The 64,683-nt window shown below is 37.8% G+C and overlaps 1 protein-coding gene and 1 long non-coding RNA gene across 4 annotated transcripts; both read right to left on the bottom strand.

The window, feature by feature from the left end:
• Positions 1 to 8,602: 8,602 nt before the first annotated feature.
• On the bottom strand, positions 8,603 to 34,664 carry BRDT (bromodomain testis associated). Of its 3 annotated transcripts, none has more exons than XM_085303554.1 (19): positions 34,425 to 34,664; positions 31,721 to 31,858; positions 30,873 to 31,002; positions 28,555 to 28,727; positions 27,173 to 27,544; positions 26,007 to 26,135; positions 25,617 to 25,805; positions 23,991 to 24,175; positions 23,626 to 23,915; positions 23,435 to 23,545; positions 21,467 to 21,598; positions 20,358 to 20,419; positions 19,169 to 19,364; positions 18,276 to 18,385; positions 16,827 to 16,971; positions 13,018 to 13,085; positions 11,681 to 11,880; positions 9,390 to 9,552; positions 8,603 to 8,671 (listed from the first exon to the last, which is right to left on the bottom strand). In XM_085303554.1, the coding sequence occupies exons 1-19, from the start codon at positions 34,662 to 34,664 to the stop codon at positions 8,603 to 8,605; spliced, it is 3,102 nt and encodes a 1,033-aa protein (XP_085159680.1). The 3 variants fall into 3 exon arrangements, with proteins under 3 accessions (XP_085159680.1, XP_085159682.1, XP_085159681.1); XM_085303556.1 differs by having other exon boundaries at positions 20,358 to 20,425; positions 34,425 to 34,616; XM_085303555.1 differs by having other exon boundaries at positions 11,651 to 11,880; positions 19,169 to 19,343; positions 20,358 to 20,425; positions 34,425 to 34,616.
• A 28,706-nt stretch (positions 34,665 to 63,370) lies between these two features.
• Positions 63,371 to 64,677, bottom strand: LOC146596780 (uncharacterized). The gene is made up of 2 exons (XR_014895683.1): positions 64,315 to 64,677; positions 63,371 to 64,201 (listed from the first exon to the last, which is right to left on the bottom strand). It is a non-coding gene; the product is annotated as an uncharacterized LOC146596780 (long non-coding RNA).
• Between the last annotated feature and the right edge of the window lie 6 nt (positions 64,678 to 64,683).

Here is a 64,683-nt window from a genome sequence, read left to right as displayed (position 1 = left end):
GGCGCAGCCCCCCGGGCCGTCACCCGGCAGCGCCTGGTCCGCCCGCCCGGCGGGACGGGGAGCCGCGTCGCTCGGGAAACACAGCTCAAACTAGAATTTTTTTCACTGCTCCTTCGCTCTTGGAAGTGACACTATAAAATACCATTGCGTATGTGTTACAGTTTTAATTATTAATTTCTGCTGCTTTGGAGAAAACATTTCTCAGAATGATCCCGATCTAATTTTGAACTGCAGCAGCAAAATTTGTAACTTTTTGATTTTTCCACTTACTCTGAAAGAGAGGTTTGCTAACAGAGGAGGCTGGATCGCTGTTAGTGACTCTGCTCTGACGGTGCGATTTGGTAGTGAGAGCTCAGCCCCGCGCGGCCGGCGTTGCAAGCTAAGCAATCTTACGCCTTTCCAATATTTTAAATTGCTACAGGCGCAAGGCGAGGACTCACGGTCACATGTGAGGCCAGAGATCAGCTGAGCTAAGAAGAGGAGCTCCAGTCAGCACCTATCATTTATTAAGTGACAGATATGCAGGTAAAGGATATTTTAGAATGATAGTGATTCATGTAATTGAAAAGTATAAGAAGAAGCATAAATATATTAAATCAGTGATTTTTCACGTTAAAAGTGCAGGAATGTATTGCAGTTGATTAGTTTGGGAGTTAAAGAAATGTGGAGTTAATRGTTTTTGGTTACAAGAAAGGTGGAGGTGAGAATGCATGTCACATCCTGATCCAACTCGTTGCAGAGCCTGTTCACCTTCACTCCGTGCTCTAAAACCCTTGTTTCTGGGAGCAGAGGTTACCAGCATGTCCAGGACTTGCAGAGGCCCCAGGAGAGAGTCACAGCTAACATTGTACACCCGTGTGCCTTTACAATTTTTGGTGAGGAGGGTTGGCCAAATTTTATTTCAAGGCCAAAATTTGTTCTTGGTTCAGTTGTGTGTGGAAGAATTCAGTTTTCAAAAAAAACTTTTTCAAAAAAAATTTTTTTCTGTCTACTGATATAAGTAGAAGCTGGTGTGAAGACACTATGCCATCTGTTAACTGTAAGACATGTAACTGAGTTATTTTAAAATACAAATTGGATAAGCATGTATACAGAAGGAATATATATCATACTTTACATTATGCTTGAAACACAGCTTGTAGACAATTTTTGTCTGTAACATACCAAATGCTTTCTCCTACTTGTTCTAAATTCAGACTTGCAAATATAGATCCCAATGTTGAATCCTTGTCCCATTGAATGCAGTGGCAGAATTAATGCTGGTTTCAATAGGTTCAGAATTTTTCTTACATTTAAACCAATTTAAAGCTTAAGCAGCAGAAGGAAATGTTCTAAAGAATTGCCCATTATTGCCTTTTCACATATTTTAAAGTTTAAATAAGATACAAAACCATATTTCTTTTTTTTAACTAATAAAGATAACATCTTCAAGTAACTGTAAAAGAAACCATCTAGCTTCCTTTTATCAAWAGCACAAATCAAATGTCAGTAAACTATATCAGATGACAACAATGGTGGTTTCAGTTTATGTATTTAGAAAACTGTGTGAATCGTGCTGATGACTGGCCATGCTTGTCAGAATGCGAGCCTACAAACTCAAGTTCAGAGGCTTTATCAGGCTATCGGGGGAAGAAGGTGCTTGGCTGTTCAAGGATGCTTCCTTCTCTTGGGCAAGAGGAGGAGGAATAAAAACAGAGGCTGATATGATTCAGTTAAGACAYCCTAATAAGATTATATGAATCATGCCTGCCAACCCTGAGCCTTCCGTTCATACTCAGATTACTCATACCGCCAACTTTAGGATTAGCATATAACTAATTTTTTTATGTGTCAGCCTTTGTGTTAATTGCCTTTTTGTAGCACAGAAGCCTTCACAGCTTCTCAGAACTAGTTGCAGGATTTTCCCCTCACTGCCCTTGAGCCATCCAGTGACTCAGTTACGTAAATTAGAAAGCATGGCAGGAGGAAAGTAATTGATATTTGTATCATAGTGGGCATTGAGTTTCTTAGTAAATGAGATGTCAGAGTGAATTAATAGAAAGCATCCTCTAAGAAAAACTGGGGAAAGAAGACTGGAAATCCTGGAGTTACTGTGAGCTTCTCCCAACCTCTAAAGAAAGGTTGATGCAAGCCTAGCCATAGATTAGGCACAGCATTCAGTTCAGTCATGAGCTGATAATAGCCATCTAGAATATGAAAAGRATTAAGTATGGAACCATAATGTGCCTTATTATAAGCAAATATTTGGCCTAGCTAAACCACGTTTCTTGTACGAGCATGAGATCTACTCAAAGAAAAATAGTATTTTCACTTAGCTGTTTTTTTTCACTAGCATAGAACTAAATTAGTCTGAAACTTGAAGCACTACTATAGTTGAACAGTACAATACATTRTACATCACTTCTGCTCCCAAGAATTGCGTATATTCCATCTATGAGGTTTTATTGCTTTTTTTTTCTTTCGAGTTTTATATTTTGTTAATCCAGCGTTTTTCTATTACCAAGAGATTGTCACTGCTTCCTTATTTATGGTGTCTTTTTACTTGGATATTTCCTTTTCTGTTCCATTTTCAAGACTGAGGACATTTTTGCAAGATATCTGTGTGTTAGCATGAGACAATACATTCATGTGTCTATCACCTTCCCTTATCTTTCCCCCACATTCAGGTCCCTTTTTTCCTATTGAGTTTTGAAAACATAATGCGGTATAAAATTCGTCAAGATTGGCAAAAACACAAAACCTATTACAACCATAGTAACTGCCAAGAAGTGTATTTAAAAGAACAGAAAAACTTAAGTCTTTCCTTTATTTCCTGGAGCCATCGTGGTGATTATGCAGTTTCTAGGTAAGGTGGCCTTTGAATATTTTAGTCTTATGGAAAAGTTGCAGGGATGAACTGAATAGGGGTACCAGTGTCCATACTGGTCCAATCTTCCTTCCTGTAACCTTTTTTTGCTGGAATGAGTTGATTGGTGAATGGTGGGAAAGCTTGGTAGTTTATAAATCTGAACCAGGGTTATTGTATCAGAATCTCAGGTATTAKTTCCTAGACAAACTCAAGTGCACAGACCTGGTTTGTGAAACAGCTGTTAGCAGAGGGTCAAGTGTAGTTCTCATTTTACTGTCACATTTGCACTGTCTGTACTAATGTAGATTACATCTTTCATCCTCTTAAAGTGTTCTGGGGTACACTAAGTGCTAGAACACTTAGTAGCGTCTRGAGTGCTTACTCCTTTGGTGAATATGCATCTTTGCAATCTTCCATACCATCATGCTGTCCACATAAGATTTATCAGCCTTAGCACTGTRCCACCTGTGTTGCCTCAGGGCTTTTGAAAAGTGGAAGAATTGGAACATGGTTTTGTAGGGAAATCCCAGAGTCACTTTAAATTGTCAGCATTTCTCAGCTGCTAACCCCTCCTCCTCATTTTGTAGTCTTTAACCAAAAGCAATTGGATAACCCTACCCTGGATTTCCGTAACAAAGAACATTTCTTTTGCTTTTGATTTGGGTAGTTTTWTGTCAAACTCTTAAATCACACAAAACCTCAAATGCCTATAAAGTTTAGTGACGTAGTCTTGAGATATTAGATATGGATCTAGTAGCAGAACTGGAGTAAGAAATTGCTGGAGACTAGCAGTTCCGAACGGCTTTTGCACAATGAAATTGTTGCYGCTGCCTTCAGCGCACCCTGACTCAGTGTTTCTGGGCATTTCAAGCCRAGCTACCTAAACTGACCTATTTGGCAAGAAAGCAGTAGAATTCCTCTTTTATTGAGGAATATGGTCTTTATATTTGCAAGACCATGCTATCTACACATGCACAGCAAACGAATCCGTGCCAGTCAAGAGTATTCCATACATTTTCCAGCATTTTGTGAAACAAAGTCTAGAATCTTCTGTATTTTTCATGTCAACTGCTAGCAAATGTGAGTAAATAAAATTGAGAAAGTAGGGACTACAACCAGTTATTTTTCTGGCATCCTTGTATTTTGATTTTCTCATCTTCTGTTCTAAACTGTTGTTCTAATGGGAGCCAAGTCAAACAAACCCCAGGCCAAATTGTCTTACCAGCTTTGAAAGCGTACTTTGCTCTCCACGWTGTGCCATCTGCCTGCTTATCTTTTGTTAGTTCAACTAACCCTGTTTCTCTCAGAGAAAAAAGGACAACTTTGCATGTCATTGAYTCTGCCTCCAGCCTGACCAAAGCCTGGTTGATAGTAAAACAAAATAGAACAAAACAAAACATAATCTTTCAGTTAGTGACAGAGGACATCTTTTAAGCTTTCTAACTATCTCTGTTCTAGATACAATTTTACAAGAACAAAAATACCACATTAGTTCAGCTATTTTCACAAATAATGATGATCAAGAAAACTTAATAGTATCATCGCAGAACTTTGTACACATTTTAATAATACTAATACTTAGTGTTTTCAAGCAGCATAGATTTTTATTTGTGGATTGTATTCCTGCTTGCCTGAGTGTGATGATGAGTGTGTGCTTTGGGCAATTGCAGCCATTCTAGGCTGCTACTCACTCACATCGGGAGGCCTTCTTCCTTTCCCCTGAATGCAGCCTTCTGTCTATAAGTAGGAACTGTTACCATCTTTAAGTGAATTGTAGGTTGCAAATAAGAGGTATATCACATTATTATAACTCCACTGACACTGTAACTGCAAGTCTCATGACAATATAGAGTGGTGTGGAATAACAGTGAGTAATGTTTCCCCTGTATATCACAGTTAGTAAGAGATAAGGCTAATATCACATGTAACTGCTGAGCCAGTGGGGCTGTGATCAAAGGAAAGGTTGTTAYAGAACCAGGAATTAGTTTTCAAATGGACAAGAGTACCAACACACATTAGTTATACAAGATGAAAGAAATGCAGAGAATAAATTTTCATCTTCCCTTCTGTCAGCACCTGATTCAAAAGCAAGAGATCTTTAGCTTGCATTAATGGCATCAGAAAATATGCCTAGACGAGGGTGAGGTAGGGAGCTATGAATGTGAATTGTAATGTTTTATTCTAGGACAAACAGTTTTTGATGACATGTAAACTAAAAGGGAAGGCAGGGCTAGATTACCTTTGATGTGGATGTGCAACACAATATCCTAATTAGCAGAACTCCTCTAGATACTACCCATCTACCCATATTTCACCCCAAATCCCTTTCCTAGGCAAATACTCAAATCTCACAGATAGCGGACACTTAAGCATACATCCAGATAGAGCTCACGTAGGAGGACTTACCTGAGATATTTCAAGGAGCGATACCTYAATATCTGAGCATCTGATAATACACAAATTGTTACTATTTAATCAAATATTACTGGTTTTGGCAATGACAGAAGCAGAAGATATGGAACAGTCTTTTATGGCAGAATAGGTATTTTGGAGCTAGTACTACCTCATCAACCTCCTACCTGAAGGACCAGAAAGCCCTTCAAGTCATGCTTTGGCTGTCATTTATGTATTTAGATGCATTTTTTCTCCTGTATCTGAAAATTCAGAACCAGCATTAGGAGGAGATCTCAAAATAAGTTCTGATGAACTCACAGACCCTATTAACCCCACAGACCCAAGAGATTTCCTGCTGGCTCAAAGTCCAGATCTGTGATCTTGTTAAGATCATTGATGCTAATGTAGTCTTTTTAACTACCTTGTTTTACATCCACATGCTGAGTGAAAGCTTAAAGCAGATCAAAGGTAATGACCAACGGGCTCCAAACACAGGAGAGAGTGAGCCAGGAGTTTAGGTGGTATTCTCAATTCTTCTGGTCCAAGGAGAAGGTCTATGTAGGAGCGAATGCAGCTGGCAGACTCACATTTGACTGCAAAGCTAGCTTTATCAGCAAAGCTTTGGGTTCTTTGATAATGATACCATATTTTTAGAAGAAGGAAATCACCTGACAAATAAAGAATGCTTTAATGAATAGCTAACCTAGCAAGAAGGGCTTTAAACTATATTCAAACTTTTTGTAAGTAGGGACTAGTGCTAAATGAGGGAACAGTGCAAATAGAGGAGGTGTACTTGGGTGAAGACTGCAAAGGAAGCTCATTTTCCTCTTTGGAAGAGATAGCATTCATAGGCACACCATGAACCACTGGATACTAGCATACTGAGCCTTGTTAACAGACATGGAGAACTGAAAGCATATGTACAGCCAGAGGACTATGAAATAATTAGAATCAGAGACATGACTGGAGCACTGTCAAAAGGAGTACATGGTGTTTAGGAAGGATATGCAGGGAAGCACCATTGTGTTCCATGCTCCTTTACACACCACTCCACTACAAATCTGGAGACATCTGGTCTTATCAAGAGAACCTGGATCAAAATTAAAATGGGAAGTAACATTGACTGTGTTGTTTTGAGAGCCTGCCACAGATCACCTGGCTAAGTAAACTAAGCAGAAAGCCTTTCTACAAATAAGCAGCAGCATGGGATTGGTTGGCTGTTCCTCCAGGCAGGTGAACAAGCTGGTTAATATGGTTGAAAGGCTATCATGTCATCCAAAAAAATAATGAGTGCTTAGGGAAGAATTTACATTACAGCTATCTTAAAAGAATGAAAAGAGGGCTATCTAGGGAGCTACAAGCTGTCCAGTCTTCCTTTAGTGCCTAGCAAGCTAATGAGCACACCTTTGTGGAATCCATTTCCAGACAAAGGAAAGAAAGATCATCAGGCACTGTCAACATTTTTGCTTATTACAAATTACTTTTGATCAAGCTGATTGCCTTCTATGAAAAAGTAACCAATTTTGTGGACTAGGGCAGAGCAGCTAGTGTAAAATACTTAGAGATTTCTAGTATCAACTCTCACAGCAGTCTCCTTTGAAAATCAGGGAAGCATAGGCTGGACAAACTGACTGTTAAGTGGTTTGAAAAACATTTAAATTGCTATGCTTAATGAATAGTAACCAATAGCTTAGTAGCTAGCTGTTGACCAGAAGCAAGCAGAACAACTCTAAAAGTAATAGCAAGGCCAGTTTTTTTCAACATCTTCACCAGTGAGAAGTCTGAAGATAGAAGCAAATCGCAGGAAGTGGTTGAGATCTCACTGCAAGGTGAGAAGCCTAAGTGCTGAACTAATACCTAAAATTTCAACAAAAAAACTTGGAATAGCTCCACATGTCAGTACTAGCTGGCTGAACAGCAGCCCCGCTAAGAACTTGAGGTTGATAAGGAATGACAAGTTGGGTATGAGCCAACTGTAGCTCTGCTTCACTAATAAGTGTGCACTACGCAAACTAAGGAAAGCTATTATTCCTCCTTGACTTGGCAGGGKGGAGGCTGTTACCTAAAATACTTAGGGCTTGTTCAGGGCTTGGACCTTGTAGTTAAAGAATTCTGGGGACCAAAAAAAAGAAAAAAAGTTCAGCAGAACACTACTACTAGTCAGGGGCCTGGGGACATGCTAGTAAGCAAGTAGCCTACAACTATTGGAAGGGAAAGTATAAAAGATGATCAGGTCAAACACTGCAATGAAGGTGAAGGAAAAAGTGTATGTGTGTATGCACACATACATGTACATGTGCAGGGCAGGTGAGAGTCATCAGTTTGTGCTTGGTAGAAAAAGCCTTTTCACAAGAAGGTGTGCAGAAATGGAACAGGCAACCCTGGGAAACAGTGGAAGGCCCGTGGGGAAAAGAGTTAGGTGGGAGGTTCATGCCCAGGAGTCCGTTTCCAACCAACATTTGTATAATGCATATTTTATTTTGGTATTAATTCTATAAAGATATTTCTTATTCCTATACTTAATATGAGAGAGCTGCGTGTAATCAACAAGAATAGAGATCTCTTACACCCCCGTTTCTGCTTCAGGCAAGTATCCCAACATTCAAGTCTTTCATTGATCATATATCCTCTCAAACTTGAGCCAAGAACAGGTTATTTTAGTTAACTGCTTTCTATAGATAATTAGAAAAATCTGACAAACATGCATGCACACTTAGCTACATATTACATTAACAAAGAGCATTACAAAGAAGATCAACGTGCCTATGTCTTAAAGGACAGGCAAACAGAGTTTGCAAATGAAGTGGATTTGTTGTGGAAATCAGAGTTCCAGAAGTGTTGTTTTCTGATTACAAATAATGTATAGACCCTACAGAAATTATAAAGGTCTTCTGWTACAGTCCAGATTTTGTACAAGTATGTTGAAGGAAAGCAACGATTTTAATAATAATCACGTAACTGATGAGACCTTGGTTTAGAGTAGTTTTATATGTGCATATTTAGTGTATTATAACTTAAAAGTCAAAGCCAAGAATCAGCTATGTTCCAATATAAGAGTTTCTCAAGTATATCTGAAAAATAATTGATTTCAAAACAAGTTTTAAATTAAAAAAGATATATGAGAAAATATAAGTATTAACATATAAAACAGTAATCAAGAAAAAGTAAGCTTAGCAACAAATTAATCTCTTATTATAAACAAGCAACAGATCCTTCAAGTATCAATAAGCTTTTAATATTAAGCATCTTAAAGCAACTTACACACTCCTTTAAAGTGGTATTAGTGTTTAAGCATAACCAGTATATTTTCAAAGTTGAGCAGTTTGTGGTAGTGTCAAAGTTCTGCATGAAGCACCGCTTTCATTCAAGATTTTCTTCAAAAGTTGCCATAATATCACTCTGCAAATTCATATCAATTGTACAAGTCATCTGTAAGAAAGCAAGTTAATATATTTTTAGAGCAGTCAGGTATAACGAATACCGTATAAATCATATATAGAGACTATTTAGATCAAAAAAAAANACCACCAAAAAAAAAAAACGCACTCCTTCCCCAGAACTTCCTCTGTCACTACAAACTTGCATATGCATGTTGTTTAAGTCCTCTGTGAAACTAGCTGAACAGAATGAAAGCTTCAGGAAATCTTACTTGAATCCAGTGTGACCTTTATCACACTGCACTTCTTGCATTCGGTTTTACAATGTTATGAATTAAAAAACAAACACACGAATCTGGGAAATGTGTAAAGACTATTCTTTACTGATACTAATAAAACCAATAAGATACTTTTAAAAAGGCCCAGTTTTAAAAGGACAATATGAGTAGTACTTCTGTTAACATGCAATACATAAGAGAAGGTGGACAGCTTGCAAGACTTAAGGTTTGAAGTTATTCAGAGACCAGGAACACCACTTTAAAATTTGATTTTACCACACAGTTATTCTAAGCTAATGGSAGTAATGGGATCAAGTAGATTGCTTTTCATGTTGCACCGCTTGAAGACCTCTTTCATTTTCTGGACTAACTTTTCAGTTAGCATAGTTCTGTTGTTTATAATAGTTCTTCAAAAATAAGGACCTGAGCTAGCATGTTTTTTTCTCCTCTATTAAAAATGAAACAAAATTAGCTGGAAAGGTAGCAACTTACTGCCTCTCTCCTCCTACGTTCTTGTTCCATTTTTCTAGCCAAGTTACGGTCTTGTACAAGAGAGTGTTGTTGAGCTTCTGGCAGTTGTTTGCTCTTACAGTCTTCTTTTCGTGCCTCAAAAGCTTTCACTGCCGTAGTTCCCAATCCCGCCCCTTCATGGCCCCTTTGAAAAGAAGTAYAAATTCTTTATTAAGAAATTAAAAATCGTTAAATGGATTAACTTCAATTTAATCAATTTGGAAAAATTGATTTTTTTCATGATAACAAGCATTTGCACCTGAAGAGAATTCTGCACATAGATCAGCACATAGTACTCAGTGTGGTGCCATTTTATATGTTGATTCATGATAATTCCCCTCTGCAAGAGGTACATGCATACAATTTTTGCACTGCAGAAAGATAAGGCTGCCTATGCTCCATTCAACACACAYAGGATGTGCGCTACACAAAACTTACATTGCAATCAAATTCCTTGCAAGATACATACACTTAAGTTTCTAGTACTTCCTTAGCCAGTGATGTTTTGTGTTCATCCTCCACTGCTTCAATTAGTTATTTGAGTTAGACTTTACAAACTTCGGGCAAACATCTCTAAAGACTTGTTCTATAGATGCTTCTCTTGCAGTAGAGAATGATGGAGAGGTTTTCTTAACAAAAAGTAGTCTCATCCCCCAATGAATCATTACCATCTAGAGGCTTGCAGAGAAATATTTATAGAAGACAAAAGAGAGCAAAGGGCAATTATCAGGCCATAAAAAAAGAAAAGAAGTCAGGAGAACCATTAGCTTTGACAGCTGCCTAGAATTGACAACACACTGGTTATGTGTTAGTGAAGAGGAAAAGCACTGGCGCTGTTTCTTTTACAGTCTTTAAGCACAAGTTGCATCATTATCTCTAGTAAGTTGCACTGAAGGAGGAATGCTGATGTAAGATGTCTTCGAGTACACCTTGGCTCCTTTAGGAGAGGGAAGATTTTAAACAAAACCTCAAGAGCYGATATTATTTGCATGTGTTGCAGTATTCCGGGTTGACCATCCTGAATGTGAAACAACGGGGTACCCCGAACTGGAATTCTTTAGAATTTAGAGAAGGGATGCTACTGTGGAGGAATTCCAGCTTCTCAAAAAGCCTGACAGTTGCTCAGATGTCCAAATGTTTGTCTTTCTCAGAGAGGAATACGATGATGAAGCTAATGGGTTTGGATAGATTTCCTCCTCATGGAAACAGATAGTAAGCGAAGGTGCCCAGACTCTTTGCTATGCACTCTGAAGAAAAAACTTATTCCTAAGCTTTTCTCAAACACTCTAGTTACTAAGATAACACACTCCATAGAAGTGAGCAATCCTAAGACACCAGTGATAGGATAACAGAGCAAAAGAATTTAGTCACCAACTTAGACTTACCTTCCACAGGGCCAAACAGATGAGAAAAAGTACTGAAGGAGGACATATTTCTGAAATCAGAGTTTCAAAAAGGTAGCACACAGCTATCTAAGCTATTACTGCAATGCAGTAATTAGTAGGCAGTCACTTATACCATTCAGCAAAGTAATAGACCTCAGACTGGGATACAAATGTGGGTACTAAGACAGGTGTTTAAACAGTAGTTGGAATACCATGGCAATAGCTTACCAAATATATTTCTTTACAGCAATACATACAGTTGTGCTCAGAGTGGTACAGCCTTTTTTTTACGCCCTTCAAATGGATACCTGACATACAGCTATTGGCTAATCTGATCCACTAGTTTCTGAATAGCTAGCCAACCAGTTAGTCTTTTTGAGGATAAGCAACACATGCTTAAGGTATTTATTTATTCAAAAGCTGTTGATTTTCCCTCTCCCTTGACTAATCAAGTATCCCTCAAATACACTGTAGATTCCGTAAAGATGTTTCTGTAATCACTGGCTGAAGAAGAACTGCATTAGTAACTTTATTTTCTCATAAGATGTTCTGAGTGTAAGCATGGAGCCTCACACTAGCRCTCCAGCACAGTTACTAGCCACGTGTTTCTTCAGCTGTGGCATTACCCATTACAGCCATATTTATTATACAACTTAAAATAACATTATCAGTTCATGAAGCTGATTGTGCCTCACATCRTGAATAAGGATACATTAAGTGTTCAAGAATTATTCTGCATCAGTTAAGCAGCCTGAGGTCTTTTTTTTCTCTGTTTTTAAGTAAAAACAAATCCAAAAAGCCATTTAACTATCCAGATGGTAGACCCTGCACATAATTGAAACAGGAAAAAAAAAACACAGTAATGTTTGAACATATGTGGTTACAAACCTCTCTTTTCCTTGAGGAAGGTTTTGCAGTTTCCTTTCAGCTTGCACCGGTGGCCTTGTTAGCTTCTGTGCTTGCTCACTCCTCTTCTCTAGTGCTACTTTCCTAAATTGTTTGAACGTCTCAGATGTTTTTATTGGAACTGGAAGTACCATCTTTTTGCATAAGCTTACCCAGGAATTTATATTCTTAATTCCTGTGTCCTGAAGGAGRGGGAAAACAAAAAGAAAAGTCTGCAACAGTTAAGGGCTTTTTCCTTCCTCGTCTGTTGTATGTTTAGTTCTTACATTACTACAGCGTTGTTTAGACCAGATCTACTTAAGAATATCTGCAAAGTTTCTTTATTTCTATAAAATACTAGTGCATATACAGCAGTCTAATCAAACTTTAATATGTTTTCTCGTCTGCTTTGAGATTCCTTAGAAAAATGGTTTGCATTTATCAACATTTGTAGCTATTGTTTTTTACCCAGTGCCGTATCTCCAAGGTCCCACCTACCTATTTTTTAGTTCTTGAAAGCATGCACTTATACAAGGAGCATTTATAATACTTTAATCCTGARAACTCCCATTTTTAATGAATATTCCTTATATAACCAGTTTTACAGCAGGCTTGTAGGTTTCTTGTGTGTTTTAAGTAAGTGTGTGTTTTGTTTTTTTTTTCTCTCTATTAGCCTTCACAGAACAACATAAAAATAATCTTTGGAATTTGATCCAAACGTATGAATGAAATACATATTTTTGGAGTTGAATTCAAGTTAATAGCTTTCTGAAATCTGAATGCCTTAAAAAAAGTTCTAGAAGCGCTTTAATCCAGATCACATACAAAATCTTTCATAAAAAGAACTTTGAAGTGGCCCCTCCAGTCATAGTGGTGAGGTCACAGGAAAAGCATATGGTGCTTTTTCAGTACAGGTTTTTCAACAGCACCCGAGATTGTATTTGACCACTACTCCATAAGGACATGCTATCCATTATTTTTTTACTGGATCAGCGAGATAAAGGGTTAGACATACTACTAACTTGAAAATTAAAAGTATAGAAAGCACTAATAGTTTAAATACGAAAATTAGATCAGAGAAGCAACATTAATGACAACACGGAGATACTAATTTTAAGTTAATCCTGCATAGCGTTTACCTTCAGAAATAGAGCTCAGAGATATACGTTTGTTTACAAGTGAGAGAGAAAGCTGTACGGGTTACAACAATGCCAAAGACCTATCAGGTTTAAGTCATAAGAGATAGGATTTGTAGAGAACCACCCATGGCAGGGAACTTTTGATGCTAGTGGGCATATATCCAGATTCTCCTCCTCAAGCAGGGCTTGGGCAATTCTTACCTTTTTAGAAAGAGCTTGGGATTTTGGCTCCAGTATGGTTTTACCATCATTAGGTCTGTCAGAATGACCTGATGGAAGAAAAGAGGGAAAAAAAAGTATTTTCCATTATGCGTTGATTTTTATGGACTGTTACCTCAAACTGAAGTGATAAATTTAGTCAATCTAGAAATTAGTTTAAGGATTTACGTTACTTTTTTTTTTTTTTTTTTGGAATGGCATAAATATTCCCAAACACAGGCACTTTTCCTAGCTTAAGTTGAACTGAAGAGCTTCTTTCCTTCTTTCAGTTTTGGAGTGGGTAAAGGAATTGGTAAGTTAAACAACTCTAGATAACTCCCAGTTCTAGGAGGGCTCCCTGAAAAATGTCCAAATCATTTTGGCAGACAGTCTTCCACTGCAGCACCTTGTCGGTTACTCCCCTCCTGTCTGCTTCCCAGCACGCTTCCATTTTGATTCCAGCATTACTTAGTAATCTCCCATTCATCATGTAAACTCCTTTTGCCTAAAGCTTTCTAGTCTGCCTATTTCCACTTTTTTAAACAAGTAGGTCAGCCAGTGAAAGCTCATCACTACATTTCTAATAGCTTACAGGATGCATAAATACTTTGTGCTGTGGTCCATTTATTAGAAGGGAAGAAGAAAGCCATTTATGTAGGCAAACTGGAACTGTTATTTTGATAATACTAAATTCAGATAAACAGTTCTGATATGCTGTGTTTCTTCACGAGGGCCTTACTATTCCACATGAAATACGCCTTTACTAAGCCTTTTAAGGCAAAAACAAAACAAAACAAAAAAAGACAACAAAACAAAACACACACACACACAAGAAAAGAACAGCAAAACCCCACAGCTTAAAATAGCACACAGCTAGCAATAGCTACATATTGCATTTTGTGCCTTACGTGTTACTTTGGTATAATGCCTTTCTAAAGGGCCCTCCAAGCTGAAAGTCCAGACATATCTGGAAAAGCCACTATTTTAGAACCAGCTGTAAACATAACACACACATTATTTTGTATCATAACAGTAATCCTCTTGCAGTTTGATTTTATGTTTTGTCTGTCTTCCAAGTAAAAGTAATAAGAAAATGAAGAAGTTTAGATGCTTGAATCCAGAATGCTAAAAACAACATTTCAAACTCTTAAGCTTGTTGTAAGTAGGATTTACAAAAAGACCCACAGCCTCCAAAATTCAAGGCAAGAATGTCACCTGTCTCTGCATCCTGCACAGTTGTCTCTGAGACAATTTAATTACAAGTGAGCAGGAGAACTTTTTTTTTTTTTTTTTTTTTTGTTTTACTACACAAAAAAGTAAAATAGGATGGAAGACTTCTATAGTCCAATTGGTGAGGGTTTCACAACCTGATATCTTCATTATCTTCATAGATTCCTGGTCCAGGTTAAGCAAAATATATCCATTCTGGTCAACTTCTGTTGTCAGAAATGTGTATTAAGGTGGTTGTCTCAATACCATAGACATCTTTTTTTTCCCTGATTGTTTATCCTCTTATGGGCAACTGATAAGAAACCTGGCACAGCAACCTCAAAACCTGTTATACCTGTGAAGAAGATTCACCTGAAGCAAATCTAGATTTATAGTCACATTTATCTAAAGATCTAGATATAACACAAAAACCTAGAGGCTTTGTGACAAGAGAATTTGCAGCCATGAGCTTAAAAACAGTGGCTTGGGGTTGCTGATAGTAATAGCAGCCTTTCCAAATGCTTTGACTGAAATATCCTATTTCTTAATCTGAGAGAAAGATTGTGATTACAATTTATYGCACAAGTTAAGCTTCTTAACCAGCCAATATTAAGTTCAGTGATATGCAGCATCAAGCCTTTACCCATAGTATCAGAGGTATTACAAGCCCAAATATCAAAAAGCTCTTGTTTTTAGAGATGTAGGTGACTTAGTGAAAATGCCCGAGACAGTAGGATTCTTTACAAATTTCAAAGGATTTAATATCCCGACCAAACTAAAGATCCCCTCATTTGGTCTAAATAGGTATATATAGTACTAAGCATACTGCACTTTTTTCTTCATTTTCCACAGGAGGAGGAGCTGATGATAGAAGGACCCTCCTAGGAGGAGTACAGCTGGGGCATGTATCATTACAGAAACAAGCACCACTGTGTTGTGGAAGGGGGCAGATAACTACACTCACAGAACAGCGTTACACATCATAATGCTGAAGTTCAGTTACTCGAAGGCAAAGAGTCATCATTACGTAGTTCCCATATTAGAAGTAGGAGCACCCCTACTATTCTCAGCAGAGGCATAATTGAAAAGRAGAGAGGGGGAAAACATAGCAGGACAGTGCAGCTTAAATGAAGATTAGAAATAGAAAATTAGGAGGAATAGAGACTAAACAGTAAACAGGTATAGAAAGAAGCTTTTCCAGTAAATTTAGCTATATTTTTTCCTATAAACATTGAACAGATTGACTTCCTACTAATTTCCCAAGTCCTTTAACATGTTCAGACAACACCAGGATCCTRATGCAGTTAGTTGTCTGATACATAGGTCAGGAACTGCAAATTCTAGAAGGCCCCAAAACRTTGTTAGAGAAGATCAGTTGCCAAGTCCATGGAAAATAGGTACCAGCTCCAGCTGCTACAAGCCTAAAAAGAGCAATCAGCAATATGTATGAATAAGTGTGTTAAGAGCATACAAATATTAAATAAAAACAGTAGAGAGCTAAGTCCCACTTTTCAGAGTTGATTTAGTACAACTCTTAAGTACCCAGTATTATTCATTGGCAATACTTAGAGAGTTAGGTGATAAGGCTATGCCTTTAAGTTTAATCAACTTTTCAGAAGCCTGTTACATCATCTCCTCTTCAACCATATGCAGGTAGTTTGGAGAGGTAAGGCTAAAAGGAGGAAAGAAGAGCACTCTCTGGTAACACTTGGTTATTCCCCTCTAGAGATGAGTAGGCCATGAGCACCATGGATGATAAATCTCCATCTTAAAAGTCTTTAGTTTGAAACATGCATGAAGTCTGATGCATCGCTGTATGGAACATAGCTTTCAGGGAACCTGTTTCAAATCTGCCTTCTCTGTGTAAATTACTCCAGTATCTGGGCTGCTCTAAGTATTGCATTCAAGTTTCCTGCAAGCTGCTTTTAGAGGGGAACTTTATGCATGGTGACTTGCTGAAGTACCACAATATTACAGGGAAGCATAGTATTATAGTACCTTAGCCACTACCCATTTCCTTTGTTATCACAAGATCAATGAATTTTATCAATCTGTTCTGTGATGAAGAGCTGACATTGCTTTACTCCGGCAGATCCTTGTCACCTCCAAGAACCAGAGGTGGTAACTCAATACACACAAAATAAGCTCCATGGGAGAAGAGTGCTATGGAGCTTCAGCATAAAACATTTTCTGTAGAGCTCCAGCATAAAACATCTTAAAGCCCAGCCAAGTTCTACATAACAGATTAGAGCATTAGTTCTCTCAAGCTTCTTGGAAGACTGAAGTGCTTATTCTTAGTGCTAAACTCAGGAAGTTAGGTCCTTAATTAAAAAAAAAAAGAAAAAAGCAGCATTGGCTCTATATATTCTAAACACAGAAAATGAACAAAGTATTAACTTAGCTTTATATTTTTAAGAGCAGTAGATAGTGAAGAAAAAAAAAGGAGGAAAGAGCAAGGGAAAAAGTGTTTCTCTACACGTTATTTTGCAAATTAATTAACGTACAAGCATTCAACGTTTTATTTCTTTAAGGCAGGGTTCACGTATACATTTTAACTTYATACCCCTGATCTCAGTTACACTTTTTATTGTGACAGTACATACTTCGTTCTTGACTTATGGATTTTGAGTCAGTGGTTCTTTCGCTATCATTGTTTTGATGTTTACTTGACTCGTCTGGGTTTATTACTATTTTCTCAGCTTGGTCAGTCCAAGGAGTAGTATCAGCCTGGGAAGTTGTATCAGACACCTAGAAAGGAAATTAGATTTCAGAATATACTCTAGAATACTTAATTTGTCAGTTCTTATTATACAGTAGTAGTATTAAAGACTTAAAGCAGTTAATTGTTGCAGTTCTAGCTTATATAAACAAAGAAGAATTTGATTTCATTCATGTTTATGATAGCCAAAGCAAGTTCATACATTTACACTCCAGAATTAGAACATGAATTGCTCCGAGATACCAAGTGTTGAAGGTGATGGAGTGAGAAGCTAATAAGCTCTTTAACCCTTACACAGTGCAACGTAATAGAATTTGTCTCTTACTGTGGTAAAGCCAGTTGCCTCACTCTGGCTTACGGTTCAGTGAAGAACACCTAAGTTACCATAGTCCAATAGTACCTTTTTTTCCTGGAGAAGATTATGTAGTAGAGCAGCCCTTAAACTGGGGAAGAGATTGCACAAGTCTCACAAGTGATGCACAAGTGATGTGTGTGACTTGCTACCTTGGAATGTATGTGGAAATGGGTAGAAGTTCCTCTTCTTCTGTTCCAAAGGATACATTCTTATACTCAGATCTAGGAGAAGAGGTGGTTTCTACCCAAAATAAAGACTATCAAGTCATGGCTGAAGGACTTTTTTTTTTTTAATCCTGGAAAGGCAACTATACATCCCAGGATAGAAGATATGCTGTCTCAGTAACATCTGTTTTCAATTTCAAGTCTAGCACAGAGACCCTTCTAACCAGGGTACTATAAGAACAGCCTGATAGAGAAATGGACTGTGGGTAAATATTTYGTGATCTCCTATCTGTGCCCCAACAGCTTTAGTTTCTGTGCTTTAGGAACAGCAAGTGAGCACCACACTTAYCAAAAGCTAGCCTCTAGAATTTTCACTGTATTGCTGAGCTTAAGATATAGTAGTATTTCTAGAGAACAAAAACATGCAAGTTGCCCATTACCCTTTTGCACAACTGCTGGTTTACAGGGTGAGCTTCTGGCCTATATTTCTGCAAGGGTTACAGGAATCTAAGCACCAAAGTGAGAAAAGCATTTATAATGCAGTGTAAAATGTGGTATGTTCATCAGCCAAACTTTTCCCTCTTGTGCTATGGCAAACAGGAGTTGAATTCATGCTCTTTTAACAGGCAGTAAGAATCATTTTGTCAGTGGGGTTTTAAATGAGTTATTTGCTGTAAATCTGAAGTGACCTTCATTGTGTCAGCCTTAAGCCAAGAGTGCTACAATATCGTATCAGATCATATTTAAAGGGGCAAGTACGTATTGGGAAAAAAAGCTACTTGGAGATGAATCCATTGTAGACAAATGTGTTCACCTCTGGAACAGCACGACTACATGGGGTGACAAAAGGCTGATTTGTCCTTGTACTCTGAGGCATTTGCTGGACTGGAGCATCATGCAGAGCAGATAAAGCTGTGATTATACCTGAGGAAAGAAAAAAGGGGGAGATTTATGACTATCAGACACAAGGCAGTCTTACAACATCTCAAAATTAGGTCGGTGTTTAAAACTGAAGATTAACTAGTTAAAGATTTGCATCTTAGCTCTACTAGGAGACTTATTTTTAATTAGTTCTTAATTAGTTTCTCAGATAGAGAATCAGCTACCAGCTCAAGCTGTCTTCTACCAAGAACTCTGAAGTATATGAAGTTATTAGACCTTTAGAGATGAAAGGGAGAAGAGAGAAATAAGACTAGCTACTTCTTGATCATGATTCTAAGCAACTTGTATTTGATGCATGTCTAGGTAATACTGAGCAAATCAGAAGGTTTGTGGTACCAAGCCTTAAATTCAGGTAACAGGTGTTTTGGACATGGACTTGAGGGGTAGGTAGTGGGTTTAAATATCTAACTCCAGCCCTAGGGTGTTCAGCATTTCCTGTAGCCCTAGGTTCATTGAGATATCATTCTCCATCTCATCTCCAGTTGCYACCTCCCTTTACTGAGTGAGCATAAACAGCGCTGTTTTAATACTACTCTGCTCCATGACAAGTGCCCCAGTAATCTGAAATCCCAGCCAATCTTCACAGTTTCATATTTAAAGTCACACCCTTTATAGTGTATACTCTGCAAGAGATTTCAACATTACTAACTAGATAAACTCCAAAGACTCAACCTTCTTGAGCAATATCAAGATTAGTTCTCCCAGCCTGTCTTTCCTCAAAGTTCACTAAAAAATAAGCTATGTTCCTTGCCATAATGATTTTACCTGAGGGAGACTGGGTATTTTTCTCTGATGCTTTAAATGATCTACTCTGTAAAGGCTTAAGSCTCTGTAGTACATTGGGAGATGGCTGCTGTATTTCAGATGATCCTCGATTTTGCAAGCTGCTAGTAAGAGCAGATGAAGGCTGTGCTTGTGGAACAGCATTGCAGTATGTCCTCTGTAAAGACAATGGTATTCTCTAGAAAGAAATTTCAAGAATTTAATCAGATTTTTTAATAGTCGCTTGATCTTGTCCCCCTACTCAACCACTATTTCCACTATAGATTGTATATGCTTGCAAGACTGATCTAGTGTTAGAGTYTAGATGACTAGACAAAAAACCCACAAGGTAAAATGTGCTACCTGATATATACAGAATTCAATCAGAACCTCACACTGCAATTTGTTCTGAAGTATTTTTGCTACTTATGACAGATTGTTATAACTGACCAAGCTGAAGCTTAACTCTAGTATCTTATTTTCTCAAGTTTGTGTCTTTATTCTGTCATTGCAGATGCTGAGCTTTTTGGCATGACTGCATCTTGTGTAGTTCTTCTCCTCAGCTTTTGTTTATAAAGATGCAGAAGGAACTGCGGAACAGAGTTAGCAAGTTAAACTTACAACCTGGTTTTCTCTATCAAGGTAAAGTTTTGATACTTTTTAATTTAAATTGAAATTAGTTTACTGAAAGAAGAATGAAGGTCTTGCTGCGATCTTGCTTTGAAATCTGAAGTCTCTCCATCCATGCTAACTTTAAGGGAAAAGGTAAGAGGCAGAGATAACCCTGAAAAAAGATTAACACCCACTGTGTTCACAGGAATAGAGCAATTTGACCTTAGAGGCATTAAACACTTTCTACATAAGACTTTGCTGTTGCTCATAATAATACCGTAGTTATAGAAAAAGTGACTTAGTAGCATTTTGAACACTGCACACTGAACTGCCAGGATACCTGAAAGTGGTAAGAGAACCTCAGGAGTTCTCCTAGTCTATTAGTATCTATACAGCTACACAGGCTACTTTGAACAAGCAGCAAGTTTTACATCTCCATGGAAGTCACAGCACAAGCAGTGTTCAAACTACATTTGTTATTTCCTATTAATAAAACAACTTTTGTTAAATACAATAGCATTAGAAGCGACAGATAACTTTAGTTAGGGCAGAAGGGTTATATCCATTCTAATCAGTTTACCTTAGCTTGTTCCGTAGAAATTGGACGGTTCTGTCTGGTTCCATTCTGTTTTGTGTGTGTTTCTGTAACTGCAAATAAAGCAAGGTGGGCAGGAAGAGGGAAAAAAGCATCCACATATGTTGCATTATTTACACACATAATGTGCAAGTTACAGTTATACCTAGAGAGCTAGATCTCAGAAAGGAACATTCTTATCCTGAACACTGACTTCTTTAGCCGGACCTATATAGAAAAGTACTCCCAGAGTATACAAAGAGGCCATTTGCAGATTCCTGCRGGATCAAGATCTTTGCTTCCCTGTGCTTCAAATGGCTAACCATAGGATTCATCTTACCTTACAGTGTTACCTCAGACATATTTATATTKTAGCCCTCACGTTTGGCAGACATATCCTGTCCCAGAAAGCTAAAAGATTCTGTGCTGAGAAACATCTTTTTGGTTATCTAGACTGTAGTATCCTTTAGATAAGTTTGACACACCTTAAGCAGCCTTTCTTCCCAGGGCAGAGTTTGGGCCTACAGTCAATGCTGTTGACACGCATTCCCAGTCTTAGGGTCAAAACCTTTCCCACAAGGGTTACAGCCACCTGTAACATCCTGTCAAACATTCTTTTCCAYTATCTGAATTATAACTTCCAGAATCCCATGGAGTCATCCTAGGGTTTTGGATATATAAAAGTCTCAACTATTTTTAAAGGAATTTTATTTAAAACATTCCTGATGATTTTTTCAGAAAAAAATCTATTTAATAGTTTAAGGCTCCCTTCACATTGCAGACCAGATTATTAAAAAAAAAAAAGCTTTTTTTTTTTAAAAAAAATCATTAAATCATAGATAAGCTGTAAGTTGGTAGCCAAGCCTCCAGATTAGATGCACAGACCTCTTACTGGCAAGTTTTTCCTAAAGTTGCTTGTAAATAAATTAAAGAAAGCAGATGTTTCACTATTAATTTTACTCATTTTCAAGACATTTAACAGCACTGAAATTAGGCCTTCAACATGAAGCAAGCCTAGAAGGATGACAGAAATTCTTGATAAGCATTTGGAACAAGCAGGCATAGTAAGTCAGAAGACATTTTGCCTGCACAGCCATGAAAGGAAGTCATCTAACCCGATTCAGAGTCACTACTCTCCGAGGAGCTAGAAGTACTGCTGGTACTGCTGCCGGAGTCCGAGGAGCTGCTGCTGTTGCTGCTGTCACTCAGTCGGCTTGGTCCAATACTAGGCTCAGCATTATTTTCAACTATAAGATGAAAAGGAAAAATTTGTAATACTCAGCAGTGGAGCAGTCTTAACATGAAAGACTAGGTCTACCCTGTAAGGGCTGTGCTGTCATATGGCTCCTAGACCTCTGCCATGTCCCTGCCCACTATCCATTTAACAGTTTGAGACCCTCATAGAGAAGGAAGATCTACCAACTGCAAGATGGCTGTATAAGTGAAATATCCGAAGAGGAATTCACATGCACAGTCCTAAGGCAAATTAGAATCTGACTTGCCTTCAGACCAGGTCAAGCACAGTTTTTACTAGTTTTTACCAGCAGTCTTCCAGCTGTTAAGAAATTGTTTCTCCGCTTTTTGCTGCTTCCAGACTTGCATGCTGAAGTCCAGATATAGCCAACTCTCCTCTTTCCTTAGCCATATGTACTGTAGGATGTCATCTTCTGCCACCTCCCCACCATCTGACCATTTCGCCTCTGCAGGGTTGACTTAACTTAGAATTTAAAGTGATTCTGCAGTCAAAAACATATTTTTAAAATGTGTTGCTCCAATGAAGTTTTGAAAATGAAAAGCTACAAGCGTAGCTGTTTCCCTGGACACAAATTGCTTAAACATGCCTTCTTGTTTGCAAGAAATGTTGTAAAGATTCCCTAGCCTGCTTCTTCTCCCACAACATATTCTTAGCAATTGCTTTAGCTACTTTTTGCAGCTTTCTAGAGTGTTTTGCAGCCACCATGTACACCAGACAGATTTGCCTGAGCTTGGTGCAAGCCCACATCTTGCAGGGCTGCTTCTGTCATTTCAGACAACTTGTTAAACATGGAGCTTATTAGATAGCCAATAAAGGGCAATAGTGGCACTCACTAGTTTAATGATTATCAACCTGTAACAGTGGCATCAACTGCACTAATCTGTTCTCAGTCCATAAATGACAGAACTATCAGTAAGTATAGATTTAGTCAAGCACRTATTGAACTCCTGTTTTTGCTGTTGAGAAGCCTGGACAACCRAGTTGTTTAGTGCAATTTCTTAAGCCTAGAGCAACACAGCAGTTCTGTCACYGATGCAGACTTGTTTGTAGCATAAAAGCAGTAGTGAGACTAGTAGCTAACTAAGTATGACTAGAGTTTGTTACTCTGATCTCATGCCACAGGAAGTGAATTGCAAACCAAATATATGGTCTATGGGGACAGTTTAGATTGTGCTATGTTTATATCAGCAAAAGGGAAGTAGTGTTCAGTTTCCAAAGCTTCCTAAAGTTATCATGTCACTTAAGCTATTAAAACAAACTGATAATCTTATGAATTAGTAAACTGATAAAATGTTAAAAGGTATAGAGGTGTCAGGTATTGCTAAACTTGTGCCAGCAAATATCTGTTGTAGATGCATTCAGTCCATAGTGAGGGACATTGGGGGGGGGGGGAAGCAGTATTTGAAAGCACCTAGCCAGGTTTTGACTATCTAATCCAGAATAAGATTAGTGATGAGTGTCATTCTTCAACTGGGTTTGAAGTCTCTACTAACTATCGGCTATCAGATACAGAATGCCAAACTTCATCACTCCCATTATAAAAAAAGAAATGATAGCTCTGTCATTTCTGTAATATAAGGCAAGATATAATAAAGGATTAGATGCAAGAATAAGGAAAGGTCTGAGGCAAGACAAGTAACCGAATGAAGTTGCTSCTTCATTCACCAGCTGATTTAACATGCAAGCAGTCTGAAGACCAGCAATGGRAGCTTAATACCTCAAATATACTGAGGAGAAATTCCCCACATGGATACCAGAAAACAGGCCCAAAATAATCCCATTTTAAGATATTTGTATTGCAAATTAGTAAAAGTAAGAGTCACATTACATTTGAAGTTTTGCTTCTTTGGGTTTAGCTGACCATTGACATCCAGTAGTCTCTTCTCTAGTTCTTGTTTCTTCTCAGAGTTAAGTTGTTCTTTTGACTTTGTTTTTTTAGCTGCACRTGGAATAGAAGTTAACACTTAGAGCCAAACAGAGCAAGTTTATGTTTAAGCATCATTTATGCTACATACATACCATGCTGCTTTCTCGGTCTCTTCCTCAAACAAGTTGCCACATATTTCTCTAGTTCTCTGAGTGTTGAGGCCTTTAAAGTTTCAAAGTCTATTTCTATTTCATCAGGATTAGAGTGCCTCAGTGAAGGTTCTCTTGACTGTATTATATGGACTACTTTCCCAAGCTTATCTCCAGGGAGTTTATTTATGTCCAAACTCAACTGCCTTTTTTCATCATAACTCATTGGCTTGGCACCATCTTCTTCTGACTTATGTGCCAACAAGACATGCTGCATGGTTTTCTTTGATTGACTGTAAGAGAAAAAGTTTACTGTGGTAACAGCAATTTAAAATAATCTGACACCCACACAAGTCCCCCACACTTACATGTTTAAAGACAGCTTTTTCTTAGATTTCTTGTGTTTTAGATTTTTCTTCTTTTGAATCATTCTTTTTATCTTAGCTTTTTCTTTGTTCCTCCTTTTTTCTCTTTTAGCCTTCTCTTTTTTCTTTTTCAGTCTAGGTAGGGATGTTCTGGTCAAAGCCCGCAACTGCTGGTGCACAGCTTTAAGCTGTTGAAAGCAACAACAAAAAAACCCTGAGTCATAGGCAGGGCAACATGAACAATGAACTAGTCTTTGATATCATGGAAGATTTGTGGCATCTTAATAATTATTAATAGGACATTTGTTTTCCAGGCATCTTACTGTCATATAGATTAATCACAGAGATTAGGTCTTCAGAAGATGCAAGGCTACTTGTTTTAAGCAGGCATTTCTAACAGTTGTCTTCTAGCATCCTGTGAAGGTTAAAATGCTAAAAATCACTGTAGGAGTGTCCAGCAAGCTTCTCTTATTTCAGGCATCTGGCAAGCATAGTATTTTATTAGGTTAYACCTCTAACAAAATTACTGAGCCAGGCTAGGGAGACTCTTACATCTTYAGCATGTAAGTCCAAGATATTGTGACATGAAATGGCTAGTTGGGAGAGACTTATACAGCTTTGGAGAAAAAGCTAACAAATTTGTTTAAACTCCATAGAAGTTAAAAGAAAAGGGAACAGTAAAGATGCCAATTCAACCACATTAAAATGCTTTTGCTTAGCTGTTGCTAAGGCCATCTTGTAGGATTTTATTTGTTTTGCAGGTCTGTATTCATGATACATGTACTACTCTGACAAATACTGAAAACTGAACTATTCCTCATTTGACTTGCAGAACAAGTGTAAGTTTCCTGCCACGTTAGATACATAAGTTAAAGCATTATGTTCAAACAGAATCAAGTCTCATCCTACTATTAGCCAGCAAAGCACAGCCATACTATCAGCATTAGCATGAAATTCCTTACGTTTTGCTTTATATTGAGTTTTCTAATGTAGAATTTAATGACTTACTTTTATGTAAATGAACTCAGGACTACTCAATAAAACTAGTGTTCTTTGAAAGACTGAACATAGTGGAGCTCTTCAACCATTTAAAGCAAATAGCATTATTAGAAGCCCATGTCACTAGACATCGTATGAAGTATCTGGCTGCTGTTACCCTATGTCAATGTAATTTTGCTTTTGCTTTAAAAAAGTTTGAACCTCTTGGGGAGAAGTTAGGCAGGAGGTACCAGACCCATGATTCACTCAGCTTTAGAATAAGCAAGAAAAATCTTGGTCACCTCACCTTTCTACCTCTTCTGCATTTGAGTTGTGTGAAGAATCCAAATACAATCTTATCTTTAAGGGAAGGCAACAAATACCAACTGGACATCTTCAGAGAAACTTCCCCCCCCCCCCATCTTTAAGCCAGTAGATAGACAGTTTGTATTTGCCAAGAGAACATTCACTTTTAGATGTTGTTTGGAGATGCATCCAAACAGGAACAAAAGCTATGTTAAAAATCCAGAAGATTGTATTTTTTTTTTAAAAAAATATGACCTTTGATGCTAAGCCTTAAATGGACAATTGCAAGTGGCACTGTCAGAGACAGATTACAATTGTCATGCATGTCTGAGTATTATTGCTTACTTGCTCTTGAAGCTTTGCAAGGCGCATTGTTCTTTCATTTTCAGAGTCTTCAGATGATTTTTCTTCAGAAGATTCATCACTACTGCTCTCACTGGAATAAGTCTTTGTCACTTCTCTTGTGGGCTGTGACAGAGGAACACTTGCAACAGGTTCATCAGGAATTTTGGCAAAATGCATCTCAAAAACATCCTAAGAGATAGGAAGAATTCAGGAATGTCAAGTGGAGAGAGTAGCCCTTTTTTCAGGTTTGAGAATATTATGAAGCTGCTGCTTGTTTTCTAGAACTGCACAGCAACATAGTAATTGTAACATCAATAGATGCTGTATCAGGGTGTATCACCATAAGAGAATCTCCTACCTGTTTTCAGTCAGACCTGCATGATAACTCACCTGAAGCTTTCTTGCCATAGCAACTACTTCATGGTCTGGAGAATTATGTTTGTAGCAGCTCATGAACATTAATCTAACATCTGTGGCAAATTCTTGTGTATCTTTATATTCAGAGTTATCCATTTTCTTCTATGAGGAAAGAAAAYGAATGTGCATTTAGCATTTCTAACTTCAGAGCTAGAGCATATCACTGTGAACCAGCAATAGAGAAAGAACAAGAATTAACATCCGGGATTAGAAGTAGCTTGCCTCTGCATAGAAAACAGAAGAGCCGTCAGAGACTTGCTGCTTCTCCTTCCACCAATGTCCCTTTAATAAAGTACTAGAGTTTCCCCTTTTGAACAGTTTAACTATACTTGCTGTAAGGACTTCATAGTACTACTTTTCAGCTTTCAAATCAAGACAAAAAGCTTCAGGTGATTGTATTTGGTTGTGCGCTAGCCACTTTAATTCTAAGCATGCTCATACAAAGCCTTTTCCATAACTATTCTGAAGTCAAAATAATTGGCTGGAAGTCRGGAGGGCTCTTTATAATGTGCAAGCCAATTTTCAAGCTAATGAATAGACTATCAAAATTCAACTCCCCCCGCAAGATYAGGTCTTAATTTGGCTAAGTAATTTAACATTAGACAGATGTGCCCGCTGTTTGCAAAGAATTGGCCACTAATATCTCKATCTAGAAGGTGCCTCTTACAAGAGAGGTGAAAGGTGGCTTGTGAGTATTTGATGTTTCAGGTTCTAGAGCATTTCACCAAGGATAACGTGATTCTGACTGAAGCAGAAGTCGCAATTGCAGAATTGTCCTTTTTAAAAAAAATGGAACAATATATTTCGGTTTACCTGCACAGTGCTATTTAGCATGTTTTGTTAGCAGCTTGCTTGAAGTGCTTCATTRCAGGAAGGTAATCCCTGTTAGTGCTTTTATTAACATGTTCAGATAAATTAGCCACTATACATGTAGTCACAGTGAGGCTTAAAAGATTTTCTTCAGTAAGCTGTGACTTAGAACTTCTGTAAAGCTATGAGTGTATGTAGTTTCCATACCTGTTTTCTCTTTCAAAAGAGAAGCAGCTTTCATGACACTTTCAGCTAACATTAAAATCCACTCAATACAAGTTATTGAAGCAAACATGCACACATCTCAGTTCCCTGCAAAGCATACTTACTTTAATGGTTCCCAGGTCTATAGGGCATTTAGTGGTCCCTTGRTTCTCACCAGGGGAGAAGGATGCAACATCCACAGGTTTTACAAAAGGCCATGCATATGCTGCATGCTTCTTTGAAAACATTTCTTTAAGGATCTCATTACAATGTTTTAGCTGTTCTGATAACTGAACCTTTTTAAGAATTTCAGGTGACTCTTCAGAATCTGGCAAGACCTTCTTCAGCAGCTTATTTGGTATCATACATTCATTTTCTCCTCTGCAAGTTTTAACAGTTTTTCTTTCATTAAATGTTGCAGAAGATTCACTGCTTGCTGTGAATATTGAAGTAGTAGGAGTTGTAGTGTCAGCCTTYCTTTTCACACCTTTTTTAGCCTAGAAGATGATTTTGCAGTTATTTAGAATACAGGTATCCGGAACAGTCAGCTTTGAAACTAAGTACTATAACTTCTACAGTTACCAAAGTCCAGATTTCGCAAGTTTAGACTGAAAACCTAGAGCATTACATTTAAAACTAAACTTGGCATTGACTTATAAAGGCAAGAACAGAGTGTACTCTAGGTCAGGCTATGGTCAGTTTTTAAGCCATGAGAAGATTCCAGGAAGTTGACAGGTTATAAATTGACACAAGGTTACTATTAGGGGAAAAGCAGAAAAAGTAACTGCAACTTAGTTTCTAAGCCTAGTTGCAGACTTTATGAATAAAGGTCTTATCTTTTAGTTCTTTTTAGTTTTGGTGATATTTGGAATAGATAAAACATGTTTTCATTAATGCTTCACTCTTCATTAAAGAGAAAGCATTCACTGGAAGAGACTAGCATGTGCCTATTCCTAATTGCAATAGTGCAAACAAATTAAACCATTGTAGAACTATCAGGTCAAAACAGTCATGTATAATTCAGATTACAGGTAGTTACCAGTATTTGAGCACTACAAACACCTTTCTAGACTACTTAGTGTTTAAGCAAACATATTTTTGGCAACCAAGCATTTGAYTGACATTGAGAACATAAGTAGACCTTAGAGAACTTTATTTTACTGTTAGAACTATTGTCTAACCCTCAAGGAAAGGGCAATTTCTACATCTGGGTGAAGCCTGTAGAAGTGTAGAAATACACTTCAAGAATGACCGTCTTCAAATTCACTTTGTTTCTTTGCAAACAACACTTAGCCATATTTTTATGGCTTATCACCAAGTGATCAACACAAACTCTGCTTCCTCAGTAGAATTAGTAGTATTGTCCCAGTTATTTAGCAGATAACCTAAGCAGATTTCTTACCATCACAATGTAAGTTTTGAAAATGTATATACTTGGCTCCTATAGTTTTGCTGTTAGTGCCTGGAACAATAATCTCAATACCTTTGTTGYTGTGAGGTAACTTACTTTTGTTATGGGGACTGCAGCTGGCATTAAAGCAGTCAGGTGAGCTGTAGACAAAGGAGCTACTGTAACCTGCTGCAGTTCTTGAGTCATCACCGGAGGCTGCTCACTGCTTTCAGCTTGTTTCTGAACTGTGTTTTTAGTTGAAGAGGTCCCAGGGTTGGGCAGCTCAATTTCTGCTAATGATTTTAAAACAAAATTTCCATTTATATTCTAAATATTGCAATCAGTTTATTTCACAATCAGGTGAACAATGAACAATTGTCAACAGAACCTCTTTTCCTGCTCCCCAAACTAAACAAGTAACAAATACAGGAGTATTGCATACAATAAGACAGTTCTATATGCTCTACTCCTATCTACTCAACACTGTTAGGGTGTCAGCTAGAGCACTGTGCTAAGTTACAGATGCTCTGCTTCAAGGAGCCTTTTGAATAACTGCAAGAAGATCAGAGGTGCATCATGCTACACTATGCAAGCTGAAAAGGGTTTTTGCCAAGAAGAGAAAAAGTCGTTCTCTACAGATACTTTAAAACGGCCAAGCAGCAGTAGGTTCAAGCTGCAATAAGAACATTTGAGTCTGAGCACAGTTTAAAATTTAAGGCAGCTTAGGTAGTCCTGCATATCTTTCTTAGAAGTATTACAGAACTCATTCTCTGATTTAAGAACAGTTTAGACCAATGTTTTTCTGTATATGACTGTTCCTTTGAGCAAGAAGGTGGGTTAGCTCTCAAGATCTTCTCCAGTGCTTTAACCATCCTGTTTATTTCTCATAAATATTCAGGCCTATTAGCTGATATTATATAATCCTAAGCAACAACAGGACATTTTCCAAAATGAAGATCAGTTGTTGGTTTYAGGGAAACAGACTGTATGTGCAAATCTACTTATAAAGCTAAAGTCTACAAAACAAGAAGTATTTCTTAGATCACAGCAGCGTACGCCGCTATCAAATCCAATAGGGAATACTAACAACATTTCAAAGTGTGYGCAAGTTGCACGTTTGTTCATACAAAGGAAATAAGTGGACTTACACAGCTTTAATACCAGCAAGATTGTGTTATGAGTGCATCTCAAATGGATGTAATCACTCAAGAACTAGAAGTTAGTTCAGCTTCCAATGTTTCAATAAGATAATTCCTTGTTGGGAGTTACCTCTCTGTTCAATCAACMTTCTGCCAAAGCAATGAAGTGTTTGATATTTTACTAGTAGCCTCACTTTAAAGTATACTAGTCAGAGCAGGAAACCAGCTGAGCATCCTCTTCCTTCTACCCCCTCCATCAAAAAAGTGTAAGGAAGAATCAAGTTATCCAAATGTTTTTCCTATGCTTGTCTATAAATGGCATGATCTACCAGATCATTTTGAAAGAGAGTGCTGCTCCTCAAATATACATGAAGGAGGAAGTTAGAGGTCTGTCAAACTATACTAGCTTCTAAATAAACCTTTCTTCAAGATATTAACAAGGACAATCATGTCGCAAAGAATAGTAAGGTGAAGGCAACAAAGTCACCAGGAGACCTAGAAGAGTTGCCTAGCTGTATAAGAGCTTCTGTAAAGTGAAGCAGTAAGAACTGAGCTAGCTGAGATCAATGCTTCTCATACAGACTTTACTGCAACACTTCTATACCCTGCTGCCTTTTATTAATTATTTGCTTTCTAATGTATTTGTCTGCCAGTGTTGACAAATTAGATGTTTCTGAAGTAATGTGATAATAGTTTGATTAGAGACAATTAGAGACTTTGTAGAAGTGAAATTGCTTTCATAACTTGTTTCACTACCCTGAAAACAGTAAAAAAAAAAAAAGCATAGAGGTCCATGATGAGTAACAGGTGGAAGCTAATATCCTGGCCCCTTGTAACTAGTCTTCCTAATGTAGCTTGAAGCTTATTCCCTCATAAGTCTGAGGAGTCTGACTGAATATTCCTTCTTATAGGCAAAAGCTACATTTCACCAGAAGTTTGCTTGTGGAACTACGCTGTAACACTATTAATGAAATTGTTAGTTCTGTTCCCCCCCCCCCCAAAAAAAAAATCTTAGTTAAGCTCATTTATAAGGAGAAAGTAAGAATATTTGGACAGCACCTGTAGAAATATTACAGCTGCAGTGAACCTAAAGCATTGTAGTAGTGTTTTTGCTTGTCCAATATGTTCTGGGAGACATGGAGTCTTGTGAGAGCATCTTGCCTATTCCAAGGTTAAGCTGCAGCAAGCTGTGGGGAATTCTGTCCTTGGCTTTTAGTTTTTTTTATGTGTGTGTGTGTGTGTGTGTGTGTGTGTGTACACACATATAGGCAATTCAGCATATAATTTAGTCCTTACCTTCTGCCTTCTTTCCTTTTCTCTTCCCTTTGTTGAGGATCACTATTCTTTCTTCTGGTGGCATTTGTGCTATTTTCTGTGAAAACACTTTTTCTAGTTCTTGTGCCATAAACACAATGTCATCACCTGGCTGCAAAATATAGTCAGTAATGTTCGAGTATAAGAAAAAGCTATAATTGCAAATCTTACTTTTTCAGCTAACCAATCTGTAGACTCCCGCTCTGACAATTAGAACAAGCCACCAGTATCACAGGAGGACCTAAGACCTCCTCCACCCACACTCATTCAATTATAAGTAGCTCTGTAACCAGAAGAATAGACCACTTTTCCACTTGCAGAATCCTGCTTCTTCACATATCCATGTATTTCTCACAGTAAAGGAAAGACRGCAGAACTTATTCATTCTCATGTTCTGAAGAAAGATGTTAAAGCTCAAAGTGCTAAAACACAGCCAACAAAARGCATCCAAGTACAGCTTATTTTAAGTTAGGTTAGTCTATGCAACTTATTGGAGGAACAGAGCAGGATTCATAATAGCAGGCCTTAAACTTGTACAGCAGTTACATTGTGCTGTTCATAAGCTGCGCAACAAGCCTAGAGATTTTTCAGGCAGAATCTTTAGGCAGAAAAGCCTATGCATTCAGTTGCTGAACAGTAGGCTCAGACTTGCATATGTACCTTCTGTCAGTTCTAGCAACCAACACCCCCTCCATTTTTTTTTGAAATTTTTGAAAATGAGTATCTTTAAGAACATTGACTGTTTATGTGCTAGTTAGTTACACTAACTGCTTGCCTGTATTGTTCAATATAATTGGTTACTGGTAAGAGGGTACTGTTGTTTCACATACCTTGTTATATATATAGCAGTTCAAGAACATAGTTTTAAAGTCTTCAATGCATTCTGCAGCTTTTGCATAGTAATTGTGTTCCAGACGCTTTTTAATTGTGCTCAAGTCCATGGGTTTCTTTATGATAGTGTAATAATCCTGTAGTTTTGAAAGAGTGTTAATAATACAAGAACTGCAATACTAATACTTGGACATGAAGATGCTTACAGATGTAGTTATTTAAACTTATTAAATTGCAAGGGATGAGAACTGTCTTATGTTAGAAGGAATATTTTATTACACTGAAAAGTTTTCCTCTAGTCATAGGTACCATAAAAGCAAGCATTCAGAAACTCTACTTTGCATTTTCTCCTAGCCCTTTCTTACAAGATTCTCCAACAGAATCTTCAAAGCCCCAAAGAATTTTGCAACATGATCCAAAGCTATGCTGACAGTAATGGTTATGAAAAGCGTATGTACTTCTGTCTTGCTAAACTCAGAGCAGATACCTGATTTAAAACTCCATCTTACAGAACAGGACAAGGTGAGAGCACTAAAGAGTCACTCAGTCATTGACAAATATGGGGAAAAAAAGCCAAGTTCCCCCAGGTGCTGATTTAATGCTTCATCTACCAGGTTATGTATCTAATAATGAGGCAGTAAGATGGTTGAAAAGCATAATGAACTATTGTGTTATCTTAGCAGCATTGGTTAAAGACAGAATCAGGACACTACTCATTCCTGATAGTGAGTTTAATAATCAGAACATGAATATTGCCACTAATAAGTTTGCATACACATAGTAGTTTTATGAAGTTAATACCAATTAATTATAAGCCTTCAGAAGCTGTCCTAAAAAAAGGGATCTGTTTTAGTGAAATTAAACTAAACATCAGTGTAGAATGTTTGATTTCAATCAAAACACCAGCAGGAGAACTTAAATACAGTTGACAGTCAAGTCTGTCCATTCTGCATCTAACATTTGGAAGGGAGAAGCAGAAGTAGAGAGATGTACTCTCCTTGCCATGAAGCCAGAAGTTCTTGTTGATTGCAAGAGGCTAAAACTAAAATACATACTTTTAGCAACTTAAGTGGCTGCCTCAGAAATCCAAAGAGACAGAACTGGCCTGAGGCTAGGTGCAATTGTTGCCAYTATTCTGACTGAATGACCTTTAATATTAACCTTAAGTGACAGCTCATTACAAGAAAGGGGATGAGAGGGAGATACAAGATGACAGTGACTTGGCAGGGCTTTTGGAGAGCCTGACCAAGTAAGCTTGTCATGAGAAACAGGTCCAGAGAGTTCTTTCTAGTCTAAAAAGCACCAGTGATTTGGTAGAATTAGTTTTCCCAGAATTTCCACAAAACTAATAGGCTTACTTAGGCTGGAAAAAGGAATTGAAGGAAATATACCATGTTTAACACCTTTCTACTCGTGTACCCAAAGCAGCATCTTCCACATTATTTGAAATACCACTCCATGAATTACTGTTTTTTTTCCCATTTAACTGAGAAAGCTGGGGTAATCAAACTGAAATTTGACAATACCTAATTAAGACAGTTTGTCATGAGACATTATGTTTGTACAGGAGTATGTTATGAAGTTATACTCTCGCACTTTGTTACAATTAAATTGTAAAATAAATTAACAAGGCAATACTGAGCAGGAACAAGATTCAAGTGTATAAGAACCTTGTGTTTTCTAGAAGGATGTTCTATCACTGTGATACCTTCTTGTTCTTTCCTGTTTCTGCAGAGGCATGCAATTCCTCTAGAAACTTCAGACCAAGATGTCCAAAGTGCTTTGAAATAAAAAAAAGCTGATTACAAGTTTAATTACTTCTGTGTATCAAACCAGATCCAGGTTTGCCTGTTCACCTTAGGATCAACGAAGTCTGCTTTTCCATCACAAAGCATTTGCCACCAATAGAATTGGCCCCCTCCCATTAAAAGAATAATAAGGTAGAAAACTAGTCTTTTAAAGATTAGTTATAATGAATAAACCAGCAGAGAGATGGAAAGAAGTAGAGGCAGAATATTAACCCCTGGCAACACCTAAGGGAGAAGTGAGAAATTCTTGTGCTTCCTACATCTAAGCACTCTTACTGGTTCTTTATAGATACTTAGGTATAACAATCTTAGATCAGAAAGCAAAGGAACAAAGATGCAGCATTTGAAATGAACCTGAGAAAGCAGTTTTCTTGAACTCTGCCTATAATCATTAGATCTATAGAGGGAAGCAGAAAGGCACAACATGCTTGGCCCATACCCCTGAGGTCGATGTATTGGAGATAATCTGGCCAGAGGATGGCTGCAGAGATCTCTTCCAAACCTGACTATTCTGTGATTCTGTGACATGCCTGTTGACTTTAAAGTACTGATACTTTTCGGGGTGGAGGGAAGTAAATATACTTGGAAATAACACAAAAAAGTCTATCCAGATAATGCTTAGCTTTCCTCAGGAGTCATTAATACAAACAAGCAAAATCTGTACTGTCCATTTAGTTTTCTGGGATTAAATCATTATCTAGCTACTACTTTYATATCCTTCTAGTGATTAGAAAAAAAATAACATGAGCATAACAAAGTCCTTGGATGAACACAAGCAGTTCATGTGCAAAGCAGTCTTCCATGATCTGAAGAGTTTCTTTTACCAGCAGTAATTCACCAGGCTTCTAGTATTTTAGATACTACTACTTCAATACAATACCAGAATTGTTCTTACAGGAAGATTTAGTGCTGCTGCATCTACAGGAAGATGAAATGGCCAGGAAAAGTTGTGTCTCCACATGGCTTTCATGACCACTCTCTGCAAGTACTGAAGTTGGTTTGTTTGACAACCACTACTTTTGTTATTTATATATTCAGGTGGAGGAGGGTTAACAATAATAGAAYGCTGTTGGTTTGGAACAGACATCTTCAGCAAGTTTATGTAGCCACTTGTTCCAAGATCTTCATTATACATCTAACCTGAGAAGGAAAAAAGAAAAGAAAAACACACCTTTACAGTGTGTTACAAATCTAGTCTAGCATACAGCAACAGCTAGATATTACCTTCCTCAAGTACTTCTGCCAGTCACCTCACAGAAACCTTGCAACAACTAATAAAGTTAAGTTTTAACATAAAAGTATATTTTGACACAGTACTTTTCAGGTTTGAGCATGTGCACAACAGTATCTTCTGCCACTGYGCATCACCTTTGTTTTAAAAACTTTGTCAACTTTTTCCCCCTCCCAACTGTTTTGGATTATTTAAAAATTACTACAAAAACCAACTATGGTGATTTGTCTTTAGCCAGTACAGTATTGCTGTGCCAGAAGAGAACACATAGGTACTTAGGAATGGCAGAGATACTGCCTTTTGGAGTGTGTTAGCTAGGCAGGATCTTTGCCAAATATCGCAGAAGYTTCAGTCCTTGCCCACCTTCTTAGCTCTTCATGGAGTTCCAAACACTAAAATCAGAGTGAAGCTTCCCCTTCCCYATTACAGTAAAACCCCCCAAATTCTGACATTGCTCTGAAGTTTACCAAGTTACTGTTCATGCATTCATTAGATTAAGCATTACTTATTCTATTCTTAAGTTGTCCTGYTTTTACTCAAAAATCTGATAGCCTACTTTTGATTATGGTGTGCAATTTTTTCAGAAAGTGTCATTAGCACCTAAATAGCTACTCTAATCACACCACTGAAAGGCATCTGTCTCCCTCTTTCAACAGCAGCAGCTTTCCATCAGCCATTATATYACATCTTACATTTTCATCTTTGTTCTTTATTTCTACATTCAAAGGAAAATCCTTCCTCTAACTGCTCTTGAGGCTAAAGAGCTGTTCAGATTTCTCCCCCATGTGTTCATTTTAGTCATTTACAGAACACAAAAGTCTTTCATTGAACAGTAGTATCAGGTATATAAAAGAATAAAACACATCAAACCTGAGTTGTTTAAATCAGGAACAGCTCTGGGCTATGACTCAATGCATCTGTACACACACTGCATCAGTAATAACTTGTACTACAAGACCAGCTAGTTTTGAGGTCCACAGTAAGGAAGGTATCAAGAATATTAATTTTTTCAGGATATTAATTTCATTTGAAAGGACCATTTTAATTGTTTAGACATGATGTTTTAGTTTCAAGTTATTTATATAACATGCTATGTTGCTTTTAAATGGGCAGCTAATCATCCTTTATATCCCATACTCAGTGTATTCTGATGAGACCAAACCTAGCACTTATTGTGAAGCAAACTTCAGAGAATCCACAAGGGGGAAACAGTTTTCCTGAAATTAAATATTCGGGTGTCAGGATACAGCATGTGCAAAAACCGCTTGCATTTTACTCAGAAGTCTGCCTTGTGATTAATAGTATGTTAATATGGAAGTTAGATATTTCACAGCTGACTGCCTTTACAAAGCTAGTTGATACAGTGGCATGTACTAGTGTGTGGTACAGCAAGGCACCTGATCACTTTCCAAAGTCAAAAGCAAATTTACACTCATTTTTTTTGCTATCCCCACTTTTCCCTTCAGAAGGGCTTATAAACAACATAGTATTTAAAGATGAGGTGGTGTAAGCAAAGTTCCCAYACGTCTCCCTAAAGGAAAACAGACAGTTAATCTGTTCACCCTATATCATTTTGGTCTCAGATACTGCACTAAACATAAATACAACATATTTTGTACTGTATGTGGTTGTCAGAGTCATGCAACCATTTTTTCCCCTCCTTCTAGTAGAGAAATTGATGTCAGAATAGTCAGACACGAGTTTTGTTCTTTCAACTGGAGATGTCTCTAACTACTGAGAGGGAAACCAGCCCCAGCTCAGGTACCGAGGACAACCTCACTGGCCTTGTCCCTCTTCTCTCCAGTAGGCCCGAAGCCCCTCCTTTGTGTCTACCTCAAGCCAGCCACAAGCTCACCATAGTGCTTTCTGGTGATGCAGTATCAATTTAAGGCACCTATCRTCCTGTTCTTCCTCTAGGCAAAAGCTGCACATACTGAGTGTTCATATGCCTTGGAAGATAGTGACATCTGCATAGTGTGAATAGTGAATGCAAATGGTCTTTTTGTTACCGAGCATGCAGCTTTAGCTGTTGTGTATCTCTTCATCAGATAGTCACACAAGCAGGTAGCAGTATCCAAAACAAGGCTGGACTAGAACTCAATACAAGGATTTATGCTGAACTGTGGAAGAGAGTTTGGAAGGACATGCAAGTTTCAGATACTGGATTTGCTGTCATCTAATCAAGATCTAATGCCAGGAAAAGGTAGGGGAAAGGTAGAGAGCAACAGCTGCAGCAGCTTCATTTCCTTCATCCTTTCCAGCACCAGAGACATTCCAAGGTTTTTGCAACATGATACCTGAAGTGGTATCATCYCATCTCCCCTCCCTCTATATGTTCTATATAAAAATTACACATATAAGTATAAACAGCCCTCCTATCACCAAACAGCTCATGGCTCCATCCAATTCCAAGAGCAGTTGCTTTGAAGATCTACTATTTCTAGTGCTGTATGTATCACTTCTTACATGAAGAAGGGTTTACAAGAAGTTAAAGCTTTTTAACTAAATTACTTGCTTAAGTTGAATTTCATGTTTATTATACTTTATAAATTAGCTATGAAGAGTGCTTATAACATTACACATCATGCTAATAGTCCTTTTGCTAGAATGTTTATCACACAAAAAAAAGGTACACACATAATCAATCTCTCCTATGATGAGTCAATATTAAAAAAAATCGGGAGAAGCTCTGAGGTATTTTTAGGTACGTTATTTCACTTATTAGACCACACTATCAATTTATGGTTCTTCTTGCCCAAAAGCCCATTTTATGATGTAACAATGCAGTTGTTCATATTCCCCTCCTATTTGAAGCAAAGAGACTAGAAGTTGAAGGCAGAAAGGGAAAGATTGCAGGTTAATCTTAAAAATAAAATAAAAAGCAAGTAAATAACATCTAATTTCTTGCACATTTTACAAGATAACCCAATAAACCCTTGAAGGGAGCTCAATCTTAGTGTCAAAGGTCTCAGGGAATGCAGAGGATCAAAGTTTTAGATACATAATAYATGTAGTACCTTGGGCCTAGATACTTTACTTTTAAAACCTTGATTTATGCTGTGGGAAGTTCCAAGCCAACAGAAGAGCCAAGCCTGCATCATCTAAAGGACAAAGGCTTCTATTTTGGTCCATCCCCCATTTCTCCTCTCCACTATTCACATCATGTTCTGTTTTTGGTTTAAAATAAAGAGCAGATTTGTATTCTACAGCAGTGTGATCAGATTCCAGTCAGCTAGATTGCTCGATATTTTTCTAACTATCCCCTTTCTAGCCTCACACATCCTGGAGTTGCTGAGATGGGCCCCAAAAGTCAAACAGTCATAGGAGACGGAGTATGAGTTTTCCCCTCAGATTCTGACTAGAGCTTTTAGCCAACTTGATACAGGCAGAGTTTTTAGTTTAAGAGCAGAAAGCAAGCATCTTACGTAATTACAACACTTTCAAAGTCAAGGTTTTTTGCAAGATACAATATCTCATGAGACTCCGTGAAAGCAAGTTCAGCAGCAAATCAGTATTTTTAAGAGGTTATCTGTTCTCTCACAGAGCACATCAGCTAACCTACTGAAAGAGAGATCTCTCCTTGTTTTAGTCTGCTATTTTACCTGAATGATWAGAGTCCACACATATTATCCTACTGATCAGGAGCAGCAGCTCAGAGAAGTATTAGCGTACTATATACAGAACAGAAACATACTGTCTGTCAGAAGTCACTCTGCACAGCAAGAGCAATTCATCCTTCAAGGTCTTTTAATAACTTTTTGTTTAACTGGTATTTAGTTTTAGCATAAACATTTTGTTAAAAAAAAAAAAAGCATTGAAAAAACCTAACATTATATCCAGGCCACCTAGAACCAAGTACAACCTTCTGATTCCAAATAAGATGATCTCTTCTTCCAGAGGAGAAGTTGTTCCTTTGCAGATATCCACAAGACAGCATTTTGTTATTTTTAAAACCTCTCACGGGATATATCAAGCAAACATTAGCCATTAAGACAAACCACACAAACATTAGATCCAGAGAAACCATTAACTTACAAACACCATCATAACTAGGCAGTCTTACTAGACCTGGGCAATTCAAAACTAAACCACCACCCCCAAAACAGTCCAAGCATCATTTTACCTTAGCTTTAGAAAAGGCCACAGCTCACTTTCTCTTCACCTTACAGTAAAGGGAAAGGAAGAACAGGGCTTTAGAAGAAAGACAGGTAAGTCTTTATAATCTACTAATTGCCCAGTTTTGCCCCTCTAGCACTAGCACAACCACAGAGCTAAAATCCTGACCAAAATTTGCTCCATCAGCACTTCTAATTGGGAATTTATCAGTATAAAATAGGAACAGCTGTTAAGGCTTAGACATCTACCAGACGGTTATTTATTCCAGGCCTACTCAGTTACTAGTTAGTCATTAAGATAGGGGAAGCTGTGAGAAAACACAAGTGGTTCTACTTAGATTAATTTTTTTCCTTGTCCCAGCTTTAAATTGTAAAGCTTAAAGAGAATGCAAATACTTATGCTTTATCAGTTATCCTTAATCATACTGTCTTATGGTGCAGCAGGCATGCATAAAGAGTGTTTCTGACTTAAGGACCCTAAATATTTATATCCCCCCTTCTCTCCCCAGAATCATTACTCAAATTAAAAACCAAATACATCTAGTAAATGATGCCGTAGCATAAGAATCAGGACCAGGTTGTTTCCTAATGCATCAAATTTGTTGTCATTAAAACTACAAAGACTGGGAATTTAGGCAGCTAGTTCTGAATTTTGATTACTGACTAAGCTTTTGCTTTTTTCAGTTTACCTTAAAATTTTAGCCCTAGCATGCTATGGTACAAGATAGCTCTGTAAAATCAAATTTGTATTTGATATCTTTCTTCATTCAGTTGTAYGTGTCAGCTTGGAATGAGAAACTGCTTGCGTTCTTCTCAAGCAAGTGATTGATCTACTTGTTTGTATTTCAGATTTTTTTTCCAAGATTGTTGTGGCAGGATGCTCTGGTGACTGGATTGAATTTATTTAGTCTGAAACTTACTGTTATTCTGGTAAGAGTATGAAGAAACGTTGTGCTTTAAAATTATACTGGTTTGGTTTTAGAAAACTCAGTTTTAAAATAATCATGTCTTTGATGTTAAAATAAGCTAAAGAAGAGTGTATTACAATAATTTAATATAAACATAGTGTTAAAAAAAGGTTTGAAAACTACTGCAGTAATCCTTGCTGGCTGTATRATCTCAGTGCTTGCTACCTGTTTTGATTTTGGCTGTCTATGTGACATATAGTCAATACTTTGGGTGATAATTAAGTAGAGAGGAAAAGAGGACAAGAAAAGAGAGATAAGAGGTGGTCACCTCCACACTGTTGTCTTCAACCGCAATCTGCTGTTCTAAAACAGTCATAGCACTGTCCACATATGTGAGAGATTAGTATAACATTTCTTACACACACAACGAATTTTTACAAGTTTGATGGGATTACTGAGATGGAGGGGTACTTCGGTAGCAGGTTCCTTGACAGTGTTCTCTTCCTGCAGAGGATTAGACTGTGCCTTTCTGAAGATGTCTTACTCATCAGGGAAGCTGATAGCGAAGTATAGCCCTATGTTATTTATTTAACTTACTGAATTCTTTTCCCAGTGATTTGTAAAGCTGTGTTTAGCTGAGACTCTGTGACAGAGTATCCGTGAAGGTTGTGCAGGCAGACCTTTGGCACATACAAGAAACTACAGTGAAAAAAAATCACTTGTCCCAGAAGGTAGCTCTGCTCRTTCCTACTGCTGCCTTTATCACCACTTAGAATGGTCTCATTTGCTAGAGGAATCTCACACTCTATTAACTCAGCCTTCAACCAGTGTCCAACCAAGGGAGCCTACAGAATGATCCTTGATTTAGGCCATACTACATCATGAGCTGATGGAGCTGGCAACTACCTCTTTCTCTCCCTGAAAAGTAATTCCTAAACTCTTTCATTACAGTTGAATCAATTACTTTGGACAGTCTGTGTGATTCTCCTCGTACCCCTGCTGCTGCTCTCTATTCAGCCTGCAGATGAGCAGTCTCCTCTGCCTCGCTCTGCCTTCTGTCACTTCCTCTTCTCACCTGAAACAAATGTGTCCCTCTAGCTGCTTGGCTTCCTGCCAAGCCTTATTGTACACTGAGTGGGTGAGGGATGTCTACTAACTCTTTATATCCTTTATATTCATCTTTTGCTCTTACTCCTCTCACTAATTGCAATTACCTCCTCAAAATAATTTCAGGCCCTTATTTCCATTGGCCAAATTCCTTCTGTTCTTCCAGGAGTGCTAGAAATATGTCCTGAGACCACACCCRTATAAAGATTTGGGGGCTACTCTGTGATTTCAAAGGGTATCCTCAGAAAATACGAATTCCTCTGTACACTGAGCAAGAACAGAAGCCCTCTCAGTTACTAAAACACTGATCAGGAGTTTTCCCTATATAGGAGTTTAACGCGTTATTCTGAAGAGCTCAAGTACGCTCCCACCACATTTAGGTATACAGGAGAATGGAAAAAAAATCTACCAACTCTAGAGATTACCGTAGCATGGAAAAGGGGGCTCTTTTCTTAACGTGTAAACCTGCCAAAACCAACTTCTCTACATCTTTTGCAGAACCTATGATGTAAATAGGTTGGTAACGGAAGATAACTGGCTTGTTGAATGTATGTTTGTTTCCCCATGAAACTGATACTTGGTTACTGTCAGAACTAAACTTGCATAAGCTAAAGTTTGCAGTTATTAGAATCAACTAGAGTGGCAGAGAACAAGAGAAACAAAACAGCATATGGAGTCTCAGTTTCATCTCATTCTTTTCCTTCTTTGAATATGTAAGAAGGCACCTCATCTTTTCCAGGAGGTCTAATATTTGCTCAAGCAACAGCATGTGGTAGTATCCTGTGTACCTTGTCTTAAATTAGGGCTCTAATTTCTSTTTTGTTAAAGTATGTTAGATAATATAATTTATAGTAGTTTGGGCCAAATCTGTGGTAACAATTTTCAAGTGCCGTTATGGTATGGCAATCCTGTCATCATATGATTGCCTCCGAAGAATTAGAGAACCGAATCATTCATGAGCTAAGCTAACCCAGAGCAGACCTGATTAAAATGAATTCCAGTGCAATGTTTTACATTAACAAAATGGCCTCAAAATTGTATTTGAAAAGCAGAACTTGAGGTAGTGTTTGAAGAATTACTTCCCTCAGCTGTTTGCTTGATCCTTCTGCGAGAGACTGCTATCCTCACAGCAGATTTGCATGAAATATATATTTTATGAMCTCTCATCCTCTCCTTTCTCAGCTCATTTTACCAAGTATCACTGGAGAACATTAWTAAATAGCTTGCCATGTATTTCCTAATTATGTCAAGTGTCCTATACAGTTGCAATATTCTACCAGTAGATGTCAGCTCAGAACTGGTGAAAGTTTATTCCGTTTGTTTCAAGGTAATTACAGTTAGTGGTTCAGTGGCTTCTGCTGTGTCTTTCTGTATCAGAATGCTTGTTCTGAACATCAGACAGCACGATGCCACTGTTCAGAAATTCAGCACATGACCAGGATGACATTTGAACACTTTGTGACATTTGTGAAGAGAAAGAATTRGAACTGATATGTGATCGAAAAAAAGGAGAAACAGTTATTCTGTTAATTTTAAACTGATCGTAATTTTAAGGAAAAATTTAAAAAATCAGACTCTGGTTCCTAAAGTCAACATACCTGGAGCTAGTGAGCCAGGGCAATAGCAATTACTGTTTCAAAGAGTGACATACTAATTTGTAGCAACCTCTACAAAGTCAGAAACAGAATTACTGTGGCATTAGAAGGAGTCTTTGCCCCAGTAAACTGGTGACCTGTGTGAGAGAATGAGAGCAGGGAATATGCTGATTCTATACAGCTCTGCTGGATTTTTTTTTCTCTTAGAATTATAAGGATATTTGTTGCCTATATATGTTGCTGGAACATCATCTAAAAGGCAAAAATTTGACCATCTGGTTTTAAGAGTAGTGTGACACTGTATGTACATCTGCAAGCCCATATAAAAAGAAGTAATTTTCTCTATATACCRTGGAAATAGGTGCCACAGTGCTGTCTTCTCTGCTCGTTTTATGGCATTTTCTTTCTCAGGTGTACAGAATGACTTACTCCTGTGCTTTTGGGACATGGAGTGTCCCAAACAATGTCTAACTGCAGTGTGTTCCTCTATTCTGCAAGTTTGTGCAAGATAGTCTTATGTCCAGAAATTCATGCTTCAAGATTAGATGCATACCACAAGTATATTCCCACACTTCCAGTACTGCTGTAGCTGAAGCTATTTCTCCTGAGGATTTCTGGAGGAATACCCCAGAGACCTTAGTGCCTCAACAACTGGAACTGTGCTGGGAGCTGGTCTGTAGTATACTGGGAAGAGCATATTCAGCCCTTTGGGGCAGCGATTTTAGGCCATTGTCACATTTAGCTAAGGCTCTTCCTGTTGTGTGCATTCCTGAGCCCTGTCTGTTCAAATCAGCATTTTRGAATGGATCAGTTGCTCCTGCTTGCAGGCAAGTTGTTTATTTAGTAGAGTAGATGTTTGGTGAAATGGTTGGCATTCAGAAACAATTTTTTCCTGAAGTTTAGAAGACAGAATATGGAGGGTGAGGACACAAACTTAGCAGACATGATRAATGCTGCAGTCACTGTGGATTTCTATGGATAAACTGGTGTTTTAGGGTGGGCTGAAGTCGTGTTATCATACACATCTGGGAAAACRAACAGTGGGGCACTCAGGAATTAGGCCATGGAGTTGAATAAGGAGTTTCCTCCTAACTGTCAGGGCTGTACAGCCCCTTTACTCCAGGAGGGAGGTTTGGCTGCATGTGTTCAAGACCWGCTCCAATACAGTGCAGCTGTATAGCCTTGGATGAGGCTGCTGTGCAAAGAGCGGTGTGAGAAAGGGCTGTGAAGAGCCTCCTTGGGCCTCCCTGCTTTGGCTCAGGAGCTGCACTTAAAATGCAGCCCCTTGCCCTTGCCTGAGCTATGTGGTAGTTATGCCCATGCCTGGTCATATGCCTCCTCGTCCTGTCCTCCTGACTGGCTTCCTGGCTTGACCTTGGACCTGCCTCATCATCACAGACTTGTCTGATGATCACTGGACTATCAGTTAACCCTGGTTACCATCATCAGACCTGTTCTTCTTGCCTCGCTCTGGGCCGGTGAGATGGAGCTCTTGCTGGTGAGGATACTGTCACCTTTGGCTCCTTGCTCCCCTTCCCTTGCAGAGCAGCCTGCTCCTTTTGCTCCCTGACATTAACATTCTCACGCCTGAACGCTTTAAGGAATGTCGTGTAGCCAGTTTGCTATCACAGGCTGTAATGTGTTATGTATATTGTAAATTGTRATTTATAATTAAGTTAAAATGAAGTTAGCACTTCAGTTCTCTGTATTAGTACTGTGGAGTCTGTAAAATGATTAATAATGTGTCTCCTCAAAATTTGTGAATATAAGAAATAATAGATCATTTTCAGAGATTAGACCTTCTGAATTGGTAAATGTCCTATAGATGGCATACCTGTTCCCACTGTGTCATCTACAGAGACAAAGCAAATACATCAATTCCAGGAAAACTGTCTTTTTTACACTATGGCCTAGCTCAAAGTATGTTTGTGAATGCCAATATACTAAATTCAGGACAGTCAAACAGCAGCAATGTCCTAAGGAGATCAAGTGCTTATTTGCTGAAAATTTTGACTCTAGGGACATTGCTGCTCACCATATGTCATGGCCATTTGTTTTTCTGGGCTTCCTCATTAGTGCCATTGCTCAACAAATTATGCTCGCTTAGCAACAGAAAGACAGGCACATGAGATTGGTTATATATATTTGACTACTGCAGATAAGTGATTTTGTCAAGCTGAATGAAAGTTGTTGCTGTTGAGAGAAATCAATTTGGGTGCCAGTGAGATCAATGTTGTCGGTTAGACTGAGGCTTACAAACCCTGCACATTAAGCTACAGTAGTATTTTTCTGTGGAGCATTTCCAGGAGCCTGCTGGTTTACCGAGCTGATATGGGCAACCAGAAAGTTTCCCTTTCATTACCGGGTTTGGATCAAGGCAGGTGGGGGARCTGAGAGATGTTTTGTATACCTACACCCTGGTGACATAGGATATGATTTTCTGCGGGGGTTATAATAATTTGAACAATTTTAATGAATTTGTAATCAGATTTTACTATACAACCATGAGTACATTTGTCACAWGGATTAATGGTTTACTGTGATTTTAGGTGTTAAGTGACCATATGTTTTACAGGCTTAATATGGCTTTAGATTTTATGTGATTGTGACATTTTTCAATTTTATTAAAGCTTAGTAATATGTTCCCTGGCTTTTCTGCATGTGCAGAATCCACACAGCAACATATTTTAAAAGTCAAACCAAATTATTAACTAAGCAATTCAAGTCAAACCATTTTAAGTTTACCAACTAGTTGCTCACATACAGAAATAATTCCTGCGCAACGTGAATTAAAATGATCTGTAAGTCTGTGTGCTGAAYACATCTAAAACAGCTATAGTGAGAATAGGTGAGTCACAAAATGAAAGTATTGAAGATCAGTCTTATTGGTAATGGCTATCAGAAGAGCTCTTCCTTCCTCTTGGCAGAACGTCTTGCCTTTGTTGCACATGGCTGCGCAGTGSCATGGGTGGTAGAAAGCAGCGTGCATGAGAAACACCTACCTTGTTCATGGAGATGTCTGCTTCTGAGCCATCCCGAGACTTCAGCAGATCCTGCACTGCTTGCACGAAGTGGCTTGAAGCTGAGTGTATGGGCACYGGTGCTTTAGAGCATTGGCACTGATACTGAAGCTGGTAAAGAAGCTGGCTATGAAACTGTGTTKGCAAACTCCTGGCCCCAGACTGATCAGTGATTCCACAGCAGCTCTTACCACAGACACATTGTGGTAAGAACAGCTTAATGATGTTAGAGTTTCACCTGAGAAAGGCTCTGCTACCCATGCTGATTCTAGCTTTGTTGCAGGCCAGGGAAGGCCTGGACAGTATAAAAGTTTTTAAAATACCATAATGGAAAAAAGAACTAATATTTCAGGCCAGTGGGAATATTCCAGCTCTCTGTGCCAAGGAGACTTTTTCAGAGTCCATGAAGTGAGCAGTGTATCAGCAAATGCAGAGGTTTAGTAAGTGACCAAAGCAGTTCTTGTGAGTTTGTCCTGTTCAGAAATCTGACAAACAATTAGCACWCTTCCTCTAATAAATAATGTTTGCCAGAGAAGAGAAATGATAACACAGTGCTGAAGTAGGATGCGGATGCTTGCTATCAGACAAATGGCTTCTCCCYTTCACCCTCTTAGCTCAGCTATGTTCTGTGAATAAACAACGAAGGATAAGCAGTGTGCACATACAGCTTTATGCAGCCCTGTTCTCATAGTTGTGCTGCTTAGTAACCGTGCCTTGCTAGTCAGAAATCTTTATCRCCATATCAGTGTAGTGATATATGACTTTTGCATGGTATGAGGCATTGTACTAAAATTGCAGTCCATAGTGCCTGAATGAGGAGCCTCAGGCAAGATGAGAAGAAAGGTCCTTGCCCAGAGTCCCATTCTTGCAGCTAGAACTGTCCAGACTTCTGTGTGTGATCAGCTTCTGTCTGAAGCCAAGGTGATACAGTGGCAAAGAGAACAGACTGCTTGGGTTGAGCCCACGGCCTGTGTGCTGAGAAGCTATTTCCTATCCAGTCCCAGAGCAGAAATTTCTTTAGCTGGAATGGGCAGGGGAAATATGGAGGGGCTTACTTTTAGGGATGAGAGAGAGAGGTAGCTAATTCTGGACTCAGGTACTAGAGTGAGGACAATAAATTATGAATGGGGAGGAAAACAGAGTGTTTTAGTACAACTTTTTTTTTTTTAACTGATACTAAGTTAAATGTTCGTTCAGTAACATGATCTAAAAAAATAGATAAATATGAATGGACTAATTCTTCCACTGAGTGTGCAGAGTACCTTTCTGAATCTTGCACAGAATTTAACTCTGCATAGCTCGTTTTCTTCATGGGAGGGTCAGAATATGTTAAAAATCATGTTTTAAAACAAAAAATAAAATGTTGGGCTTTGTGGGGGAGARGGAAGCTGAAGGCAAGTTGTAGATGTGAAATCTGACAGCTTTTTTGAGCTAGATTGCTGGCTGGAGTTCATGTATTAGCTTAAACAAGGGTAATGCAATTTGTACAAGACAGGGCCAGGAGAGCATGTTTCTATAACTTATGTTTATTATCTGTTTTTCTGAATATCTAAACCTCTGTTTCAATATATTTAGAATTCACAATTAACTTCTACAAAACACTGCGTTGTGTATTATGCATTTGGATGTATTGCAAGTATAGTAGTTGCAAAAAAGGCATATGTGCAGTAGTGCTGTACCTTTATATTTATCTACATGCCAAGATTAATACAAGATGTGGTAATGTTTTGCCTCAGAGCAATTGTACCAATGAACCTTAACCCTGATCTTAAGAGACCTACTCTCTGTTCCTCTGACAGTTTGTTTATTCTTCACTTCAGGGCCTCTTTTGAGCTAGAACAGCCATTAAGAACAAATTGTTCTGGACAGTTCTACCTCTGTGAGTAACAAAAACTGTAATTTATTTTCTTTCTTTCTTATACCCTTTTCAGGTGATTCCTGCAAGCATAATTCCACTGTAGTATCCATCCAACACTGGAATATGCTAAATGAGGAGAAATGATGCGGCTCATTACAAATGTGTGAGCTTTCAGCATTCTGTGTTTGTAAAAATTTCTGAATGCAGGGGGACAAATTCTGCTACACTATGTGCAGATATCACTGTAAACACAATGTCTGTGTCAGACAAAGAAAAACCACAACAGTGTTCAGATACTTCATATATTTTCAGTTATTCGTGTAGTTTCTTGTGCTTTGTCAGTGGCAAATGAAACAGTAGACATATTCAGTGAGAATGTTAGATGCTGAGGATTTAGTCCTAAGATGTATCTAGAACCTCCTATTTGAGTGGAAGTTGTGAGTGCTSAGTATTTCTTCAAGTGTTTGATTAATCCTATTAATCAACTGTTTAAGAGATTATTAAAAGAGTCAATAAGCTGAATAGGTGTTTTAAATTATGTTCCCACTTAAAAGCAGAAAATATATATTTTTTGCTCTTTTTCCTTTTAAGCAAATATATTATTTGTGAAAAGAGAGAAAGAACAGAAATGAAAAAGTATTATTTGCCTGCAGTACAATGGAGATACCAAGAGAAAAATGGAGCCCACTTCAGCTGTTGTTAAAATTAATAAGAACTGGGTCACGAAGCACCACAGCTCTTGACTTCAGTGATCAAGAGTTAGAATAACTGCAAAAAATATTTTTTTACTCACTAAAAAAGAAATAACTCCTTGACAGATTCAGCATGGAAGACTTGCTTGATTAAATCTTTTTTAATTAACCAAATAGCTTACACTAGTTTAAGACTTGCTCTACCATTTCTCCTAGGAAAATTGCTGAAACAAAGACAAAGGTCACTTTAGGAATATAAAACTATGCATTTTATAATTTTACCTAAAATGAAAACAGACTAATCAGAAATGAAGGTATCAATCCTGTATCGACCTAAAAGTGTAAACAGATTTATATAATAAATCAGTTATTAGTCTTTTTARAACATGTTTTATTGAATTGTACTTGCAATGTGATTTTCAACTCTTGTTAAAAAGGAGATACAAATAATTTTTTTTTTTTTAAGTATTCTCACAGAGCTTTTTCTTTCTTTGTTGCTGCCACAAAACAGAGACGGCAATTATTTCTGAATTATGGCAAGTATTCGTCCTTTCTGTTTGCATACACCTAACATAACTCAGACATTGCAATGTTTAGAATGAAGAAAAAATATTATACATATGTAGATGCATACATATAATTTATATGTAATTATTGATTTTGATAGAAATGTTTGTATTGTTAACCATAATTTAGATCTCTGCATTATCCCCTCTATTTCTATTTATAAGAAACAATACTTTGAGAAAAAATGAACATGTGAAAATCTGAATTAGTGTTTGTATTGAATCTCATTAATTTATGTATTTTAAAGCTCCATAACTGTAAACTCTTAAAATACAATAATAATTCTGAACAAATTTATGTATAGGCAGTTGAACAGACAAGCTGAGGATTGAGATGGAATCTTAGAGGATATTTAATATATCCTGGGAAGACTTTGTACTGTATGCATTAACAGTAAATTCTGAAAAGCATTAAGTGTTGGGGATGGATGTGGCAAACAGAGCTGAGGTGGGCTTCGTTACAGCCACTGCAGCAGTCAGTAGAGGTGATGGTTTTGACAGCCTAAGGAAGCTGGAACCAAGGGAACCTTGCAAAATAAGCTGCTGCTCATCTACCCTGCTACAAGGAAAAATGAAAACAAAACATAAGCAAACTCTGCTTATGTTTAGGTGATGCTGGCCTGTAGTTGCAAGGATCTGAAGACTTAGGCAGTTTTTACAACATGAAGAAATCTTGTCTTACCTATGTGATTTTAGATCGAATATACAAATTCCACAGGTGGTTCTCAGTTAACTATAGTTTTTAGCAAAATTATTTAAGAATGTAAATAATTACAAAATATTATGAAATATGAATGAAGTACTAATACTTTCTTTTTTTGAGGCTCATGGAAAATCTAAATTGAAAGTTGTTGCTGAAACTCTTCTGAAGAGACATCCTTCTAGATTTTAAATGCCATGTCCTGTTCCATTAATTTAAAATAATTTTCAGTTCTCTCACAGTATTCCCTTCTGGTTAAAAAATTTGTCAAATGCCAGTCCTTGGATATGCAAAGTTTTCATCCAGGGCTATTGGATTTGTCCTGAAATTATTAACCTTAGTACTGGAAACATTTTGCTTTTCTGTGTTGCTGCTTCTTGTTATTGCCAAAGTCCTTTGTAACTACTAGGCAAAATGTTTTGCCCCAAAGTAAAACTGTAGAGATATTGTTACTTGTCTATTTGGCATCTACAAACATAGAAAGCCCACAGCTGCCACTTGCCAGACTTCCTTAATTCCCTGTGTGTTCACTCATTAAGGTGGCTTGCCCTACATCACATCACTGTGTGCTCCGAATGTAATTGGAGGGGAGAAGACAGAGTATCTGTCACACAGTTCGATAACATTTCTTCTGCTGCAACATCTTTCTCATCCCAAATTACAGCAGTTTACAGCAGGATTAGTAGGGTCCAAAAGTGTTGAAAACAGAGAGAAGCTTTCACATTAAGAGAGATAAAGAACTCTGACTAAAAGAAAGATTAGAATTATGTACCTTATTGTGGGTAAACAAGATATGCCATGATGCATCTATTTTTTTCAACAAAGTAAGGTAAGTTTGAACAGGAACGTCTATCCACCTTATCTTAAAAAATAAGATGAAGAGAGTATTCATAAAACTGAAATGTTTTACGTTCAAAATTCGAAGGAAATCTTTTTCATACAATGCATGTTTTCTTTATGGGAATCATTATTTCTGGATGACATTTGATATCTAGAGTTTAGTGGGATCCAGAAAAAGAGTAGCTGTTAACAATTAAAAATACCAACCTWACTCAGACTTGAAATACTGCTAAATAAATAATCAAGTGTTTTACAAAAGATATAAACTCTTATGCTTTCAGACGCAAACCAACTTTGGCCTCATGGGGTCTAGAAGAATTTACCCGAGAGTGATTGACCTAACTCCCTCTTGTAAAGCTCCTTGAACTTACGAAATGGCTGTGGCCAAGGACAAAACTCTGCACCAGCTGAACCCTGGGACTGATCCAGTGCAGCAGTGGTTACTCCTCCACTCCCATGGCAATAATTCCAGCATGAGGAGAGATCAGTAAGATTGCTTTTGTAGCATGATCCACCAGCATGACAGTTCTTGGTCAGCAGCGTGATCCTAGTCAGGGATTTCCAGGACTGCCTTCCTGGTGATTAGTGTGAAAAGTTTCTACACTCAGGGCTCTGAGGGCACCCAGAGCCCTCACTGTCCCTGCCCACCTCCCTGGGCCTCCTCCTCCCTGCCCAGGCCCTAATTCCCATTTCAGCCCAGCCTGGGGCCATCCGTTCCTGCCCTGTGATGCCATCAGGGTGCCCACCCAACCCCAACCCTGATCCATGGGTGGCCCAGCCTCAGTCCTGGCCCCATGGAGCTGCTCGATGCCCAAGGCTGGAGCTCCCCAGCTGCCCTGCTCCCTCCTAGGGTGGTGGGATGGATCCTGGCAGCGAGGCCTTGCCCTGCCACCGCTGATTCCAGCAGCAGTTTTGGAGACAGTACATAAATGTAGCTCAGGTACATCTAACAGGCTCGGCGGCTCCCATGTACATGGTACCTCCTGAGGGCCTGGAGCTTTCGCTCTCATCTGCCAGAATATCTGAGCCCCTCCACAGAGGCAGAGCACTGCCCAGTACATCTTGGCTTAGTGGCTACTTAGCCCTGGGGGAAAGGAGTTTTGGACCATCTTCTGCTGCCCTCCATCACAGGTGATTGTGAGAACCCAGGTGTTCATTTTCCTTGTTGAGCTGCTCGCCTCTCAGCAGACCTTGGCCACTGATGCAGTTGATGCTTTCAGGCCCACTCTAGTACCTTTTTGCTGGTAAAAGTGCTGATTGACATCCAAATGAAAATCTAATTGACTCAATCAAATTGTCTGTTGCTGATCCTGAAGCAAGTGTGTTGACAAATCTCTTCTCTGGTGACACACATCATAAATAATTTATTGTCACATATAAAGGAAATCTGTCACCTTAGGTGTGCTCTTATTTTACATCAAAGATGAACTGTTAAGAGTTTTATCTGATAATTAAGAACAAGCATGAAGATCAAATGTTAATATTAACATGTACAAATAATTTCTGTTAAACAACTTCTGCAAATTAGATTATCTGAAAAGGGGCCTTGACGGTATTTAACAGTAAATGAGGCATTCAGCATATTAGTTTAATATTTACTGCTGAAATCTTATTAATGAATTAGTGAAGTGTAATTAATTATATACTATGCTATTTACTGTGCAAGCTGGATGCAGTTAAACATAAACTCTGCCCAACTTGGATGCATTTTTATTCCCTTTTTGGCAATGAACTTTATACATTTTAAAGGAAAACTCCATTTTTTCTCAGTACAGTTGCATGTCTGAATTTGAAGTATATCTCTTATAATAATGGGTGTGGTTTTATTTGCTTGAGCATTGACATTTCTAATAGTTTTGAGAGTGATTTAGAATCTAAATAGTAGAGACATCCTATTTCTAAATTACAGTGGTAAAATCATAAGAAAAAACCTACTGCGTGATACTAGAAAATGAGGTCCTCTTCCCCCTTGCCCCAGTGGTTGAAGTCAGCTGAGCCACAACTAGTTAAGTTGAGAAACTTATTTACAGTCTTATGCATGGGGCCTTCATTCTGCTAATGTAACAAATAATATCTTTGGAATAATAGAAGGATCCTGAAATGTTACTCTGACATCTGTAAGTCATTATTGGAAGCTACATTCCTGATTTAAGGATCTCTCCAACTTTCCCCTCCTCCCCTTCTCCTAGATCTCTGCTGGAACTGCTGGAAAAAAAGCAAGTCCCTGTATATTTAAAAAAATCAATTCTGATATCTCTTACAGTAGCTAAGACAATAATCCTCAGATGGTGGAACTCCAGTGCTTTTTCTATCTATCAACAATAGCTTAAATACGTAACAACTACAGTTATAATAAGAAAGAACTAACTTTTGGGAGAGCAAATTATCTGATGAACATTTGTCTAAATGCTAAAGCTCCTAGGCTCTTAAATCTGAAGTGCCCTGGTTCAGCCATACTTATGTCAGATAATGTGTGAATTGTCCCAATRAGTAGAGCTAACAGGAGTGGGACCTCAGCTCATGCAGTATCCTACAGAATAGCATATACTTTTTTTGTTGGTTATTTTGGCCTGATTCTTGTGTTTGAGTCTTGATCTTTGGTTAGTATCATTTTGCTGGTACCGGTAGATTTGAGCTCATTGAAAGTGAAATAGTGAGGGGTTCCAACTTGTATCTCTCCAGGTAGATTACCTCATTAGGGCTCAAATCAACATAATTTGGACAGACGAGCAGCTTCATTAACTCTGAGTGGGACAACTTATTAATTTACCAGTACATATTAAGTAGTTGGTTGAACTGGGACTTGACAAAGGTATATGTTGTGGATTGAGTTCCATAAAAACTTGGCAAAGGTGGGTAAGATGATACCCTAAGTTAGAGTATCAGCAATACACTGTTCTGGCATGTAGAATACATATAACTCTATACTAAAAATAGTAAAGTATAACCACTTTGTAATTTTTTTCTTGACATGTAACATACAGAAAAGGGAGAGAGGAAGGCAATCATGTATTACAATCAAATTATTCTGTGAAATTTCTCAAATTAGTTGACAGTTTTTGTAAGCTCCCTATTCATCTCCATAAATAAGATAAAAATGATTTTGCCAATTTTATTAAATAGAAGGGRAAAATATTTAATCTGATCAGTTTTAGTACATGCAGCTGATGTGTGTGGTGCATGAGTGTGAAAGACTTGTGGAGAATTTGTATACGCAATTGATTGTTCCTCTTCTTTTCTTACAGGCTCACATTAAAATAAAAGTGATACTACATTTCTACATTACATAGGTGGTCAAAATATAATTAAAAATTACAAATACTTTTGAAAGTTTTTCACGGGAAAGAATGTTCATTCTTTGAAACATTGTAAGCTTTGTGAGAACCGTAAAAAAGCAGAAAGAGAGATGAACTTAAAAAAGATTGCTTGCAATCTTTTGCTCACTAAATTAACAATGGGCTTRTATAACACTTTCCTTCCTAGTGTGTGATAAGTCCCATGTGCAATATCTGCATTTGTTGGCAGATGGAGGATGGGGGCAGTGAGGTGTTTCTCATTTAAATGGACCTGCTTTCTTCTTTTTATAATAGCCAGGAAAGAAGGTATCCTTCTACTGTGCTTTGTTTGTTGCTTAAAGTCACCCTGAGTGTATGGCACAGCATTGACCTAGTATCATTTGTGGTGGGTGTGGGGATGAAGACCTCATAGTTGGGTTTGAGAATTTCTACCATGGGAAATCTCTTATGAAATAACTGTTATTTCATGCAGTGTGGTCTATTCCAAATGCTAACCATTTACTCCTCAGATATTTGTCATGAGCCTTGCAGATAAGATATCTCTGTGGGGATCGACTTAGCTGCATTCAGAAAACTGAGCTCCCACTAGAGATGGGGAAATCGCCACACCTTTCTTTCAATTTTTTGTAGAATATTAATAAGGGGAGCGTCAGTCTCTGGAGCATCCCCCTCCCTTTAACACATCAGATTCATATTAGCAATATTTATTTTCTAGAAGAGTGACTCAGTTTCAGCTGTTTTCAATTTTTGCTTATAGCACCCTGGAGGAAAATGTATATCTAAGTAACATTACATTTTCATTTCTGTATTTTATTGCAGTGGAGCTGGTCACAATACCATAGTAACAGTTGCTTTGCAGATTCACTTTTGACAGCATTTGATTCTTTGCCATAATGGAGGTGGCTGAAAGGCTTGCTCATGTTATGAACTGGTAAACCTGCAATTCTGAATAATTAAGTGCTGGTACTTTGTGAAAATGAGTTTATCAAGAAGCATTTGTATATATTTATGGAAAGCCAATTATTTACAAAAACAAGTAAAAAGAAATATTCAGTACATTATTTTGCTTTAGGACTTGCTTCATGCATATGTGTGTGTATATTATATTCAACAGCATGTGCAATGTGTAAAGACAATTTTACAACTTCTACAGCTGTTCACCACATGTGTGGCTGCATAGGGAAAATAAGTATGAGCTAAGAATGCTCCCCAGCTTATGCCCCTATGAGAGATGTATATGGTTACAGTAAAAATGTACATATAGGCATAGTTAATAAAATGCTAATAGCTATCAAGGACTAAGTTTTTTGAGTAGTACAATGAGCCCATATTTCAAAAACTTGGAAGTGGAACAAGAAAATTTTACTAARCTGCTGAATGTGTTGGTTGGGAATTTTTAGCCATAGAAATAGAACAARTACTCAAAACCTACATGGGCTTTAGCTTAACTACTTAGGATAGAAATTACTGTCAAACATTAACTGCATTTCTTGTAATTAAGGAAGAGAGCAGTCCAGTCATATGTGTTTTGTCTGTCTTTTGCTAACTTGGCTTAATGGATACTAAGCCTTTGTGCTGCATTGTTTTAATTTGTTACCATCATGCTTTTTTAGATAAAATATATTGTTTAAGAGAGGCCACTCTTGCTTATGAAAAAAAGATGTGTTCTCATACCTAGGCTAAATAAGTCTGTTTTATCATGAATGTATGTAAGGTTTATCACGTAACTGTTAAGAAGTTACTTCTGTGATCCCCTTGGCATTAGAGAGAATTGGTGACATTTTATGTTTCTAACAGTGAAACTTTGGTTCAACTGCTTTCTCTTTGGTTCAGAGTTCAGCTGCTTTCTCTTCAAGCATCTGAAGATCACTCTGACTGTTCTGTGACATACAACGAAATATGCGCGTGAATGAGTATTTTTACCTTGAAGAAGTAAAACCACTTCTGAAATAAATCTAAGAGATGGTATCCCCTTTAGTATATGTATATCATGCACATAAAGGTGTGTAAGGTGCCAGGTGTAATGGAAGATCTTGTGTGTTTTGTCTGAGAGGAGGAAGAGGACTRGAGAGAAGGGATTCTACAAACCCTTCGTTGACAAATAGTGAAATTCTCCCCAGCAGAAGGCCAGTACAAAGCGTAAACACCACTTGGGCTCAGAATCGTAACGAAGAGGGGCCTAGCAGAACCCAAACGTTGTCTGTCTGCACTGGCATAAATTTCACCCGTTAGCAGCAGAGATCTAAGACTGTTCTGTGAATTCGAATTCACTTTGAGTGTGAAAGTCTTGGAATAGTATCAGATGTGTCCATTTGGCAGGCAGTAGCTGTTAGTGCCGCAGTGCCCTGTGTTGTCGGTCCACGCAGGCGCCTATAAACAGTCCAGCTGAAAGTGTGCTCTGCGAGGCATGTAGGGTATGTCCTCTTCAGCCTTCTGGGTCAGATTAGGATGACTTTTGGAAGTGAATCTCCTGCTTGTTCCCACCTGTGGTGCTTTGGTTTGCATTTGCTTTGGGGAGCAGCCTCAGAATGCACAAATGGGATTTCTTCTGGATGAAATTAAACTGAAAGATGTGATCCAGGAGCACAGCTAACATATTCCATCTACTAATGTGCACAGCCCTCACTGGAATTGGTTGGAAATAACCCCACTAGACTGTGCATAGTGTAGGCATCAGGTCCTCAACACATACTGTTTTGTTCTATTTTTCCTATTAACTAGTGTTAATAGAGATATATCCTCAGTCTGATCATTAACACATCTTGCTCTTTTTTTAAATGATCATAGGGATCTGTTCTTGTATCTCCTATTCCTTTTGGAATTAATTACTGTTTGTTAACAAAGTGGTCTATTGCATGTGAGAAGCAGGATGAGACAAATGGAGGCCAGCCAATATTCTTCAGCATGAGGCCTTTCTCAACCTCATGGTGATAGTTTTATGGCTCACTCATTAGGAACAATTTTCCATATATTTAACTATTCTGTTTCTGTTGCCTAAAACTCTTGAAATCTAAATATCATGCAAAAGTGTCTTCTGTTTACCCATAAAATAGCAAGGGGCTATCTGGTTTAAAGATTTTCTGTCTCTACTTGGATGCATCAGTATGTTTTCTAGAGTACATAAATGTTATTCTTCCAGTTTTAAAAAGGGTACATTGCATATAAATGATTTTTTTTTCAAATTGCAAGTGATATAAAACAATGAGATATGTAACTGAATAGAAAATGCAAACACATAATGTTTCCTTCTTAGTAATTTCAGGCTCTTTCTTACACCTATATGCAAGTTGAGTTCTTTAGGTGCATTTTCAGCAGTTCAGAAAAGCACAAGATTTTCAATATGAGCTTCGAAACCTCTTGCAGATCTATATCTCCGTGGTGGACGCCCCCCATGCCAGCCTGCAAATGCCTCAGAAAAAGATTTTGGTGCAGATGGGACTTGCAGTCCTTAGGATTGCTGTTAAGAGCTACACAGTTAATCATTAAACAAACAGCAAAATTGAAAGGCCTAAACAGCAGTTCTRCTAGTTATGTAAATTCATGATTTCTGCTAAAAGTGTAACTTGCCTTTGATTATTTTCTTTTTGTCCATAGTTTTCAACAGCACTGACTGTAGAATTTTGTTGTCTGGCTGAGAAATCTCAGATGGTTCAATAGATGCACAGCTCACACAGGGGGACTGTGAGCAACCTTTTTTGTACATAAGGTTCTCTATCCTGTGGTATAACAGGGCCTAGATTTTCCCTGCTTTTAAGCAATTTCCATGTGATAACATTGGGAAGATTAGTGAGGGGGCACTGGTTCTGATGTACTTAGGTTGCTGATGTCCTTCAGCTCATTATCTCGTGCATATTTGACATTGCCAGATCTGTGGAGCAAATAATTCAAAAATACATAAAATGCTTGTTACTGCTACTTGTGCAAGGCAGCGGATGTTGGTGGGTTGCAGGAAGCAGCTGTGTGAATTACCAGGGCTTGTGTTTGTGCCCTTACTGAGAAGTTTTAATGAAACTGCAGCTAGCAGAGAATACTTAGGAGTGTGTGTGAAATAGAATTTCACAAATCCTTGTCTTCTGGGCTATTCTGTGATCTGTGTTGTTGCCTAGTTTGTTTCAAGATGCTTTCATCTGCTTTCAGTTTATAGATTTATATGTAGACTTTTAAGTTTGAAGGTTGTCAGTCTCCACAAGCCTTGTTTTCATTTTGTAATCAATAGATGTGCTTGAAGTGGTGCTTATTCCTCTGTATTTTTTTGCATGGAAAATTCCTCAGATGGGTTCTCTTCTTTGGAACTCAAACTTTCTCTCCAAGTACAGAACTTCCTCTGCTCTCTGGCTAGTCTGGTTTTGTTAAATTTCTAAATGCTATAGAAAGACCATTCCTTTTTCCCATGGTTTGGTAAAGGGCTACATAGGAAGGGGGCTGGGGTTGTTTCTCTCATGTTTTTGTGCTGCATGTATGTGAGAAGAAAAGAGACTTGCTTGCTTTGGAGTTTTAATGTGTGAATGGGAACACAGAATGGATATTGATAGCAATTCACACAGATATACACTAAGTAATTGATACTTTATGAATCAATGCAGGACATTAAAGCCTGAGAGCAAATCTTTTAGCAGCAAATTGTGTGTCAAACCCATGGAATGTTTTATGTATGCATTTGCTTTACATCTCCACTCAGACTCAGTGAAGGACAGTTAAGATTGATAGGTCACATTCCCTRGTACGTTTGTTTTGTAGCTCCAAGGATGATGAACTAACACAAAGTCACAGGAAAAACAAACAAACATCCAACATAAGACATTAATCAGTAGCAGTCTAAAGCAAAACGGAGGGTAGCATATTACAGATCACTTGGAGATAAGAAATTGAGTCACAATACTTGCAAAAACGACCCTAATTCTTATACATACACACAAACACAAATGAATATGTCACCTGAAACAGCAAACACTGTACAGTATATGTGTAGGAAAATCTTTTATATTAATCTGTAATTCTAGCTAAATATATACTGAGAGTCACATACAGAAGTAAAAAATGAAACATTGTTAGACTTTTCTTTTGTAATAGTCCTGGTAATTTTTTCCTCCCCCCCTTCCCAAAAAAAGAGGTATGTCCTGCAGGAGCAGTTCTAAAACTAAGCACAGAACAACAGTGCAGAATTCCTTTGTGGATCTTTTGAAGCTCAAACAAGAAATAAATTGCAGCTTGTACAATCCATTACTTAGTGATTCTCAAATCCAGAAATTTTGTCATAGGCTGGTATTTAAATTCATACAGCTAATTTGTTTAACTAGGTAACCTTTTATTTGGGGGGGGAGCAATTTGGGGGGGAAACCATCTATATACTAAATAGATATTTATTTAGTGGTTCCACTTTAAAATTTGATTGCCTAAATCAGGCTCCAAAAATGCTGTATCATATTATCTTACAAACATCTTCAATGAAATCTTGTGTAATCTCCCTATTCTCAAGTCCCTCCGCAAAGAGACTAAGAACAAAATAGTAGCTTTATTTAATAAAATGATAAGGACTTGCAACTCTCATTTTTTTACTTCAGATGAAATATTTTCTAGTTTCACTGGGATTTATAGGGACATTCTGTACATCTAGCCAATTTTATTTATTTCAGGACAAAAACACAGCTTAAGTAGTTGTATTTCAGGCATTTTTACTATGCTAGGTGAAATATCCGTTATGAAAGATAATGATTACATATCTAACTGCTTGATTTTTGTCTCTGCTTCCTCAGTGAGGTGGTCTATGCCTGAATCTCCTTCCATTTTGGGTCACAACCCAGGGGATCACGTTTTGSAATCAAATCAGATCAAGAAAGGCAAGAAAAAGAAACAAATCAACAAAAGATCAAAAGGAGGAAAAGAAAATATGCAAAATCATATAACTAATACAATGTGTTAAACTTCAGTGCCAAATTACTTTCAGTCTTGCATTCCTTCCTTTCACTTACCTTTGCCAATTTAACTTGTTAACTCTCTAGGCAGCAGCTTTGTCTTGATGTTTTTCAGTAAAACACTTGGCACATTGTGAGTATTATATATATAAAAATAATAAAGCAATTAGGCCATTGCATACATGAAAAGATTTCAGGCTGTGATATTTGCATCTTGGCTGCAAAGAATTCCATCCATAAAGTGCTCTTGAAACCACAAGCATGCAGTATACTTTTACCGTTCAAAACAGAATACAGCAATTTAGGATGCAGTCCTGCAGACCACATGTGCAATTTTAGTCATACATATAACTCTCTGTTTTAAATATTAACAAGGGTGAATATGAGTTGTGTAATATGTGGGTTTGAATTTCAAAGTTCTAGGTGTTTTGTGATCAAATGTAAAGAGAATTGTCCAGAACTGAAGAATTTAAAGTCACTTGTTAACTTCTGTCTATTTGACTAGGTTTTGGATTAGCCTCTAAATAGACAATGTACAATATAAGGAAAGGCATACAGCCGGWCAGAAGTGATTGAACAGCAAAGGTGTGCTCATTTCACATTTTTCTTGTTTGATCTTTTGTTGATTTTTCCCTTCTCTTATACAATCTCTCTTTCTTTCCTCCCTCTTCTGGTCTGTTGTGTTTGCACTTGTTAGGTTGAGGGCCTATAAACATCTTATCAAAAAAATGTTTGAAGGAGGGTTAGGGGCATAGTAGAGTCGGTAAGAGAGGAATGCCAGGTATAGGGGAGCCTGTGGAAGAAAGCATACAAGTAGGAGGGGGAGGCACAAAGGGGATGGCTAGTCACACGGAAGCCATTTTTTGTTTGTCTATTTTTCATCTGAAATCTTTAAGAATGTGTTATGTAAATTGTGTATATAGCATCAGTTTTGTCCTCAGGACCTACGGTAACTGTAGGATTGGGTCCTATATTGCTTACCTGATTTGAAATTATTCCAGATTTGCTGCTGCACTTGACATTCATACCTTGTGTTAATCCAAAGTAACTCTCAAGTGTAGACAAGCCTAACAGTTCAACACTAACGTTTATTTAACTTCAGCAAAAGTTTTAGGTGTTCAAAGAATGCTGGATCAYTCAGTAAGGAATGTAGATTTTACCTCACTAGATTGTATTAAAGAGTTATTTCCTAAGAGGATTTTAATGATTTAATATTATTAATTGACGCTTCATAGAAAAGGTCATAAGGGTGGAGTCATATGACTGTAATGATGGAATTACTGCAGCATAGCAACCTATGGTTAGTCAGCAACCAATGCTTAGGTTTTTAGTCCCATCCCCTTGCTTCCAGTTGCAAAGTAAAGTACTTCAGCTTAAATCACATTATTTTAAAATTATTTTAAATAATGGCATTTTACTTCAGAGGTGGACCTCTGAGAATAGTCTGCCTAGGCAATAACTGCTGTTCACTGATGAGCAGTAACTATCACTCATACTCATCTGAAAATACTCYGTGCATTTGATCCCAATTTGAAACCAGTCTTATGTCAAAATATGTTTGTGGGATGCCCATTCATCCATTCCTTTTTGGAAAGTTAATGAATAGTCTATTTACTTTTTTATGGTCTTTTAAAAGGATAAATGCTTCTGTAGCATTTCAAGAACATGGCTGCTGGCCAGCTTTTTAGATCYAGGGTTACAGGGCTTGGGTTGACTTAATCTGGGATAAGATCTTTAAGTTTAAAAGTGATCAGTTCTTGGAATAGTGTGGTCCTTCCTATTGTTATGATTTTTTTTAATGCCATAGTGTCTGGGACAATCTTTTAGCGTTGAAAAGATTCTAGACATTGTGCAAGGTAAGACAGTGTTAAGTGAGAATTAGTCCTTACTAGTGGAGAACATTTCTGTGATGTTGAAAAACTACTGTAAGACACACAAATATTTTTGCACTAGGTTGCTCTTTAATGGAAGTCTATGCTTTCAAGATTAGAACCTCCTGGTCAATTTGAGAATGAATATTTTGCTGAGCTTTTGTGTCCCRTATTTCTTTTGGTGGATGAAGTACTTTGAAATAGTGGTTTAATTAAGCGATTGATCATCAAATGACTACATTGTGCAATGACTATTTAAAGCATAATTCTACTTGTGGTAGTGGATTCATCATAAGGATGTATTCATTAGCAGGAARTATATTCAGTGTGGTACCAACCACAGCACGTAGTCCCCAGCTCCATGTCTAGTCCCAAAGCCCTAGTCTAGTGTCATTAGATGAACAAAGAGAACTTCAACTCTGTGTTCCTAAAACTGCATATATTACCCAGCCAATAATATTTGGAATATAGTAAGGTTTTGAAAACAAGCTATGTAAGTCTAATTCTGTTGTTAAACTCCAATATATTCAAAGGTATTAGTTCCTGTGAGATTTGATTTTACAAGAAGCTGAACACTGTGATTTTGGTTGAATAATTAAGCATTCCTTAATTGTAAATAACACTGTATGATTTTCAGTAAGTTCTGTTTTAAATTGTTTACTTAATGTTATTTGCTGAATCAGCGGTAATGTGCTAAGTATCTTGTACAGCTGAGCTTCTTGCTCAGCACTCAGGAGTCTGCCTGAGGTCACAGCCATTAGGCTTAGGTAATTCGGAGTAATGTGGGATGCACCTGTACCTTGTAACAGAGCATGAAATGAAGACCTTTGGGTTAGGGCTGAGCAAGGCTGGTGTATCTTTAGAGCTTGTCATGGTAAAAATCCAAGCCAATATTATATGRAATTGCATTCAAGTTAATGAGCCCTAAGAAGGATTAATTAGTTCAGACTAGATGTCATTTCATTGTGACAATACTGCTTCTGGTTTCAGGAGTAGTTCAGTTGATGCAAACTTAGCTGACTCTTCAGTGCAGATTAGAGTTTTATAGCTGTAATCTAAAGCTAATAATTTAAGATGGCCCTTAGTTCTGTGTGAGTAGTACACACACAGTTTTTGTTCATAAAAGTATTCCTACTGAGTTTAATGGGCCTATTTGTATAAATAAAAGCATTGGTATAAATGACACAGAATTGATGCCTTCTCAAAAAAAAAAAAGTTAAACTTCCAAGTTATGTTAATAAAGCAAGTGGTGCATAGTTTTTAAGACAAGGATTGATATTTACTTAAGCTCAATTCTGTAGTACTCTGAAAACCTCTTGCAAAGGTGAACTTCCACAGCTTTCATGTATTTCATGATATTGCTAGGTATGGCCAATGCTTTTTAAGTTAAATAATCCTGCCTTAGATGGGAAGTTAAACACTACATCAGCTAATAGTTAAAAGGTAAGTAAAGATATAAATTATATATATGTGTTCCACATCTGCCAAGAATCAACACTATAGCTGAGATTACAGGCTTTTTCTTTGGTTTTAATATAAAATCAGGTATTTTCTACTTATTCTGCCATGAAATGTTATAAAAAAAATGCCAAAGCCAACTGTATATGATTATATTCTCAGGTCAAGCAAACCATGCAACTAATTGTACTTTAGATACTTCTTATGTCTTCAGTCATTAAACTTTGTATATACTAACACTAATCTGAGTTACATATTAATTTATAAATAAAAATCAGTGCTGAGTATGTCTTGGAAAGTCTTGAACTTTTTTGGACACCAGGGGAAGCAGCATAAAGCCTCAAATACAGTCAAGGATGTTCGGTATCCTAACAGAGTTAGTTCCAAGGACGAGAACCAGTTCTTAATTGAAATCAGTGAAAATAATTTTGCTTGTGTCAGACCTGTGTACAAAGAATCTGKTTTTTGAAGATTTCTGCACGTCTAACTTCATAAACTTGATCAGTTTTGATGACTGCTGATTTGAATGAATTTAATGTTTAATATAATCTTTGCAGAATTGGGACCTAAATGACTGTTTAAATAAAAATCATTACTTTTTTTAAGTTTCAATCCCATTTTTAATCAGTACTCTGGAATTTCAGCTAGCGGAAATGAAGTAGACACACAATATGCATTGAAATATATAACTTTTAGTGCTGTAGAATATTGATTTTCTTCTTTGTTAAAGGGACTTCCCCCACCTCCATATCTCTCTCGCAAAGATTTTACATCCTACATATAGACGGAGAGTGATAAGAGACGAGTATGTCATGCGCCAACATGTTCAACTTTTCAAACACTAAAAAATAAATCAAAAATTGTGTAACTGGGTTCAGGCTGCCAGCAAGCAGTCTGAACTTGTGTTTACCTGTTTCTGCAAGTTTTGTAAGTCTGTTCACTGAAATATTTAACGTAAACTGAATTCTTACTATAGCAACCATTGGATTTACTTGCTGAAGGTCTCTAATGTAGAGATAATGTCAAAGATTTGAGGCCTTGTCTTTGCAAGATGCTCAGCATTGCTACTAAAAATGGGTGCTCAAGCACCTCACAAGACCAAGGCGTTTACTGATTTATAGCGTGTGTAACAGTACTGCATGAGTAAGACTCATCCAGACAGGGAAAAAACAAACTTAAGTATAGGTGGTAATAGATTATTCTAGGTTGCAAACTGGCGTTTCAAGATACAAGCGAATAAATTGTGTCTGACCTCTCTTAGGTGGTTTTAAGAACTCAGGACTGAGATTCAGGGACAGACATCCCTGGTTGTTGTTGAAGTCATACAGCACCATTAAAAGTCAAATCCCTCGTAGTAAGAAAGCAGATTAAATAGTAAATATTTGTTAAAGCATTCTGAAACTCCCCTTAATTTCTCTGTATCTCTGCACAGAAGACTATTTGCTTGTTTAGTAGTAGTGGTAGGATTAGTGCTCAGTTTTCCTCTCCTTGATGGCAGCTTTGCTGTGGAGAGAGAGAAAAGAGGATCTCAAATGTGTTTATGCTTGCAAAATGCTAACTATTCATATCACTCTTACAGGATTTATATGGAATAAGAGCGGCATGCATCCACCAACCTGTGTTTGCAGGCCTGAGACTGACCCGAAAGGTGCCTCTCGCAGGGCCTTGCGCGAGGAGGYGAGCACCGCCGAGCCAGCCTGCTGGAGAAGCCCTCACGCACGACGCCGTTCCCGTAATTGCGAAGTTCACTTTGAAACTCGGTATTCTTGGCGTTGTTGAAGATGCTGAGAAGTAAGTTAAACACTGAACAAATTTTTTCGCCGTAAAGTAACAAAGCCAAATGATTTGGACTATCGTGTTTGCTGTAGACAGAGACAACTGCATTGGGTTAAACGTAACTAATTTTGAGTATCTTCTGCCCTAGAGTCAGCCCTTTAGAGGACAGCAGCCCGGCCCGTTGCGGGGACCCTCGGTGCCGCGCGCGG

Source organism: Rhea americana, unplaced genomic scaffold (genome assembly GCF_003343005.1).
Source record: "Rhea americana isolate MKP2758 unplaced genomic scaffold, rheAme1 scaffold_2, whole genome shotgun sequence".
NCBI lineage: Eukaryota > Metazoa > Chordata > Aves > Rheiformes > Rheidae > Rhea > Rhea americana.
The sequence above is the reverse complement of the archived record's forward strand: the minus strand, read 5'-3'. Positions and strand labels throughout refer to the sequence as shown.